The sequence below is a fragment of the Pyrus communis genome, chromosome 1 (genome assembly GCF_963583255.1).
Source record: "Pyrus communis chromosome 1, drPyrComm1.1, whole genome shotgun sequence".
In the NCBI taxonomy this organism is placed as follows: Eukaryota; Viridiplantae; Streptophyta; class Magnoliopsida; order Rosales; family Rosaceae; genus Pyrus; species Pyrus communis.
This window is the reverse complement of record NC_084803.1, coordinates 25,233,289-25,301,785: the sequence shown is the minus strand read 5'-3', so window position 1 is coordinate 25,301,785 and position 68,497 is coordinate 25,233,289. Positions and strand designations below refer to the sequence as shown.

General features: G+C 35.7%; 2 protein-coding genes and 1 pseudogene across 2 annotated transcripts; 1 reads left to right on the top strand and 2 right to left on the bottom strand.

The window, feature by feature from the left end:
* Nucleotides 1-7,818: 7,818 nt before the first annotated feature.
* On the bottom strand, nt 7,819-9,213 carry LOC137725172 (putative ETHYLENE INSENSITIVE 3-like 4 protein; annotated as a pseudogene).
* Nucleotides 9,214-18,344: 9,131 nt separating this feature from the next.
* LOC137711845 (protein ALTERED PHOSPHATE STARVATION RESPONSE 1-like) lies at nt 18,345-22,431 on the top strand. Its single transcript, XM_068451009.1, has 5 exons — nt 18,345-20,021; nt 20,142-20,219; nt 20,685-20,899; nt 21,297-21,520; nt 21,665-22,431. Exons 1-5 carry the CDS (start codon nt 19,007-19,009, stop codon nt 22,317-22,319), a joined length of 2,187 nt encoding a protein of 728 aa, XP_068307110.1. The 5' UTR covers nt 18,345-19,006; the 3' UTR covers nt 22,320-22,431.
* Nucleotides 22,432-23,196: 765 nt separating this feature from the next.
* On the bottom strand, nt 23,197-28,815 carry LOC137717170 (acyl-coenzyme A oxidase 2, peroxisomal-like). The gene is made up of 7 exons (XM_068456475.1): nt 28,314-28,815; nt 26,781-26,896; nt 24,719-25,599; nt 24,356-24,535; nt 24,100-24,266; nt 23,894-24,017; nt 23,197-23,699 (listed from the first exon to the last, which is right to left on the bottom strand). Exons 1-7 carry the CDS (start codon nt 28,760-28,762, stop codon nt 23,544-23,546), a joined length of 2,073 nt encoding a protein of 690 aa, XP_068312576.1. The 5' UTR covers nt 28,763-28,815; the 3' UTR covers nt 23,197-23,543.
* Nucleotides 28,816-68,497: the final 39,682 nt, after the last annotated feature.

The following is a 68,497-nucleotide window of genomic DNA, read 5'->3' as shown; positions in this document are numbered from 1 at the left end:
AGTCTCATCAGTCACGTTAGCTATCACAAGCTAAATGCAATGATGAAGAAGTCAATGCTTAAGAGAGGATATCTCAACTTGACATGAGAACAGACACGGTTTGTGCAGGATGGCAGTATGGCAAAGCACATCAACTACCATACAAGGAGTCGAAGTTCAAGGTAAAATAATCATTAGAGTAGTTCACTCCAATGTGTTTCGGCCCATCAAGCAACCATTGATAAGTGCAATGTGTTACATGGTGACGTTCATTGATGAATTCTCTAGGTATGTGTGGGTTTTCTTTATGAAAGAAACACATTTTCAAAGTTTAAAAAGTTTAGAGAGACAATCGAAGGAGAAGTGGGAAAGAAGATTTGTTGCGTACGCACAAGTAATGGAAGAGATTGTAACTCAAGAGGGCCATGAGAAATTTAGCTCATGTGATCAACATGCCTTCTCAACAAGGGTTAGAATCTATTTTGCATTTTGAGAAATTGTTAGGGAGGGAGGAGTATGAAACCTAAGTTAGCTACTTTTGAGTATTTGGTTGTGTGTGCTGCGTATTTATTCCAAGTCACCCATATAGCTACTTTCGAGTATTTGACTAATTTCCATCTCTAGAAACATTAATTTTACCACACATGTGCCGCAAGCCCTAGGGAAACCTTGTGTGGGCTTGCCCCACCTTTCCTTAGCCACTTGGCTTCAGTCCGGTTCACTCCCTATTTATTTAATTAATAAATATGGTCTTTTCTTTCGGACTAGACTTCCTTATTTTGTTTTAGTTCATTAACTAACAACGAATAGAAGGCATTATACAACCTAATCATTCTATTGTGTGTGACCTTGAAGGTTCCAATTAAAGTTGGCAGTGGATAATTTGATTAATCTAATTTTACATAATTAGAAACCATTATAATTCAACCTTGTAGGATTATTCACAAACTAAATAGTAACATCTAGCAGTGACTTTCGATTATCCGGATTAGTTAGAATATGCCTAAATTATGCAACAGACATTTAGAACCTTAGTTATGGTTATAATGCAATTCTGTTCCTTTGTTTACTATATTTCGATCATATAATTTAGAGCATGGAAAATTTGTCAAATTTTGTACATGAATATGATCACCCTGATGTATTTTTGTATGTTGCTTTGGCCAAAGACTTCCAAAGATGAATCGTAAAGAGGCTTCCGGAATATCAACCTTCATGATTACCAATACGTGACAGATTCTTTGTTGTGCATTCATGGATTTCCATATTGATGCACATCATCTTGAACTTCACACTATAACACATAGCTATTGTTTGAGAGCTTCAAGGTGCGACCGATGATCACATTCGTCAACATGAGATAACTAGTGATGCCTTAGGTCTAAAAACTAGTTGCATCCATAACACAAAAGTGTGGTACGATTGACAAGTAAGTAATCTTGCATTCATACACTTCTATAGTTGGTCAATACTCAGTGAACTTGATGTCCTAGACGAGCACCTTTATGCCTATTCTATGTCCTGTTTAGTCTAAGACATATTACTAAATACGGCATAAATCGGCATTTGCGGGTGTTTGATAGTCCTTTCGATCATCCTATGGCTAGGAACATAATTTAGGACTTAAAATCCATAGGATATATATCCCATGATTGAATATCCTTGCAATCATGTCCCTACTACTTAAGTTAATCTTTGGACTCACGCCAATCATTAACATGTTGGGTTGTGGACTACTTCAGTACATTTGCGGAAGCGATGTTGATGAGTATTTCAAAATACAAATTCATTGCATCCGTTTCTTTTCCTCCCATTCACTATGACATATTATTGTTTTTTTATTTGATATTGTTGCATGTCCGTTTCATCACTTATAGCCTCATCTGTTACTAGACAACTCATTTCTTTCATATTATAATTAAGAGTTAAATGAGGGAGTTATACATTGTGATATGCCATATTGATTAACCCATTAGTTGGGCAACTGCATAGTCTAACAGCTTTACACCCTTTTGTTTTCTTATAAACTAGCCTCCCTTTTGTTTTCTTATAAACTAGCCTTCATGCAAGCACTCACGTGTGTGCAGAAGACATTTTTTGAATCATGGCGTGCTACTGGCGACTTATATGTTTTAAATGTATTTATATGCGTAAATTGACAAAAGGAAAGTCAAATATTTGAAGTAAATGAATAATTTTAGATCATGCTAGAAGAAATCTCTCATAAACCAATTAAAGTAGCTAAATTCACATAATAAAATCGATCTCTATAGAATTTACATTAAGAATAGAGAAAATAATATTTAATAAACAATTGATTGAATCATATTATTGTTAGCCTATTGTGAGGCTAAGCCAACCCCTTCCACCTTAGTGTAGATAATATCGTTTATTTAAAAAAAAATCATTTAACAATTAATTTAATCACATTATTATCCATGTGCGAAAGACCTTTTTTATAACCGGCATTACACGCATCTTAAAATGTTTTAAACGTGTTTAAAAATAGAGAAAATAATATTTAATAAATAACTAATTGAATCACATTATTGCTAGCTTATTGTGAGGCTAAGCCCACTCCCTCCCCCTTAGTGTAGATAATATCATTTGTTAAAAAAAAAAAAACAATCATTTGATAACTTATTTAATCACATTGTTATCCGCGTGCGAAAATATTTTTTTATAACCTGCATTACACGCTTTTTAAGATGTTTTGAACATCCTTAAAAATAAAGAAATTGAGTCACATTATTGCTAGGTTATTGTGAGGTATTAATTAAAAAAAAACACTAAAAGGTAAATTATTAAAGAAATACTGTTAAAATGACGAAAATGCCACTACTTTATTTGATGTATTATTTTGGAATACCTTTGAAGTTTTTTGTTTTGGGGGCATTTTTGTCCACATATTTTGTTGAAGCATGGTGACACCAAATCACTATTCACCCTTTCCATTCTCTTTATATATAATAGATATTCTCATTCCTTGTTTTTCTCTAGACCTCTTAAGTTCCCCTTTTATCTATTATTGATTCTTCATTCTTCAAAGTAATATCCTTCAAGTTTTATATATCAAAGGAAAGAATCGAGTTGTTCACTCGGTCCAAGTATTGCGAATGTACGCTTACAAGTCATAAGTTGTTGTATCCTGAAGGTAGAGCACTATAACCTGCTACACCGAGACATTGTCTTAGAGGGCGAAATCTACTCTTAAGGATAGTGAGTACACGCCTCAACCTACAAAGTTGTTCTAATCAAGGATCGACGAAGAGTATTGTGAAATCCCGTTCCTGAATTTCACTATTATAATCTACGTATTTGTATTATTGATATTTTATATTATTTCTCGAGAATTTATTTTAATTTGTTTGAATTTACATTTTAATTAAACTAGTTAAGAAGTTTGAAGTTTGGAAATTAATTATTTAAATTCCGTTGACCTTTCAAGGTCACAATTTATATTTTCGAATAGATTTCGAAACCACGAACGTATAGGCGAAAGCCGTTTGCAAGTCTGGATTATAACGGTATAGCTACGGATGTTTGAAGTTGTATTACTAAACTATAGATTTTAGAAATTATTTAAACTCTCAATTTGAGGGAAAAAGCCCAATGAGGTAAGTGCTTTTGTGGCCAATCAGAAGTAAAGGTTGGAGGGAGGACCAATCAGAAACAGGAAAGGAAGGAGCAACCAATCAAAAAATGGGGGGAAAGGAAAGGAAAAAAAAAAAAAAAAAAGGAAAAAAGGCCAGCTTCCCATGCACCAGCCCGACTCCATTTTCGGCGGTTTCTGCCATTCTTTTTGTCGATTTATCACCATCATCGCCTACAACCTCTTCCTCAAACTTCCCTCTTCTATCGCCTCCCAAATTTGAGGATTTTTAAGGTCCAATTCGTCTAGAACCTCACCGGTGCACCAGAGGTGCTCGACGGTGATTCCTCCGATCCGGCTTTCACCGCCCACCACCACCCTTAATCAACTCCCCTTGGACCCAAGAACAAGACCCAACTGGTTATAGGGGTGTTGGAGCACCAAGGAAGTTGAATCGAAGAACACCCACCTTAGGGTTTCCGGAGAGTTCGAATCAATTTGGAGCCTTTCCCGGCCAAATTGGACTTCGCTACAGGTATAAAGTTTTCTTTACTCTTTAAGATCTTCATTTCTGTAAATTTTGAGAATTTTTAGAAATAATTGAATTTTTCCGGCGAATCAGGGGAATCGACCGCCCTGATTCACCGGAAAAATTCAATTAGATGTCTTGAATTCAGTTTTGATATTGTTATGACGTAGATTGATCATTTGAACCTAAATTCACTACGATACGTTACTAGGTCATTATATGAATCGACGATCCAATCGTTGGATCGTCATCAAACTTTATTAGGCTATTATGCATAATATTTAAGGACTTTAGGAACTGACGGATCAGGAATACGACGTACGGATCTTCCCAAATTAGATTTCTAAGTTAGTAAAATTAATTGTTAACTGCAACCTAATTCTAGCAATCGGCGGAGATCCGACTGTCATATCACGATGAGATTTTAGTATGTTGTTCTTTGAGCATAATATGGATCTTTGAAAGTTACGGATTTGAAATCCGATGTGTGAATCTTATGGATCGAATTACGTAGGGTTGTGGGCACCACCGTTGATCGAGAGTTGACTTTTGGTTAACATGTCTCGAATTATTTATAAAACTAAAATTAGTATTAATAGAGGCTCGGTGAGGCTTTGCGGACCTATCTAGCTAAGTGACCTTAATATATGTGATATGGTGATTACCTGATTCTTTATATTAATATCCTTTGTGGATATGACTTGGTTTTATAAATGTGATTTCTGTTAAAATGTGATTCTTTTATAATTGGCCATCAATCTATTTTTATTAAATGTGATTTGATTCATGGATTGGAAATATTTGTGAAAAAAAGTGAATTGAAGTGCGTATTGAAATGTTTATGAATTGTGTTATAAATATACATTCGAAATGTAGAGAAATGAGAGGGCTAGCAGGGGACCGTTACAATAGTTTCACGGGGTTAGGTGACACTGAGTTTGCACCATGTAGCAGTGGTACATGGATGGTCCTGCTTGGTTAATCCGCAATGGGGGACCATATTATTTATTGATTGCCTTGGTTAATTTGCGATGGGCGATCCTTATGGCCATGTATCCTTAGGAGTGATCATGCTTGGTTAATCCGCGATGGGTGATCATTGCCTAACAGTTCTATAGGTGTGACTCTGCTTGGTTAATCCGCAATGAGAGGTCACTACCTACTTGGTTATCTTGACCCTGCTTGGTTAATCCGCGATGGGCGATCCTTATGGCCATACATACTTTGGGGTGATCATGTTTGGTTAATCCGCGATGGGTGATTACTGCCTAACAAATTCGTGGGGATGACTCTACTTGGTTAATTCGCAATAGGGGTCACTACCTACATGGTTACTCATGGGTGCCTCTGCTTGATTAATCCACTATGGGGGCCATTTTCTGTTTGGTTATTTATGTAGGCTTCGATCGAACTGTGTCCCTCTAGCCCTAGTTTTTAATGCACATATGAACGATGGCTTTTGGGAATCTTTGTGGTTTGAATAGGAAAAGCCATTGGATGTCTGAGTGACTCCTTCGGAGTTTTCAGCGACTTGGTTATGATTTCATAAAGCATGATTCTATACTCGATGTTTATATATTGTGATCGATCGTCTGTTTTTATTGAATATCACATATTTGTATTATTGTTACTCACCCGAGCTTCGCAGTTTAATCGAGTTTTGATTTGCCAGTGCACCATTCCCTTGATGTAGGCATTGATTTTACATATGACAGGTATGGGTAGATTACAAGAAACTGTTTGGTATTTTGGTTCCGTTGAGTGGTCCGGAATCCTTGCTTTCGCTCATTCCCATAAGATTAGTCTAGAACCCTAGATTCGAGTGAATGGGAATTACCCACAATAGACCTTGTGAATTTATATACCATGTTATTACTGATAACCCAAGTAGGGAATTATATAGAGTTCTCTACTTGAATTGGTGAAATGGTATGTTATCTCATTGTTTGATTAATATAGTTAAAAGTTAAAATCGCGCATCTTTGATTCATGGATTGATTAATTGACGGGATTGTGGAATGACGTTGGATATAGTTGTTATTAATATGATTAGATTAGTTAATGAATGTGACTAGAGGAAAATATTGTGCTTGGTTGATCCTTTGATATGTTACATGCTTGGATTGCGATATTAAGTTGAAAACATAGTGAATTATATGATGGGTGGAATGGAAACCTTGAATGTCATGTGGGTTTGTTATGTAGGCCTGAACCTAGTAATTTCATGCTTGTTAAATTCTAACAATTGATTGAGAAATGCTATGCTTTTTTATTTGATGTACTGTGATAAAAGTCGGTGTAGTGAATGGCGAACTACGAATGGCTTGATCCCTATTTAGGGTAAGTAGGCAATCTAACGAGGAAGTTAGATGCAGCCATAAAATGTAAGAATAATGCTATGAAATTTGAATCTTGATCTACGCTTTGTACATATCCCGGAGGCGGGGTATGTTAGATATACAGGTATTTGGCGGCATCACGTGTCGATCCTGGACGTATGTCAGGATTGGGGCATGACAAGTATTCTCTACCTATAAAAGATAAGTATTTTATCTTAAAGTATGCCCTAGGGTTGCACCGTCACCTTGACAATTTCCTAAAGTATGCCCTACTTGGAACCTCCAACATAGAACGTATATCTAACATGCAACCCGTTCGTGTCGTCCAGATCGAATGTGAACATGCATGACTCATTAAATTTTGTGAAAACCTTCTAAAAAACCATATAACGTCCATCCTAAGAAGTTACACATATTAACCACAAAAAGCCTTAGTCAATTTCAGGGACAGTCCTCCGCCAAAATTGCATAAATTACTTTTCTAAATACCTTAATGGTGGCCAATCATCAAGACAAGTAGATAGTTTAAAGCACAGTAATTAATAATTCAAAACTTGCATGCATAATATCATAAGCAAATTGAAAAGAAGCTACATATTCTTACTAAGGCTCGTGGCCTCGCCCTAGCAAACGAAACTAGCTACGAATAGTCATAAAATAAAATATTATTAAAAACATGAATAGAAAATACCTTGATAATAAACTTGAATAATCCAAAGTAGTGTGTGCGTTCTCCTCCTTTTTCTCCCCTCTCTTTCTTAACCCTAATGGCTAAATATCTTATTTATACTACTAAAAACTAAAACCCTAAAAGGTCTTAGAATAAAACTAGGAAACATAATAAAATAATACAACAGAAAATAAAAGGTTTCCTATTTGAACTAAAATTCGGACTTCTCAGAAAATCATACTTTTGACCTACCAAATTAACTCCGATTTGGTCCCAAAAGGTCTCTTTTGAAAACTGAAGACGTCCCCTACAAATCCTCAGAAGGAATCTTCCTCAAAATATGCTATCTTGACCTCTAAAATACTCAAAATGTCCAGAAACGTCAATTTGAGAAAGCTGCACGCTGGGCCTTAATTTCATCACCACGGTCAAACGGCTTGGTAGAAAATTTTGGATTTTTGATACAATCATCTTGAAAGGTATACAAACATCCTCCAATTGAAATTACTCCAAAATTCATCCGTTTGATCACTTTTTGCTCCAGAAGAAATCAAATGTCCTACATTAAGAATATAAATCAAGATATCAAAATTCTACCAAAATAACAAATAAATTAATACTAAGAATAGGGTAAAATATATAGTAAAATATTGACTCATCACTAGCTACTTCCTGATCGTGATAAATAGTTCCAATAGCACTGCTTTCACTAATTACTCATATCCCAAATCCAAATACAAGTTGAATCGTGGTCGTTATGTAACATCTCTTCAGAAGAAAGATTCGAATCCATGTTTCCCCTTCCGATCTCAAATGCTCCATCCATAGCTAGATCATCATCATCATAAATACCACTTCCCCAATAGGTTGCTGATCCATAGCCTCCCACTTTAGTACCAGACACCTCCCCACCAACTTGCTCATTGATTACAAGTGCACCATTGTTGTGATCAATCCGATTGACCTTGTCTAGCTCCATATCGATCCAATCCACTACACTGACAACACCACTATCATTTGAGGGACAATCATCTAATAAAGCACATGATGTTCCCTTAGCCAACAAATCAGAAACATTATTTTGCTCATAAACACACAGTGTTTGATCTTGATCTTGATCATGGTCTGCCCCTGATTTCTTATCCAAAAACCCTAATCCCAAATCAGTACTCATCAACTTCCTCTTTTCATTGCTAGCAGTAGCAGGCCACTTCATATTCTTAACCTTTTTATTTGAGTGATCAGAGATTTTGAGGCATTTCTCAGTAATTTGTATAAATGATTCTTCTTGGTTAACCACTTTGGACAAAATAGCAGTCATCTTATCTTGCAAACACTTGCTTTGCCTCACAAGCTTTCTCACTTTATCTGAATTAGGGGCCATGTGTTTGATCACAGCAGCCAAGGCACTCACTTTCCATGCCTTTTTAAGATCGTGGGGCTTCCGATAAGGAGGAGCGCCATGCTCTACAGAAATCCCTTGGTCCCTCCACCACATCTCCTCCCCCGTGGGCCACCAAGGAGGAGCCAAACCCTTCTCCAGAGGGAACCTCCACTGTGGCGGCATGCAGAGCTACATCAGAGCAGAAAGAAGAGACGCCAAAGTAGTGTCTTGCAGTTCATGAAGCAAATGAGCATAAGAGCCATGATCCAACTCACCTTGTTCAAAAATCAGAGCTGGCAGATGCTCGGATATTGCAATGGGGGCGTTTTGGTCAAATCTCACTTTGTCTTTCTACCACTTTCTTAAGCTATCAGAGGAGCCCGTCATTGGCTTTCCCTTCTCAGGCACAATCCCATACACAAAGCCCTTTGCTTTGCATACCTCCATGATTTTCACCATGTATTTCAGTATCGAATCTTGGGATCTTGCCATTTTCTTTCGACGAAACACTTCTTGCTTTGCCAACGACCCTGCAGGTTCTTCTTCATCTTCACGGTCTTCTTCGTCCTCAATGATATTTTTGAGCTTTTGTAAGCGAATACGATGCTTCCACATTCGCTTCTTGAGCTCTTCGTAGCTGATGTGATCTTCAGCTGCTTCCTCATCTTCTACAACTATCCCAACCCTTACAGTATCAACTTCTCCATGGAACTCTACCATAGTTGAAATATTCGCGTCTCTATTGATATGAAGACTCTGTAACTAAGTTAAGTCCATATAAAAACAACCAAGTCCAATGGCGGTGAGAAACGAACTTGCCAAATTTAGAAACAACAATGTGAAAGCTTGAGAACAAGATTGGCTTTAACGAGGTTGAGGGAAAATTTTGGAGGAGTCTGAAAATTTCAAGGAATTACGTGAGTTTCTGAAGTAACAAGCTAATGGAGGGGTGGTGCCGTACGCGGTGGATCTGTGTGTAGGTACAGTCAATTTGTGTGTGTGTGTGTGTGTGTGTGTGTGTGTATATATATATATTTTTTTTTTTCAAATATAAGTTTACATGCATGTGGGACGCATGGTGTATCCATGGTTACCAAATTTGATTGACGAGCTAAGATACTTATCCATTCCAAGATATATATATATATATATATATATATATATATATATATATATATATATAAGTTGTCACTCCAACTTGAATGAATTAAATAATCTTCTACATTTTTCATTCGAGTTGTAGAGTTGTTTTTAGGCCAATTTCAGATTCTGTGGATGTGGAACAGTACGTAGGGCAAGTTTTGATGAAATAATTAAATTTAAGGCCTACGATGACATTGTGATTTGTGACGACGAAAGCAAGCTGCATCATCATGTTCAATCTTCAATTTCAAAGATTGAGACCATACATGCGTAAGAAATCGCTATGTACGCTAAGAAACGAAAATTATGATGTGTTTGCTGTTTGCTTTGGAGACAGGAATATATATATACACACTTCGTCAACCGTCCTTGATATTGTTCATATCCTGTAACTTCTTCACATTTTACACACTAATCGAATTTCAAACATGATATTCACCGGTAGGAAAAACAGCTTATGAGACGATACTTTGCGCGACGACAAAAATTTTGTCGCTTGAAGTGTGTTTGTGCAACGAAATTAGGAATTTGTCATGCGAATGTTGAAAACTTTACGCAATGAAGGATTTTGTCACGCAAGGTATCTTTGCTCAACGAACCAAACCCTTCGTCGCGCAAAGTCCTTCAAGTAAACGCAGGTGAGAAGTTTTTTGGCGCCAAATCATCACGCAACAAAGAATTTCCCATGTAAAGATTTTCATCATGCAAAGGGAATCTGAAATGGTCGGTGCACATTGAAGTCATCATATTTACTGTGTACTTACGAAGGGTTCATCGCACAAGGTTTTGGGACCAAGGTGCGCGACCAAATGTTTGTTGTATGTATAAATAGCACAAGTGGCGAAGCCAAGAATTGACAGAGGAAGAGGTGAAAATTAAATGAGTAAAAGCAGTGGCAAAGCCATAAATTGTCTGACAATAAAAAAAACAAATCGTCAGAGACAGTAGTGCAAATATGAACCCTAAAAAACTTGAGTTGTTTCTTTAAACAAATTCAATATTCAACAGAGACAGTAGTAATCCTGTGAAAACAAACCTGTCTTTTGCTCATCTTGTGGACATCATCCTCCTGCCACTCTCGGTACACATCGAGAAGAATTCCAATAGCAATTCCGGATGCACAATACTTATATTGTCAAAACTAATAAATACAAGCAACAATCTTGCAATAAAATATAAACTATGATAATTGAAAATTAAATAGTAACAATGATAAAGAAACGAGACTCTTCTCTTTTAGTCATGGATCATCACCTCGTTGGGCATGTTGTGTATTTGAATCTCGTCCACACGTTGAACTTCGCTATTCTCCATGAGTGAAGGGTTTGTGAAACCCTCTCGAAGATGGAGTTGGATTTGGACCCAGATAAGTGGTCTGGCGCAGCACAAACCGATCCCTCTTTGCCCAATACTTGATTAATCCTTTTAGTAACCCTTCACACAATTCCACACACACGTTCAGCTAAATCGACTACACTACAAAATTCCATTAAAAAAAATTACAAAAAAATAAAATTATAAACTAGGGTTGTACTGGAAGAAAAAAACAAAGCCCAACAAGAAAAACACAAAAACACAAAAACAACTCAAAATTTATGTTCGAATTGGTGGACCTGCGTTACTTACATTTTGGGAAGAAGAAGATGATTCGGGTCGTTGGCGCTCGATTTTGATTGGTGTTGCCGTTTGAGTGGGGGTTTTTTTTTCAGTGTTGTGGACCCGGGACTGTTCCGTTCGAATAACCACATATGTAGGACTTCTGTTGGGCCTATTGGGTTGGGTTAGTTTGTTTTCTGTGGAATGTAAAATCATTTCAATTCGTTAACTTTTACATCACTTCCAATGGGACCAGTGGGGCAGAACAGCCGCTCCTGGACTTATTTCTGATGAGGGGAGGGTCGGCCGCCCCTCCTTGCTCCACTGTAACTTTGCCCTTTTACCAACACTACAGTGTAGACTCTAGTGGTACTTTTTTTCTTTTTCTTTAACATGTGAGGGGAGGTCTTAATTTGGATTTACTTGTGTGACAAGTTCAATAGCCCAGTACTATCACTAGTTCATTGTGTGGCTATTTGGGGCTTGAAATGTTAGATTTAGGCCGAGAAGAAATAAATCAAAATGGAGGGACGCACTCTTGGCCCAATGGTGATCCTTTAGGTTAAGTGACTTTATCAGCACATGAATGGACAATTTGATCAAGTCCTAATGGAATTGGGATTACTAAGGGATCAAACTTAGCAATGGCTTGGTTGAGTCTTGAATGAAGTGAAATTGTTAAGGTCATGATACGTTTTTTTATAAGATTCAAATCATTCCAAGAATCCAAACTTATGGTTGGTCAAATGGGGAGCGAATTAAGTGCATAAATGAACTAGGTTCATAATCCTAGTTCAGGCCAAAGAGATCGAGACTAGAAAGAGATTTAGTCCAATACTAGTCAATTGATGAAATAACATCAAGGATATCCAAGTAGTTGCCGAGAAGGCATAGCCATAACATGACTCTACTTCAGCAAGTTTGGCCATCACAAAATTCACCCTTATAAATAGAAGTAGTTCTGCAATGTACAGAGGACCTTCAACTTAACACATAGCTCAACGCTTTATGCGAAACCTTTGCTCTACATGAAACCTTATCATACCCTGAAAAAATACCAACGACCATAGCCCCATATCAACATACATTCAGTTTGGATAAATAGCATTGTGTTGGTAACTAGTGACATCAGTTTGGATTAACATCATTGGAGGTGTAGAACTAGTTGATTGAGAAGTATCTTTAGTTTGGATTAACAGCACTACTTCAAGTTTGGCTAGTCACTCGCGAAGGGTATTTGATTTTTTTCACCAAACAAGGTCACTTTATCAACTATCTAGCAAAGTGAGGTGTTCTATGATTGGTTACTGACATGTGCACTTCAAAGTTTGACATTCATATACCGAACAACATTCACAGTGAATACATTCATTTTCTTTGAGTATTTTTCTCCCTACAACCTGATAACAATTCAATGCACATATATTTTCACAAATATAGTAGAAGTTGCCAAACCTGGTGCAGAAGATCCTGAACATAGTAGTGAATTGCATAATCTTGTCTTCATTTTCTAAAATACTAGGCTGAAAGTGTTCCTTCCTCGGTCACATTCGCTTGGTGGAGAAGTCAGCATCACATTTCGTCACCACACCACCACACTTATCTTGTTTGCCCAACCGAGCTCGGTAACAAGTTAGAACATCCACATAAATCAAACAACGTAGTTAGCTCAGTAGTTACTCGACGTGCGCTATACGTAGGCTTTATAATTTCTAGGATCATCATTTTGACACGCCAGTGGGATCAAGTGCTAAAAAATGACGAAGTCCATGACCATTGAAACCCGCTTTATCAAGAAGAAAACAACAACGAGGAAAACATCGATAAATCAGACATATACAAACCTGGAAATGTGCCATATAGCGTAGAACTAGCACATGATCTTCCTGCTTCCGTCACGGCAGATTTGCGGCATACCAAAAGGTGAAAATAAATCTTAGCGACCAGAAATTAACTGCGACGGCTGTCGCAATGACTACTAAGCATACCAATTTTAGACTTCCAGAAAGAATGGTCAAGGAAGACAACGACGAGGACAATGAGGCCTCGAATGTACTTCCTAAAACCTTTATTCGGCCCAGGCTTGCCAAACACACCAGACATCTTGAACTTACATTGGAGCGTGAGCTTGGTCTACTTAGTCTCAAACAAGATACAGCAAATCAATACCACGAGGGGTTAAAGCAGACTCATAAGGAAACAAATCGCTTATTGGTAGTATTATTCACTGAGATTCGACAGACCAGATTGGATGCCACTGGAAAGAAACATGCACCGAGTGAGGGTCTTGGAAAGAAACATGCACTGGAAAGAAAAATACCCTGGCGCTGGCAAGAAAAATATTCACTAAGAACATGCACTGGCAATAAAACTACCCTTAATTTTTTACAAATCCTTTTAACTCATTGTTTATTAAATTAAGGAGTTTTTGTCATTTTAGTCCTTATTTAACAAAATTTTCACGGAATGATCAAAATAATTGATGATGAACAAATTCAAGAACCACTTCTATTAATTTCAAATCTCAAGAACCAATGTTATTAGTTATGCCATTTGAATGACCATTTTAACTAAAAAGCCATCAATATATCATTTACTCGTGCATAATATTCTTTTCAGTGTTATCACATTCCAGAAATCATTGTCAATCTTGGGCCAATTATGGCACATCTATTATCTCTCTGTAAGAAAAATCGCATATGAAAGCAATAGAAAGCGAAGACAGATAGCAATAAAAGCTTTTAATAATACAGGCGCCAAGTATAGAGTAACGTCAAAAGGTTACCATGAAAAGATTGTAAAGGAAAATTAAAAGCACTTGCAAAATGTACCAATTGTTATTTTCTATTTTCTTAAACATGGAAAGAATGCTTTGGCATCTACATTGTAGTGTTTGCTAAACAAACAAGAACATTTTTGCTAAACTTTGCTTCTTTTTCTTTTTTCTTTTTGCCTTTATCTTTGTTCAAAGACTAAAGCGCCATGAGTGAGGACCGCATGAAGGGCCTCTTTGTACTATTCACCTCAAAATGGACTCATCTGTAAATAGATGGATATTTTAGCCAACAAAAAGAAGAGTAATTTACACCAGCAACTTTAGCAAATAGATAAACGGTTCTTAATACGTTTATCGAATCCATCCATTTGATTTTATATAATTTAATCACTAAACAATCTTATACTTTGTTGATTTTTTTATTATTTTTTATATAGAGATAATCTTTACAAAGTGTTTATAATATGAATAATTTCAATCATAAGCATAAAGTTCCGTAAATTGATCACGATTAAAGCAGAACTCCTCCAAAACCATAAAAGAGTCAAGTTAATTCCAGTTTACATGGCATAGGTCACTGTTAATTCAGGTTAATACAATATTATGTGGAAAAAAACTTACATATGTTGTTATATTATTAACACGAAACATCATGATGACGGTGTACTACGTACCATATAAATCTTTCTCCAAAATTGTCAAACAACCCTACCTTATCTTTAAGGGTTAAATAAAAATAACCCCATTATCACCCTTGATCTGTTTTTGGCTTCTGGAATGAACACTGCCGATACACATTTTCATGCAAATTATGTCCACTTTGCATCTTTGGGCATGCTAAAGTACCACTACAGCTATCATGCCCTTTTAAAAAGACAATTCACTATAAACAGATTACTATTCAATATTCATAAAGAATAATAAATAGATTTACTACACATAAAAATAAATAAATAGATTAGTATTCAATATCATACCCTTTTGAAATATTAATATTTAATTACTTTATAGATTTTGTATATGCTGGAATATTTCATAAATTCATCCATGAATATCCATGGCATGCCTAGTCAGAACACAAAAAAGAGATAAAGAAGAAAAAGAATATTCCACTGAGTGACCTTGCATGTTCTCCTGCGAGCTCTTCACATTCCTCCCTCCTCCAACTCCATAGAGTTTTAAAGCAGTTCCAGCTTGGTGGAGGCCTCCTAGGGTTATCCACCCAGTGAACAGTAATTGCTCCTAATAAACAGTAATCGTCTTTTACATCTTTATCTCTACACTGAATAGCCCTAGCAATTAGCAATAAAAGAATACAAAATAATTTTATTTGTAATTTTGGATAAAATTTTTAATCGTTTTCGTTACGTCACGTGTCATTATTTGAAAAAACAATAGCAATAAAATATTAGTATTTTTTTATTTATAAAATAATACAAAATAATTTTATTTGTAATTTCGGATAAGATTTTTAATCGTTCTTGTTGCGCCACGTATCATTATCCAAAAAGACAATTATTGGTGATGGATTTCCGATAAGATTTTTAATCGTTCTCGTTGCGCCACGTGTCATTATCCGAAAAGTAGGTAATGTAAATTTGGGTATAGTACAAACAAATAAAAAATATATTGTTACCTGATCCGATAAATTTTCCCCACTGCGAATATTACCACTAGCTGGTGCCAAGGCGTCTCTCCACGTACTAAACGATTTGCTGAGTAGTCTCCAACGACTGGAAAAAGATTCTTTGGTTCTTTTCCTATCAATTTTCTCAAGATAATTGGTATGAATAAGACCCCACATTTCTCTCAACTGCATCTCGCATTACTCGAAATCAGATCATAAGTAACTTCAACCTAGCTAGTACACAACGTAACATCTTCAATAAGTGTCTAATTCGTACCTGCATCATTAGTCATTTTCTTGGAAAAATATTGGATTGAAACTTTGAGAGAAAGATAGGTATGTATAGAAAAGTAAATATATTAAGTATGAAATTGGATTGAAACTTTGAGAAAATATGAAATTGTGGTGTAAGGTAGAAAATATGAAATTGTTGGAAAAAAATTGGATTGAAAATTTGACAAGATATGAAATTGGGATGTAAGGTAAAAAATAATGAGAAGGTATTTACAGAAAAGTAAAATCAAAATTTTTTTTATTTTTCAAAATTTTTTTCCTGATTTTTAATAATTTTTTTACATTTTTAATTTTTTTTTTATTCACCTAATTAATCTATACCGTTGGATTTAAACAAATTTGAATTCCAACACTCCAGATTGTGCCACGTGGCACAATGGTAACATTTTTGATTTTTTAACTGTTTTTTTTTAATTTTTAAAGTCGAATAACGTGGATCGTTGATCTCATATCCAACGGCTGATATTAAATAAGGTTTTTTAATTTTTATTACCATTGGAAATCTAACGGGCGAGGGGAAGCCATGTGGCTCCCCAACGGTAACAAAAAAATTAGTGCATCATGGGTCCCTTTTTTGACTTTCTATCCCCTGACACGCACCCACGCACGCTTGAACGCCACGCGCCTGACAGAAAAAAAATTAAAACAAGCGTCTGACGTCAGCTAACGTCAGATTCACCTCAGGTGCTCGGCCCTACTCGGGCTCCCTCGCCTGCCAACGCTGAACTTCCTCCCTTAGGCAATCAGGCCCTGTGCTAAAGCCTGTCCATCAAGCAATTGCTCCCACTGGAGCTGCTCTTATACACACAAACTCCAATTTTGAGAAATATAAATAAATAAAAGGCTTATTCCATTTACGCCTTTTAAGTTTGAGCTAATTTTTAAAATGGTTAATGTGGTTTTAATTTTCTCATATTATACTATGAGATTTTTAGGTCGTATGAATTTAGATATGGCTTACAAATTAGTCCATACAAGGGCCTTAAGCTCAACATATCATCCATTTAATGAATTATCAAGCAATTAATTAAACTGTAGATATCAATTGATATAATTCTAATACTTTGCCATTCAATACTATTATTCATTTTCACTTACAAGTAAGAGGTCTTAGGCTCGAATCTCGTGAATGACTAATTTGATACCAAATTAGGTTGCCCATTGTATAGCTTCACCGAACTCTCTCCTCACTCTAGTGTAAAATATATTGTGTACTAAAAAAAAAACAAAATTCCAATACCTTAAAATGTAATATGATATTTGTTCAAAATTTAAAGATTGTAAAATGTGGTTAACTCATAAATAAAAGTATCCATAATTTCCTCACATATGTTTTTTCTTTTTTGAATGTAGAAAGAAAAAGAATGTTATTTTCCCGATTTTAAGGAGCAATTATGTCATCTGAACCACCATTTCCATGGAAAGGGATCCATCTCTTTCCACTAAATCCATTTAGTTTGGGATCCGGACCGTTAAATTTTGATTCAACGTTACAATTATTATGACTTTTAAAATGCTCTCTATTTGTAGCCGTTTGATCAAATTTCAACAGTCCGGATCCCGAACTAAGTAGATTTGGTGGAAAGGGATCTAGAAAAGATCTCATACTGGACTCAACTCTATTCTTTTCTAACAAGCACCAATTATATATGTTTAAAGCAATATTTGTCCGCGATGCAATGCATATTCAACCTCCCCGCCCGATATGTACAATTTACATGAAACAAATTTATTTTATTTGTGAAATTAGTCTAATAATGCATTAGCATTTGAAAAACTTTCACTTTATAATCTCTTATTAGATTGAGAAAAACACATGATAGTAAATATATATAATGTAAGTCATTCTCCTTCCGTACTCACAATACAAAAACTCTTAGTTTTTATTCTTCAATTAATTCTAATTCTACACCCAAAAGGGAAAAAAAGGATCCTTTTTCCTCACTATCCTAAACCTTAGTGTATGCTCACCATACACTTAATAATTTGTTACGTGTCATTTCATTTAATTTTGGTTAATTTTTTATTTTATTTTTTAAATTGCAAAAGTAATATTTAATGTGAAAGTTAACTAAAGTTAGATAAAAGAACACGTGATAGATGATTAGGTGCATGAGAAAAAGAGATTTTTCAGTATGACCAAAATACAGAGTGGTAGATCACGTGTTACCATACAAATGGTGCTATATGTGTGTTAAAAAATTAATAATTTAAAAATAAAAATTTTCATCACTTATATAAAAACACGTGATATATTACCTGTGTTTCAGTCATACTGAAAACTTTCTCTAAGAGAACTTAGTTACAGTAATGAGAAAAATGCTAAAAAAAAAAGAAAAAAAAAAACAGAAAAAGGTGGAAGGGTTTTTCCCATAGGTTACAAGAAATCAGACACACTCTACGAGGGCCTTTGCTCACTTGCTCACCTCTTCTACTCTGTGGCCGACTACACTGTACTGCACCAGTCACCAGATTCCCCTCTCTCTCTCTCCTCTTCTCTTCTCTCTCTCTGTTTTTCCTTTTCACATTTTCTTCACCTTTGTCCATTCGTTCAGAGGACCCTCCACCAGTAAAAGCCCTCTGAGACACGCAGTTTCTATTTTTCCTTTATTTTTTTTTTCTTAATTTCTGTGTGTATATGTGTGGAGGAGTGAGCCTTTGGCATTCATTGCATTGAAGCAGTTGGGGTTTGAAGTTTTCCGTTAATGGCTTCTCTTTGATGACCCCCAACCACTCCAACACGTTGCCGCTGCTGCAGCTGCTCTCTTCCTTCCTTTCCTTTCCTTTCCTTGTAAGAAAACAACTACTCCTCTCCTTCTCTGACACCTCTCTGCGCTTTTTACTCTCAGCGATTTTCCCCAACTGGGTTTTTCATTTACTGCAAAACCCACATTTTCTTTTGGGTTTTGGGGTTTAAAGGGAGGGTTTTTCTCCGTTTATTCACAGATTTTATTGAAAAGTTGAGCTCTTTGTGCTTCCGGTGTAATGGGTTCTCTTTCCTTTTAAAAGGTCTTGTTTGGTTGCTGAGAAAATGAGCGTTCTTTCGTGAACTGGGTCCCCATATTTTCCGTCAAAAAATGGGTGCTACCAACTCTAAAATCGAGAAGGACGAAGCTCTGCGGCTGTGCAGAGAGCGTAAGAGATTCATCAAGCAAGCAATCGATTCGAGGTATGCTTTAGCAGCTTCTCATGTATCTTACACCAACTCTCTTAGAAACATTGGCATTGCCCTCCGCCATTACGCCGAGGCTGAGGTGTTGATAGAGTCGTCCCTCTCCACCTCAGACAAGACCCCTTCGCACTCCTCCTACCCCTCTCCCTCGCCTTCGCCTTTGGCCGATGCTTCGGACTCGCCTATGCGCAATGAGAGGCTGGTTTTGCCTCCTGCGGTGAGGTTGAGCTATATGAGGTCAGGAGGTGGTGCAGCTGCGACTGTAAGGTTCAATCCGGTTAGCAGTAGTTATGTGGATGAGGATATTTCATTGCCGCCGCCTCCTCCTCCTCTGCCGGATGAAGATTCGTCTTGGGATTATTTTGATCCTGTTGATGAGAGTGAGAGCTTTAGGTTTGTGGGAAATAGTGGAGTGGATGTGAATTTTGATGATATCAAAGGGTGGAGACAGGGGAGGAGTGAAGAAGCTAGTCATGGTGTGGAGGAGAGGGGTAGATGGGCAAAGGTTGGAATAGATGGAGGTAATGAACATTATGAAGTTTCTGGTAATTCAGTGAATCGAAACGATAGTAGTGTAGATGGTAACGCGAATTCGCTAAACTCGGGAGTTGATGGGTCTCTGCAAACAGGCAATGGTGAAGGGAGACAGTCAGTTGAGGGACGTAATGCCAATGGCGGAGCTAGAAGTTTGACGGGCAAAGTTGGAGTTGAACAGTCTGGACCTTCTGGTTCAAAGAGGGAGAAGGACTTTTGTGCAGAAAGAGAGGACCCTTCAGAGTTTATTACTCACAGAGCTAAAGATTTTCTTTCGAGCATAAAGGATATCGAGAACCGCTTTTTTAGAGCTGCAGAATCAGGAGGAGAGGTCTCCAGGATGCTTGAGTCAAACAAAATAAGGGTTGGGTATTCGGAGGCGAAAGGTAAACTTTTTTATGTTGGTTGAAGAATGTTTCATGTCTATTGATAATTTTAGTTGTCTGATTTTTTTTCTTCTTGTTTTTGCTTGATAAACTCTATGACTATTGAGTATTGTATTGTAGGCACATCATCTGCTTCGGCTTTTTTCGTGGCTTTCCAGCTCGTTTTCTGCCCGCGAAAGACTGTACTTGTTTCTCATGGTAAGTTGTTGCAATTGGTAAATCGCAACCTAATTACCAGTCCAGTAAGTAATTTAGGTTTTGGACATGGATACATCTTTAACAATTGCAAGAATTTCCTTATTCCTATACCGACTTATGTAACTTTGTAGGCTGAGGTCTTTTCCCTTGACTTGTCACTTTTTGGTTTTGCTGAATCCTAGTAATCCTTTGATCAGTCGAACGTCTTTTATGTTAAGGCTAGAAGTTGTATCTCTGGCACAATGATCAGATAAACACAGTTCATCCATTTAATTTTATATGTATTCTGCGTGAAAGCATTCAAATTTGTTCTGTGGCATTTATTGTGGAATCAGCTGGCTCACTTTAGTTACACGCATCATTTGCATCACAAATGAAGCCGCACTCAACTGAGTACCACTCTTTCCCAGAATGATTAGAATCTCCCTTTCTGACCATAAGATCTGTGATCGTAATGTTTTGTAGATGCTGCTCAACATGGAACAAAAATTATTACTTGGAAGCGCTCAACATCTTCGAGGTCATCCTCATCAAGGAATCCTCTTGCCACAGCATCAAAAGATGATGCCGACGACAGTGGCAGTGATTTTATTGAAGAGTTTTGCATGATTGCCGGAAGTCATTCCTCCACTCTGGAGAGACTATATGCCTGGGAAAGAAAACTCTATGACGAAGTAAAGGTACTTTTGTTGAAGCCCTGCAGTATTTTTATTGTATAGATACATATTTTATTGTATCTATTGATTTCTATAATCTATTGTCGCATTCTTTTAGACGAACTTCCTTGTGATCTGCTTACCCTGATTCAAGCATCAGATAATCTTCTTATGTGCCTTTAAATGCTCATGAATTTGATCTATAACCTCGTAGTTATAAAACCATGAATATAAACTGCAAGCTTCTAGTCATGGGGATATGGAGTAGGGAAACATCAATTTGTAATTGTATTTTGTGAACCGTATTTCTTTGTAACATTAAATACAGGAGAAAAGATAGTGATAAAGTTTGTGTATTATGCTTTTTGTTTTATAGCGTTTTTGTTTAATCATCTCGTCATTTTTATTTTGGTTCTTGTAGGCAAGTGAATCTATCAGGAAGGTGTATGACCGGAAGTGTGATCAACTTAGGAATCAATTTGCAAAGGATTGTAGCAGTCAAGTTATTGATAAAACCCGGGCGATAGTGAAGGATCTACATTCACGAATAAGAGTGGCAATACATGCTGTTGATTCAATATCAAAGCGGATTGAGAAAATGAGAGATGAAGAATTGTATCCACAACTCTTGGAACTTACTCAGGGGTAAGTAGGATCACGTTGTTCTCGTAACTGAGACATTGAAAAAAAACTCCATTAACCACAAGATTATCTTCCGACTCTTGAAATTCATATTATTTGTTTCAAAGCATCACTAACCTTGGATTGACGAACGGTGTTTTTGTGTAGATTGACAGGAATGTGGAAGGCCATGCTTGAATGCCATCATGCGCAATATATAACCATCTCACTGGCGTATCATTCAAAGAGCTCAACACCTTCCCAAGGAGATTCCCGTAGGCAGATAATGGCTCAACTTTTGGATGAGATTGAATGCTTCGGCCTAAGCTTTGCAAATTGGATCAACAGCCATACGTCATATGTGGAAGCTCTCAATGGTTGGCTGCAAAACTGCATCATGCAACCACGGGAGCGTACCAAAAGCAGAAGGCCATTTTCCCCTCGTCGAGCTGTAGCCCCACCTATATTTGTTCTCTTTCGAGATTGGGCAGCTGGGATCAGAGCACTGCCTTCTAACGAACTTACTGATGCAATCAGAACTTTCTTATCAGATCTGCGTCATTTGATGGAAAAACAAGCAGTCACACAGAAAAACCAGGGGACAGCTGAATCAGCTGATGCAAACAACGGAGAAGCAGAGAACAAAGCAGAAAACAGTGAAGAATCATCTCCAAACTTGAGTTGCATGCATGCAAGCTTGGCAAGGGTTCTCGATAGACTCACTAAATTTTCGGAGGCATCGCTGAAGATGTATGAAGATATCAGATACAAAAGTGAAGCAGCTCGAATTGCATATCTCAACGGCAGGCCTGTTAGATACTGAGTTTATGTAATTATAAACATATAATCATCTCTTGAATTTGTGACCGGATACGGGTTTGTAAAGTTGAATTGTTGCAAATAGCTTTGGGGAGGAAAAAGTACCAAGTTTTTGGGTAGTGCGGTCAATTTTATAACTGAATTAGCACGAGTTTTCAGCCAATGTTTAGTATGTTTTTCTCGGCGATTGGCTTTATTAGTATACCATCTAGTCTCTGATGATACTTCCATTTTTTTGGAGTCCCATTCTCTTGATCACTAGGTGACTTAAAGAATCTCGATTCATGGTCGCCCAACCTTGAACATTAAAGTACATTCACTCATACTTTACCCTTGGTCTCAAATTCAAGAGAACATGAATTTCTCGGTCACTAGGTGATCAAGAGAACATTTTATCGTTTTTGACCTCTTTATGGGGTATCAAGAACCACAGCCAAATCCAAAAGAACCCGAAAAAGGAAAAACTGTTGAGTGACTAAGGATGAGTGACCATGCATCTCTTGCTAAAGTTACGGGAAATTGGGCTTACTAGCCATTTTACAAATACACCAACCAAAATTAGTCATGCTCTCAAAACGCAATCCCTATTAGCCCTCTTTGATGAACATACTCTCTAGTTTAAAATCTCTTACTAAAAAATAGTGTCCATAATGTATTAATATTGTGTCAATAATGTGTCAAATAATCTATCAGTATTGTGTTGACAATGTATTAATACTATGTCGTGTCGATAATATACTAGCTTGAGAATATTTTCGCCAAAAAAGACTAGCAGAGAATGGATTTTGAGAGCAGAACTGGTTTTAATTTTTGATTGGTGGGTTTGCAAAAGGGCTACTTCGCAAGTTAATGAATTCACGATTTACAGGGCATATTTCAGCACACAAACACGGCATAATATTTGTATCAAGAACGAATTGCCTTTTGAATAAGACATGCTGTTTAATAATTTTACAAAACTACTATAACATCATATACCCGCATTGTGAGAGCTATCATCCACCTTTTTCCCTACCAACTCCCACCCTTCGATTTTTGTACAACAACAAAAAAACCTTATCCCACTAAGAAGGGTCAACTATATGAATCAACGCCATTGCGCTCGGTTTTGTGCCTAAATATGATTTTTTTAAAGAAGCAAATAATATTTTCGAAACTTACAGTAAGAAAAACATGAACTCCCTTTCCTGCTTTCTTTTTTCTTAAAAGGGAACAAAATCGGTGGGAATTAAAATCCGACATAGTGTGTGTAGTGTGAGTAGGCATCTGACTGCATTGCAATCGGGGCTCTTGTAACATAATCTGGAATGTCAAATGTGTCTACAAGTTCCCTTGCTATATTTCTCACCTGAAAACTCAGGTACTCCATCAGTTTGTGAATTGCCTGCGCAAACAGAAACGAGAATTCAGTCGAATTTGAATTTTTACGGCATTTCCTCAAAGCCATGCAGGATGGATTCAATGTTACTACTATCGTATTCAGGCTTAAATACGTTTTCCATAATCCTGCGTCAAAGTGATAGCATAAACCGTAGAATTACAGGAAATATTTCTTCTTTTCATGCTTCATAGGAATACCTTAGCTTTGTTTGGTGCGACATAATCAACATTACGATAGGTTCCTATGTCTTTCCAAATGCGCTCCAAGGCATAAAGATCACAGACGAGTTTCAGAGCAGCTCGAGAACTTGGATCCGGACACCTGGCAAATAAATACCCCATTTTAGAAACTCAAAATCATAATGGAAAGAAACGAATGAAAGTAACAGAGATCTAAGAATTACTTCTGGACAGCTTCAACAAACTTGGCAAGGATGACAGACTCAATGTGGGACTCTGCAAGAGTCAAAAGGTGATTTAAGCATCGATTCCATGCACCAAAACCGCCAAGAGTTTTGGAATGCTTGCGCAGTCTTACAGCGACACTTTGAAGTAACCGAGAAGTTCGGTACTGCCAGAGGAAAATTATGTGACAAGAGTTTCAGTTTTGTTATATACACTAAGACAGGATTTTGATCATAAAACCAAGTAAAAACTCACTCTGAAAGCATCCAACTGGAACTTAGGATCTCGCAAATGGTCTTCACTTTCCCATCGAGCAGTCACTGGATTTGGCTGAGACAGATACGAGTTCATGGACTCTCTGAGGTAGCTCCATGTGACTGTGAGTGTCCCGCCTTGAAATTTCTCCTTATACTGCTTCAACAGATCACCAGCAACCTGCGTCACCAGTGAAAACTAGTGTGTAATTGCTTATGGCAAATGTATTTCATCTCTTGTTCTAACACTTCATGCTCAAATGGTTTGGGCACCCATAATGTTCTATCCTATGAAAAATTCCAGATCATAAAATAAAATAGAAAATTCCAAGCGAGGGCGTAGAGAATGTGATTTGTTCAGAACCTGTTGTAGGAGCACTGTATTGTCCCCTTCAAACGTCTGAAAAATGTCATGGTCATTCCTCAAGCTACCAAAGCGGTTGACAGAAGCATACCCATGGCCTCCACAAGCTTCCCTGCAGATACTCAATGACTTTGCTGTATATGCCGTCACATAAGCCTTGAGCCCTGCTGAAAGGGAATGGATGTCACCAACCAATTGTTCATCATGAGACCTTTTCATCTCTGAATATTTCTCCACCAAATGCGACGTGGCAAAATGGAATGCATAAGTTGAAGCCAGCATTGGCATTAACTTGTGTTGTTGGGACTGATAATCAAGAATACTGACTTCAGGTTGCTTGGAAGGACCAAACTGCTGTCGCAGTAGAGAGTATCGGATTGCAATTGTGGCAGCGACCTTGAGGACACTAACTGAAGAATATGCAAGACCAACCCTCCCCCCTACAAGTTCCCCTAGAGTGGCAGCAAATCTTTTATTTATAGATGGTAAGCTACTTGTGTATTTCCCATCCCGGGAGACATCTCCGAATCGATTAAGAAGATTATCACGAGGGATTCTCACTGACCGGAATCTTAATGCTCCATTGTCTACCCCATTCAGACCCACCTTGTGGCCACAATCCTTTATCTCAATCCCAGGAAGAGTTTGGTGGGTCTTCAAATCCCTTATTGGCACAATGAAGGCATGGACACCCATATCAGTAATACCTTTTGTGTCATGAGTCGGCAACATCAGCTTAGCAAAAACAGTAGCAAACTTTCCATGAACGGCAGCATTGCCAATCCACCATTTGATTGCCCCATCATTGGGTGTGTCGATTATAAATTCATCTGTGATTGGATCAAAAGTTGCCACTGTTTGTAGACCTTGAACATTTGAGCCTTAGGCACAGAAAACGGAATAATTAAAACAGTTAAGATATGAATTCTAGATTTAGTAATACACAACAGTACCTGAGAAATAAAAAGCATAAAATGAAAAACAACAAAGAAAATCTGAATCAAAAGATGATAGAGAATCACAATGAACCAGTCTCTTCTTAAAAAAAGTTAAAGGGTGGTGGTATCCACCAATGTTATAAAATGCGATGGCAAAGCCAAGGCGTTTGATGGATAGCCCCACCTAGTCAAATGCCTTGAGGCGTAAGGCACCTCCTCACGGGACCTAAAATTATTAATATATACATATATTAATATTTTATATATATATATATATATATATATATATATATATATATATAATCTAATCAACAATAGAGTCAAAATCAAACATTATAGAGGAAAAAACAACAATCAATAAAAAAATTTCTTCACTGCAGGTGAGAAACCTTAACCTTAAATGAAAAAAGCCCCAGCTAATGCCTCGACCACAACTAGGCAAGTTTAAGCTTACTCCTGCTGGGCAGAGGCATTTTCTTCACTGCACCGCCTAGGCACGCCTCAAGGCTCGTTTTTACAACTCTGCACACCCCTTTTTACCTTTCACACACACCTCTCAATTTTCGGCCATCGGATTGAATGAATTGAAGAGGATCAAAGGGAAAAAATTTACAGGGGGTGCGTGGGAGGTAAAAAAAGGTTGTGTGGGTAGCACCAGTGCACCACCCAAATTAAAATGGATAACTATCACCAATAAATCAAAGATTCAAAAGTGGATGGGCGTTCGTTGTTATAAATATTTCAGCACCCTGTCTATATCGACTCTGACACTCCAAACAAAGTAACTAACAAGTTACCAAGATAAATCTTGGAAAACTATCTTCATAATCATGCCTAATAAAAGTTTTCTCATTGGATGGTTTATTGAACATGATTCGACCTTCTCATGATAATACTATTAATTAACAATTACAATCTGTGGTTTCACGAAAATAAAATTTGTAAAAAGTACTTGCTTTTAAATGTCTATATATATGTGTGTGAGGCACACCAACCATTCCACAAAATCACACAATGAATGTATGGATAAACTTATAATGTCCCAGCATTAAGCATCGCTGTAATATCAGCTTAGGCAAAAGCAAGGAAACAAGTAAAAGAATGGGAGTAGCAGAACAGCTCACCATGATGCAGTTCGGTCATAGCAAAACAACCTGGATACTCCAGATTGTCGATACCATCAAAATACATATCCTTGTGCTTTTTAGTTCCTAAGTTAAGTACAGAACCTCCCCAAAGGCTGCACAATTAATAAAAAAATCAGTGCATGACAAGATACATGATGTAAAGCTAGTGCAATTAGGCATCATGCTACGTTTCAGGCACACAAGCACTGGAGAAAAGAGGCCCCATAACAAGTCTTTGTCAATTTAAGAGCCATGTAATTACATCATTTGAATCCAAAGCACCAAATATCAGCAATAAAGCATGTGATATTTGAACAATGACGAACTCTGCAGGCCTTCCACTTTAATGGAACTTTCTGCCTTTCAAAATCCATTGCAGTTCTCGTATTCAAAGCCAAAATTATAATAGAATTTCTACCCTTCAATTTTTCTGTAACCTTCCCCATCTCAGAACGTTAAAATTGCACAACAGAACATGGATTGTATAACAAGTTTCTCATCACATGAAAATTATATTAATTGCCCCTTGTTCATGATCTTTCTGTATGGTTTCAAATTGTTCATAAAATTTTATTTTTCTGTTATATTCCCAATCTTGACGCAGTCCACCTTAAGCCCATTCCATTAACTTATATTTTAAACGCCCTCCCTCAGAAAGGGCATCCAACATGTGAACTATATGTAATAAATAGGGAAAGACAGAGCAATAGGAAAATTTGAGCACCAGACTTCCTCTCCCTAGCATGAAAATTTTTGTTGAGTAATCACAGCCCCAAATTATAAGAATTTTTAGTGTGGTCCAATACTCTCGTTTTAGTCCAACAGTTTTGTTCATAGACATGGCATAGCACTTCAAAATAACATGCTAACTCATCCAACTCCAATTTATTGGTCGAAATCCTTGTCAACCTCTTCCTCCTTTTGTTGGAATCAACAATTTAAAGGGATTTCACATTTGATGACAAGCCATTAACTAAACACAACACCTAACAAAGGGCAACGAATGGGGTTACCGATCATACAAATTCGGTGCCCTTTATACTAAAATTTTCATGATGTAACTGCATTCGTCAGTGGTGCGTATACAATTGTAAGAGTACACCGAAACATGAACATCTACACAGCAACAATTCTGTATCTATTTACGTCATCTATTTACATCTCTAATGCTCATATCTTTCTACCGCAGTGTGAATGCGTCTGTATGCACATATTTGAGGCCCGTCTTACGGAGCAGTAACAAATTAATTAGTGCAGTACCAATCAAATCATAAGCAATTACAATTTACAACACATATACACCATATATAATGATATAACCTACAAAGAATCAAAGCCATTCGATTCAAGGGTTAAATGATTTCGTGAAATCAAACAATCAAACAACACAAAACCACCGTCAAAACCACCCTCAATTCCCCAAAATTCCCACCCAAACCTAATACACAAAGCGATCAGCAGCCAAAAAATGCCACAAAAATCAATGAAAAAAAAGATGAGAGTAGTACTGTAGTAGTGGTAATCAATCACCTGTACTGCACCCCCATCTTAATCCCGAGAGACATGTCGACGCTGCCAACGGCCTCCAAAATAGCGAAGTACTTAGCCGGTTCATCAACGATGTACCTGAAAGGCCTGACCCCGGCCTCTCTCACCAACCCAACGAGCTGCTTCATACAAAGCTCCCGGTGGTCGTCCTTCAAAATCTCCACCGGCGTCTGAAGCTCCGGCCTCTTGTTGAAGTAATCCAACACTCTGTCCTGGATTTCCCGGTGTTTTCCTCTCATGTAGTTTGAGAGGCTGCTCGTGTCCACCGTCAGCTTCGCCGCCTTGGCGCACTCCACCAGCCCAAGCTGCTGAGCGGTGTCGTTTTGGAGATGTCGGTGATTAGGTGTCAGGTGTAAAGACAGCCGTTGGATGCGGCGGCTGACGGCCTGGGATTCATCCCCCGCCGTTGGATCTGGTTGTGGACTCTGCATCTTTTTTTTTCTTTTTTTCTTTATTGATATCGGAGTCGGAGAAATTAGGAGGAGGTTGGCTAGTTCGTTTACTAATACGGCAATAGGTGATGACGTGGAGAAAGGTTACTTGTACGGGAAGTTGGCAGTTGGCATTGGCCCGCATTTCAAAAAAAAAAAAAAAAAAATATATATATATATATATATATATATATATCACAAGCCATTAGAAAGGTTACTTGTACGGGAAGGAAGTGATTCTCATTTTTTACAACTTCTTAACCATTAGATTTAATTTTAATGAAATTTTGTGGTTGAGATTAAATCACAAGCCACAAAATCTCAACCACATGATTTCATAAAAACCAAATCTAACGGTTAAGAAGATATTCCTATTTTTTTTGAAAAATGGAGATCCCTTCCTTTAAAGGCTTCCTCTATATATATAGTTTTAATGAAAATGGCCTAGCACTATTCATTCTTAATTAAAAAGACATTTTGTGTATGTAAAGTCCATAATGGGTAAAACACTTTTCTTTATTTATTCTTATGTCATTATTTCATTATTGTAGCGGGTTTCACAATAATATTGACATTTCTATCTAGAATTACATGATGCTATTCAATTTATGCTGATTTGTTGCTAGCTCTTCATGCTTCCATCATGTTGTCAGTGTTATACAGCTCTTCTTCTATCAAATTATTCCAGTACTGTTCATCTTCTACTAGCTCTGCATCTCTTTCTCTATCTTTTTTTCACCTTGTACTACATGTCTGCTGTTTCTCCTTTGAAAATTTTAGGCTTCCAGTAGGGCTAATGATTGATTTTTGTCTTACTGTAAATATGCATTTCTTCTTTTTCAGATAGTAGTAACATATCATACGTAAAATCTTCAAACTCATCTAAGGCTAACATTTGGATCCCTTGAAATTTTAGAATATTTTTGTAATAAGGAGTCCACTTATGTGGGGAGATAGAGGATATTCTAAAGGATTCTTCATTAATCTTGGTTATATGTCTAACTTTCTCCTTATGCATATGTGCATACTAATCTGAAGGACTATTGATAAAACTTATAGAATTTCTTTTCACTGTTCTAGATAATCTTCTGCTATTTTTATAACCTTTTTAAGAAATAATTCTAGTTGGGAAATATGATTGATGAATATTTTATCAAAATAGCTAAACTCTAATAGTAAGGTTGGGGTAATTTTTACCACACTATGCTTTATCTAATGCTCATAACTAAAATGACATGGTCTAAAATCTCTCATGTTAATTCTGGTTATAGCTATGCTAACATCTGGTTTACAAATACAGCTCTCTGTACTATCACAAAGACATAGTGGATACATCTTTGTAATAATATTCATCCCTGGTTTTGAATCAAAACTGGATTGATATAAAACACGTTGTAATTGTAATTATAACTCTTTCATAGACTGTGATGCTCTACTCAGGATCTCATTTTACATATCTGGTGGCATTATTCTTAATTTTACTTTTGAAATTTCTTCTAATAGGATATCATCTATTATTAAGTCTAAAGATATGTTCCTAAGAAAACTTTCATATTTTTCTTGTTTTTCTTTGTCACTTAGATGCTAATGCTGTTCATTATTTTGATGGTGTTCCATTTCAATGTCTTATTCTAAGAGTTCAATTTTAATCTCTTCTATGAGCTCATTAGCCTCTTGTTCTATGGATTCAATAACTTCTTTTTCTTTATTCTTATGCTGATCAATTTCCAAATCCATTTTCAATTCTCTTTTCAAAGTGTCACTTACCTTTTGCTGCATTCTAAGGGATTGGAGTTCTTGGTTTATTTTGGTAAACTTAATAAGTAATTACTCATGGTCTCTAGAAATGACTTGAAGGTTGTTCTTAAGAGAATGAATATGATGCTAGATTTGATGGAAATTAAAATTAAAGCTATCAAACTCTTATTCTAAGGCTCTAATTAGTTTTTTATAACCTAACCTCATGCTTGGCCTTTTTGATTTGGATATTTCAAAAATTATCTAAGAGAACATGTTGCCTATCAGAGAGTTTTGGGTACCCTTGACCTATACCTCAAAGTTGGATTTCTGATTCTTACAACAATATTGCCATTAAAGTTGAAAATGGGTACTGGTGGTGATGTTGGTCTGCTTATACTATTTTGGAATCCATTGAATGATGAAGGTCCATGATGCATCATTATGCTATTTAAATGTGTTTTTCTGCCTTGTGGTTTTGTGCTATTTGAGGATGATGGTATATGATATTTCATTTATGTTCAACGAATTAATCTTGATAAGATATCAATTAATGTATTGTCACTACCCTTTATATGTTCAAAAATTGGTTTAAAACCATTTCTTGTAATTGAATCAACAAAATTAACTCAACTTTGTGCTGTCTATTTTTTAGCATGTATCTTATTATAATGAGAAACTATATTTTGACAATCTGTTGTAATCGTAAATACTTCATTATGTAAAAATAAAGGGAATGCTTCAAGTGAGTTAATTATTCCTAAAATTTCTAAATCTGTTGATGGTAATCTTGACTGTACATCACTAAATTTTCCTGATGAATATCTACAAACTTGTTCGTCAGACTTTGATGACTCCTTATACTTTTTCTGGTCTAGTATATCTGCCTATCCTAATGATGAAGCATCCTTTTCAACTATTTTGTAACTATCATCTAATGGTAATGTTAATGGATTAAGTTGAGTAATTTATTCTTTTATATTTTGAACTAATTTAATATCTTCACTATTAATTTTTTTTTTTTTTCCTGTTTTGCTAGTTTTACTTGTAATACTGCTATTTTTCTTCCTAAATCAAGGACAAAATTTCTTGCATAATTTAACAATCTTAAAAATGCTTGTAACTGTTTTTTATCTTCTAACTTATCTGGAAATTCTAAGACCTTTTTAGCTATATGATCTTGTAATTGTATTGTACTTGACTTGATATACATTCCTAAAAATTCTATATCTTGCTTTTCTAATGTTATTTTATTTTTGCTAATCACAATTCCATTATTGATAAATTCTTGTAAAACTATCTCTAAGTGCTTTCCATATTCATTTCTATTTTTACTATGTACTAAAATATCATCTACATAAACACTACAAAATTGATCATATTTCTTGAAAATTTGGTCCATCTTTCTTCGAAAGATCGATGGAGTATTTTAAAGTCCAAATGGCATAACAAGCCACTCAAATGTTCTTCTGGACAAGTAAAATCTGTCCACTCAATGGATTCTTCAGCTAATCATATTTGCCAAAATCCTGATTTACAATCAAATTTATTAAAATATTTATTCTCTTGAATTTTATTTATAAGCTCATCCTTATTTGGTAACTTATAACTATCTTCATATGTATTATCATTTAATCTCTTGTAATTATAAACTATTCTAACCTTATCTCTCTTTAGTTCTGAATGTTTTCTCACAATAAATGCTGCTGATCTATGTCTAGACTTAGCGGGTCTGATTACTTTTAAATTTAACAACTCTTTTATTTGCTGCTCAAACTCTTGTTTATCTATTAAACGACAAGGCATATCAGTTGTCTTTATGGTTAAATTTGGATTAATTATATCTAATTTTGTTATTATTTTATTTTTACTCCAATGTAACTGTGGGTCTTTTCCTATAATTCTAGTTTGTTATGCTAATTGTAATAATTCTTCTAAACTCTTTGGTCTATTACAGTTCCTTAGTCTATCTAACTGTAATGTTTCTATATGAGTTTTTTCTTCTTCTAAAATAGGATATTCATATTCAAATATTTTTTTTATCAAACTCTTCTATATTATTATGTTCATCATTTTCTTTTGAATTTTCTAAATAATAACTATCTTGACTACTAGGCTCTTCTATACTCATGCTTTTATATGCTTCTACAGTATTACTTTGATAAATTATTGTGATGCCTCTTTTGAAAAATATATGTTAGGATTCATAAATAAATAAAACCTTGTAAACTGATGTGATATATAATAGCACTCAAATTAAACCCTCTTTTTGACAATTGTAGTATAGATATAAGTAGGGATCGTTCTAGGCCGGGGATTAAGAGGGATTGCTAATCTAATGAAAACCGACTCAAAGATACAAAAATATGCTTAAAAACACTTAAACAAACTCAAAGACTCTTAACTAAACCTATATGACTCAAAATAAACTCAAAAGACTCAAAACAACACAAAACAATCAAAAAGACTCAAACTAGACTCTAGGACTCAATTTGGACGAAAATAGAATTTGTTTTGACTCAAAAGACTCAAAAACACATTTTAGGACAGATTTGACACAACTAAATAAAGGGGATTGGGTTTTTGACGAATTTAAGATAAAAACAAGTAACTAAAAGACTTAAACAAGGTTTGGACGAATTTGGGGATATGGATGGGTGATTAGCTAGCTAGAGGGTCCTTCTCCACACATGACACACTTGCATAAAAATTGATTTCCAGTTGCTTTTCGATAAACCATGAACTTCAACACCCCAGGTTAACCGTGACATCACTAATTAACCTTCAGATTTTCCTTAAGTTATTGGATTGGATGACATCATACGACAAACCAAAGCATTCTTCAAAAGTCCCCTACATGACATCATAATAGAGATACAATCAAAAATCATTACGTTCTATGAAAATCATAAGTATTGACAAAGCACTTGTAACTACGACATCATGATACTCATGCTAGGAATTTACTTAACATGATTGTGAAAACAACCTTAACTACTTGTGAATATAAGTTTGTAACGATTATGTGAAACTCCCTTATATTCTAGCCCCAAATTCATGCATGCAAACTAAGTGTGCACCCTTAATCAACAAACAAGAATAAGTTATCCATCAAACGGTTAAGTAAATTGCATTTACAATTTATGAAATCACAACTGGAATTAATCAATTCATATTGCAAATATAATCATGGTTTCAAAGTCTCCCCTAGCTAAAACAAGTTTAGCTCCTCATGTTTACAACAAAACAAGGCGAGTATAAATTAAACATTGAAAACAAAGATTGAGTACACCTAGAAACGCTCCAACAATCCAAGCTTGAAAGGCCAAAACGTCCAAGGCTTCTCCTCTCTTCTTTCTCCTTCTTTGTTGCGGCACAAGGGTGTTTGGGTATGAATTATGGTGATGGATGGATAGGTTGGATGGTGGTAGGGGATGGATGATGGCTGAATGAATGGGGATAATGAGGAATAATTCGTATGGATGTGTATGGCTGTCTAGAATCTCCAATATGTGCGGCAGATTGTGTTTTTATAGAGGAAGAAAGGTTAAGGCAATAAGTAATTAATTTGGGAAGGTTTTTAGCTCCAAATCCTCAAGGAAAAAGGGTAACAAATTAGAATTCTAAGAGGAAAAGGGAAGGAAATCTGCGGCATTGACTAGAAGAAAAGGGGAAAGAAGATATGTGGCAGATTTTGGAAGAAAAGGGTAAGAAAGGTGCGGCTCCATATTGGACTGGGATTAGAGCTTTTAGGACATATATTTAAGTGTCCCAAATTGATTATGAACCCCTTTTGATAGCTGGAAATTAAGTAGGAAAGATTAGGATTAGGAAAGGTTAAACAAAAATAGGAAACCTTGGCTTAACTTTCATACTTCAAGTAGGAAACCTTCTTTGACTAGGAATCCTTCTTTGATTAGGAATCCTTCTTTGATTAGGAATCCTAACACCTTTAGGTCTTCAATTTCGTCCATTCCTTTTGCTCCAAGCATATGCTATCCATTCAAAGCCCAATATTGCTCCAAAATGCTCCAAAATGCACCTTTTTGCTTCCTTAGCCATATGAACCTAAAAACACACGAAAATAGCTTAAACTACTAAAATAACTGTTAACTAACAACATAAATGTACGAAAACAAGCTAACTAAGTCGCCTAAATATGCTCGTATCATAAACTTTTCAAAAAATTTAAACCTAAAATGAATGGGTATGATCCTAGTGGTGAAACAAATGTTAATGGGAAATTAAATTGTTGTTTTTCTACTTTAAAAGATTATTAATAGAATGTGTTAAATAAACTGGTCTTTCATCAAACTGTGTTATTCTCACTGGTTTTGCTAATTTTTGTCTATATTTTTCTGATACTAACTCTTCTCTTATGACTATTGGTTGTATCTTATGTTCTTTTGCTAATTCTATTTCACAATTTATGGTAATCAAAAAGCTATTTTTTGGCTTTCTATACTATGAACAATATTTCCTAATATTTTAGTACTTTTTTTTTTACTCTCCTAATTCTGTTGAATTAACTTCTAATAACCTATTATTATAACATTTTTCACATAATAACGAATATGTATTATAATATTTATTTCCAACTAATTTACTACACTTATGATATTTTTCTGACCAACCTAAATTTATATATTTATAGTCTTCTTCATGTTATTCTTCTATGAATGCACACATATACTCTTCTAAATCATTATTTGAACTACTTGAATCTTCCTGGTCTGACTCTATCATATTTATACTTTCAATACTATAAATACTCTCATTATCACTTAAATCATCTAAACTATATATTGACTGTATATCTTCATCTTCTTCTAACTTAAACAACTCCATTAAATGTACTTTTTCTCTCGGTTGTTTTCCTAATTTTGGATATTTAGGTCTAATATGTCCAACTTCTCCACATGAATAACATTTACAACTACTCTTATCTTTTGGTGCTTTATATTTTCTAATCCAAGGTCTACTACTTCTTTTCCTAAATTGTTTTGGAATATATTTTCTCTTCCTATATGTTTTTTAAGGTCTTATGGTGAAATTCTTATGCTGTTTGTTTTATATGACTATATTTCTTTTTGTATATTTTCTTATGCTTATTTTTCTTATGACAACCATACTGTTGTGGTAAATCTATATTTTTACAACTCATATAAAATTGCTTCCTAATTTGGTTTTTAGCTTCTATTTTACTACACTTTTGTCTAAGTATATCATATATATACTGAATTCTAGGTCATATTGCAATATCATTTTTCTTTGGATGCTTTTGCCGTTCATTCCAACTCTTTTCACCTATTGGTCCTTTTATTTTTGTTATATAAATATCTAATAAATTAATATCACTAATTCTACCTATTCTTCCTAAATATTTAAAGAAATCTGTAGTATACTCAGCTATATATTGTAAATCACAAATTTTTAATTGTTCTAAATTTCTAATTGCTCTTGTTTGTTCTTGTTCGCTTCTGCCATCTAACCTATTATGATTTAAAAATTATTGTTTAATCAAAATAACAAAATCATCACACTACTACAATATTAGCTTTAGGTGTCGGATGATGGTGGCAGTTTAATAAGCCGTTATGTTGGATAAAAGATATTTGACACATCATTCAGGTAGTGTCGGATGCAACCACCATAAAATTATTATAACTGCCAGTATTTTTGAATTCTTTTTTTTATTTTTATTTTAAATTTGACTATTTTATTATTTTAGTTGCTAGCGGTTATTATTTTAGTGTTCTGACGGTTATAACCAACATAAATGGGGAAGATAAAAAATAAATAAAATTGGTGAATTAGTCTAGTCAATACAAAGATTGCAACTTGCGATTTGCATGTTGTAGATTGTGCTTCCCGATTTCCATCAATAATTAGTTAAAATAGAAAATTAGAGCAACAGTTCTAGAACATTGATCCAATTGGATTTTTAGTTTCTGAACTAAAATTTCTCGAGTATTGGTCTCTGAGTAGTGATAATGTGGACTAATAGTCATGTTGGCTAACTCCGTAACAAATTTCATCCATTTTTTGTCTCTTTAAATCTTTTATTTTGGATGGAAGTTCTATCAAATTTAACCAAAAAGACAGTTGATCCATATTATAACAAGTTTAGGGAACAATACTCACAAAATTTTAGTTTAGAGACCAAAATTCTAATTGAGCTATAATTCAGAGACTATTGCTCCAGTAACCTCTAGCCAAAATGACAATTGATCCACATTATTTTAAAATGTTATATTGATTAAAAATGAATAAATAAACACATGGTTTAAATATTTTTTTTTTTTTTTGTTCACTCATGGCCCTGTCGGATATAACCGACACGAACAAAGCAAAATATTTTTTTTCGTTCACTCATGGTCCCATTACCTAATCTCAGAATGTTTTTTTGTTTTATCGATTTTTACACATGCTATCTCGGAGAATATATAAACATATTTGACGGTTGGATTGTTGAAACTAGTTTCGTAGAATGCATATCCTATCAAATTGATAGATTTAACAAACACTTAAGAGTTAATGTTATACTTCCATTAAGTATAAAATAAGATTTATCCACTAGTGTAAATATTTTAAATTGAAGATCGAATTTATTCATTGCATTCTTATAAGGTCGAGGAGTGTGGCTGTAAAAAATCATTAAAATTGGAGCTAAAATAACTGTTAAATTGTGATTTTTCGTTTATAATCGTCGAAAACTTTTGTTCCGTTACCTAATCTCTGAATGTTTGTTTTTTGCGAGTTTTTACGTATGCGATCTTGGAGTGTGTACAAACAAGTTTGACGGTTGGATTGTTGAAAATTATTTCGTAAAATGCATATCGCTTCAAAACGGTGGATTAAACAAACACTTAGAGTTAATGTTATACTTCCCCCATCAAGTACAAAATAAGCTAGTGTAAATAATTTAAATTGAAGACCAAATTCATTCAATGCATTCTTATAGGGTTGAGGGGTGTAGCTGTAAAAAAATCATCAAAATCGGAGCTAAAATAACCATTAAATTATGATTTTTCGTTTATAACCGTCGAAAACTTTTGTTCTGTTACCTAATCCTTGAATGTTTTTTTTGTTTGTGATTTTTTACATATGCAATCTCGGAGTGTGAACAAACAAGTTTGACGGTTAGATCATTGAAAAAAGTTTCGTACAATGTGTATCGCGTCAAAATGGTAGATTAAATAAACACTTAAGAGTTAATGTTATGCTTCCATTAAGTATAAAATAAGATTTTGTGGTATCCACTAGTGTAAATATTTTAAATTGAAGATCAAATTTATTCATTACATTCTTACAGGGTCGAGGAGTGTAGTTGTAAAAAAAATTAAAATCGGAGCTAAAATAACCGTTAAATTGTGATTTTTCGTTTATAACCGTCGAAAACTTTTGTTCCATTACGTAATCTCTGAATGTTTGTTTTTTACGATTTTTTACGTATGCAATCTCGGAGTGTAAAGGCATCTACAATCACAAGTAGTAACCACTAGATAGCAATTACTTTGTGCTACAAGTTTACGAAAAGGAAATTCTACCCCTCGTAAGCTAAATTACCTTTCAAAGTGTTGCCGACATCTTTAACAGAACACAACATAAGAGTTCCAACAACTGCATCAACAGAAGCATCCTTTAATGGAATAACCTCATCAACAGAAACCGAAGGAGGACGACGAGGTGGTTTATATTTTTTTTTATTATTAATATATTTTCTGTCGGCTTTATCCGATAGAGAATGCTCTTATTTATTCATTATTAATAAATTCTTTGTTGGTTATATCTGACATAAGTTCTATCGGTTTTAGAGTATTTTTTGTCGGTTTTATCCGACAGAAAATACTCTTATTTATTCATTATTAATATGTTCCCTGTCAATTATATCCGACACAATTTATGTTAGTTTTATAGTATTTTTTGTCGAAAAATTAATTCCCTGACGCTGGCAATTCTATCGCTTATTATATCTGCCATTCTATCGGATTTTGCTTAATATCCGAAAGTAATATACGTTTCTTGTTAGTTATCATAGCGACACTAATAAATAGTTTCGTTGTAGTGTCAATATTAAAATGCGTTTTAGCTACCTGATGTTGTTCTAAATTTTGAACTTTCTATGACTGAAAATAATAAAAAACTAAACCATCTAAAGTATGCTCAAATTAATCTAACATATTTTGTGAATAACTAAAATCTAACATTAATGCTACATGTACGCAGCCTTTTTCCCATCTCTCAATAGTTCTTTCCCAATCGTGTGGATCTACATTATCTAAATTTAATATATTTTCTACTATATTAATTTGTTCTAACCCTCTAAAATATGAAACCCTATTTTTTCTAGATGGTTTTATCATACTTTCTTCTATGTAATCTACTCTTGCTTTTTCATTATATTGTTCATTTGTTGGTCTCAAAAATTGTTGATCAGTTCTATCCGTGTATCTTGGATTTTCTACTCCTGATGTACTACTTTTTTCTGCTGGATTACATTCTACTTTCAATTCTAATAAATTATTATATTCTTTTGATCCTAAAATATGTTCTACTCATATTTCTAAAATTAATTTTTTCATCTCTTCATCTAAAATTCTATGTAGTCCTAAATCATATGTCTTATATATTTCTAAGTATTGTTCTTCATCTAAATGATCAATATCTTTTATAAACTTATCTACAATATGATCAAAATTTTGCTCAACTAAATTAATATCTGAATTATCAAAAGCCATATGAATACTCTTATTTTCGATCTCACTCTCATTCTCTTCTATATTTTCTAATTGCTTGTAATTACTAAACCTAATTGTTGCTTTTCCTATACTAGTTTCATATATTTATACTCTATATGGTTGTCTATTTTTTGCTACTTATAAATTAGGTAATATCCACCGAGTTCCTTCTAAAAATCTATTATCTACGAGTTTTGCTTCTATCATATTTACATGCTTACTACCAAATGTTTGAACTAAATTTTGAAATTCTAAATTAAACTTATAATTATATTTATCAGACACTTTTCCAATATATATTAAGCTAATACAGAATTTTTTATACTCTCATTTCATATTATAATTTTTTGTACTTATGATGACTTTTGCTCAGCTATTTCTAATGATCTGAGTTCTACTTGCTTAGATTTACTATTTATGAGGTCAACAAGCTCTTTTATCTCTCTTTTGCTAGCAAACCTTTTAATATTTTTATTATTATCTTCTAATTGAGATGTAATATAATCTAAATTTTGTCTAATTGTTTTAATGGAATTTTTCTGAAAATTTTCTAAGAACTAGTTAAACAAATGATTATACTTATTATTTTCTAATTTTATATTTTCTGCTTGACTAATAATAAGATCTACAAGACTATTGGCTTGTGGATTTTCTTCACTATGAAAAATATGATTATGCTTTCTCAATGGAAAATAACAAACTAAACTATTTTGGTTTAAGGTCATTTTTTTTTTTTGTGGTTCACTAATTTCTAAATTAAGATGATCTATCATAAACTATAATCTACATTTCTCTAAAGTTACTATTAACTGATTTCTTAGAAACTCTCTTTCTTCTCTCAGGGTGTCTAAAACTTTATCTGTTGCTTTTTTTGCTTCTAAAACTCTATGTTGCACTTCTGTGTTATTATATTTAGTAATAAATGAAGGATGTTCAAGATAATCAAGATAAAACTTCTGCTTCTTCAAAGTCTTGCTAATTCTTTTGGATATGTATGCTAATCTTCTCTTTATGCTAGTTATAGTTGGGTTTCTAGGACAATAAGTACCTGGTGGTTGTGGTTAACAAGGTCTACAAGGACAATAATAACTGTTATTCATACAAAATAAACAAGTGTGATATCAGTTGTATCAATGACTTTCGTCCTCAAGGTACTTTACTATTATAATTATACTATTAAAATGCTAAACTTGGCTCTGATACCAAATTCGGATAGCAAGCCTGGTTCAACAGTCTAATGGCCATTATAACAACTAGACATAAAACCTTGCACATGGAACTCGATATGTTTTAGCATGACGACCACTCACAATACAGGTATAAGGTCTTAACGGCTGAACTTAGAGGTACAAAGAACTCAGATGTACCCTGGTTAATGTCCAGTGATTTGTATGACAAGCATTCAACTATAACAGAGTGCTCGAACAAAGTATGATCGTCAGTTTAATAGGTTAATAATATAACTACACTAGTGTTTCCTTGTTTTGGACTAGAAGTCTAATTAAACAAACACACTAAAGAAAGAAAAGAAAACTTACTTAAGACTTGGAGATTGCTTGAATATGTACACTTGAACTTTTATTGATATATAGAATGTTTACAAAGAAGTGTTTACAAAGGATGCTAGTAGGGTTTTGGATGTTTGGGTGTATGAGGATTAAAGTATGATGTGTGTATTTGGTGAGTATTGTGTTAAGGTGTTTTTACAATGAATGGAACTCTTCTTATATAGACTGAATGAGGATACTCAGATATAAAAAATTAAAATTTTTACAAATGTATGATATGGATATCTCCTTCGTACTTGTCATCTTCTACTGTTGCTGAAATTGTCAGCACTGTTTCTGAAACATGGTATGTCTTCTTTTGCTTTGCATGTGAACTTGTTTGTCTTCTTTTACTTTGTCTCGATAAATGCATGTGAGCTTGTTGCATGGCTGTCTCCTGGAGCCCTTTTTTTCTTTTTTCTTTTTATTTTTTATTTTTTATTTACTTTTGCATGTGATATCCCTGAAATACTTTGTTTCCCTTGTCATCTTTCCCATGCCCAATTTGGGTATTATCAAATTGTTATGTCCTGATGATTAAAATGAAACTTTTTTGGTTGTTTTGGTTAGTTTTTCAATATATATATATATATATATATATATATATGTATGTATGTATATATATATATATATATGTATGTATGTATGTGTGTGTATATATATAAATTTACGTACTTGTTGTAAAGCTAAACTAATTCGCTAGTTGAACTGATAATAATGTCTAACCCTACCATCATAACGCCATATGTGTCATAAATCGTTCCAATAATGTCTAACCCTACCATCATAACGCCATATATGTCATAAATCGTTCCAATAACTTTGCATCCGAGATATTTGTTTTTAGAGGGAAAAAAAAATCTCGCTACATTAATCGCTTAGAGCGTGGTGCCTAATTCGTGAATTGTGGGTTATGTCCAAAAATCCGAGGCCTATATCCTATGCTTCAAATTCCTCCTAGAGATACTTTAAAATTCGGCTTTTTAGCTAAAGTGGTTATTGAGATTGTCCACCATCAATCATTTTGATTTTTGAAAGAAAAATTATGTTAAATAAGGATCAAAATAACAAAATTACCCTCAATTTAATAAACAATAGGCCGAAATGATATGACCAAAATTGAGGGTATTTTTGTCATTTTATTCTTATTTGATGGAGATTTTTCATGGAATGACCAAAATGATTGATTGTGGACAAACTCATGGACCAATTCTATCTATTTCAAATCTCAAGGACCAAAGTGAGGAGTTATGCAAATCTCAGGGACCGTCGCCTTAAAATTCTAAACCTGAAATCATCAACCCCAAACATTAACAAACCTAAACCCTCAAAGTCAACCCTAAGCTCTAAAAAAACTTTATAAAACTCTAAAGGAACTTTACAAAACTCTAAAAGAAATAAGTTTGCGGATAATATTTACTCACAATTAGTCACAATTCATTGGGACGATATTTTTGCTAAAATACTTAGTTGGGCATGATATTTTTCTTTAAATATGGTATTGTTTTTTTCAAACATATGCCCAACTTAATATTTAATATGACTCTACCTTTTGTTGTTTTCTAAAAATTGTTCAATATGAAAAATACCTATCTAAAATACTAGAATACTCTCACTTACTAGTATCCATCATTCCTTGCTTACTTTGTAGAGAAAATAACTCGTTCATTGTCTTCTCTAGCAAAGCCATCGTCCTTTTTTTTATGAGGAAATCCATCGCATTTTATTGTTTTTTATTCTTATGCTATGTTTGTTTGTCATTCTGTATTACAACAAAAAGGAAGATGAAACAATAGTAAATAACGGAACTTTCACCATGTTTTTCCAATAACATTAAGACAGCTACACGTTGTTTTAACTTAAGATAGTACAATTAAAAAAGAAAATAGTGCACAACCTCCAATTCAAATTTCTATATTGCACAAAATTTGCCAAAAAATGAGACATTTTCCCAATTTTTCTTCATGTTGCACAACGCCAATATATCATGGGTGGTCTCCGCATCTCCAATTTTTCTTTTTGCAAAAGATCTACAACAAAAATAATATACTTCCATTTTTTCCACATGTGCACACCTCTAATTTTTCATTTTGCTAAAAATCTACAAAAGAACGTCTTGATTAGTTTCCAAACTCCTTCATCTTGTGAAAAAGCATTAAAATTTGTTGTTGATTCTTACAAACAGCAAGTTAAACGGGCAAATATAGTAATATGATTAGTATTTAGAACATCGAATACACATATGTACTTGTTTGTATGTATTTGTAGTTGTATATTTATTTATTATATTCGCATTCAGTAATTGAGTGAAAAGAACATTTTGTTGTCAACTTGTCAAAATGTTCAACTTGTCATCTTGTCTAAACTTTTACAAGTTGGAAATGAAAACTTAGTTCCATTTGCTATATTTTGTAAGAGGCATAAGGAAAATGAGAGTTAAAATTGATATGTTTGAAAATGAAGATACTGAGATAAATGAAATTGAAAAACTAAGAATTATTTCAAAGGCAATAAATTGGTGCATTGAATCCTTTGTATAGCTTGAAAATGTTGTTCTGTTTCAAAACCAACACTGACATATCCCAACATTTATGTTTAAAAAAGTAAATTAGAATTCTCAAGCTCAACACTGACATATCTCAACATGTTCTTTACCACTTAAATCAGCGTTGCCTTTTAAATTTTGAACACTTGTGCAATCTATTTTTTCACCAAGGTTTTTCTTTATTTCTTTTAAGTCTTTGAGCATCTCAATTGAACGTTAACGTACTTATTTAGTTAACTTCTCATGTTAAGCGAAAAAAGGAAGCAATTTTACAAAAATTACAACACAAATGGTTATAGCATTTTCCCATAGACTCTTTAGAATTGTCATGAGCATTCATTCCATGGTAATCTTTCATATTTCTAGTCTTTTCCTCTCTCGTCCATCGATTTAGTATGTAATGAGATGAATTTTTTTCATATTCTTCTTATCAAGCTTCCTACAAAAGTGAGTTTCACACAACTACAATCAACTATCTAAGTTTAAGCCTCAAATTTAAACAAGTTTTATTGACGTTTACTAGCTAGCACATAATATTTTCTACTCCATAGTCATCTCAGACATATCAACTTTGTGAATCAAAATGTTGAAGACGATGTGGTAGGCAGAGAATGCTACAACTAAGATAGCATGTATACTCTTTTGGGAAAAGTTAAAATAACTTTCGGGTATAAACCTCAACTGCTTGCTACATCATCCTTACATTTGCTAATAATAGGATTGTCTCCATCATCTTGAAATCAACAAATAATTATGGATATCTTTGATCAGCCAATACTCTCTCATAATGTTCAAAGAATAATAGGAAATTACGTTTTGGCTTCATATATTTTTTTAAGACATTGTTCACTCTTCATGCCAGTAGTGAAAGTATGTCGCCCATACACCAAAGCCCATTTTTCTCGTAATTTAAATATGCAACACAACCAATCGTTCTCTTGAAAGCTATACTTCTCAAGCATATTATTCCATGCTAGATGCTATTCATTTTCATCCTTATAATCACATATACGTGCTGAAATCATGACCAAGTTCTACTGATCTTTGAAAAACATGCCTCATTCTTGGCATTGTTTTGATAAATGTGTCAAACACATAAACGATGACAAGATTCAGGAAAGACTTGAAATATTGCCATTGCCATTCCACCTAATTAATTTGTAAAATTGTTATTTCAGACATTGCTGAAATAAAAATATTAAACAGCCACATAAAAGAAATTGGTTTCATCATACAACAAAACTGAACCAAATACTACACTTTGCTTATTTGCTACATAAAAATATGAGGAGTTATTCGAGTGCATTTTTGGATATATTGCAATATAGCACTAGCATCTCCCTTTTTCATTTTATTCTTTTGCTTACTATGCATATAATTCCTATAATCTGGATCCAAAAATCCAAGATTGTCACACTCTTCGACTTGTATGCTCATTAGCTCCACAGTTGCTTTAAGAGGTAATCCTATCTTTTTCTGCATGATCAACATGTGCTTTTTGAACCTTATACATATTTCTATTGGTCTTAAGCATATGCTTCATTGGTGTTGCAACCAAAGCATGATTATGACCTTCCTCAATTAATACAACCTTCAACTTTTCATTCTTTTAAAGTAGACAAGTCATATGTGCTCGAAAACCAACTCTTGGAATTGGTTGCGAATAAGATACAACTTCACGTCATTTGTCTTTTTGGTCGGTAACATTCTTTTGGACAACAATAAGTTACTCAAGACACCAAATGCATGTTGTTTTTTGTGTGGTGATGTTTTCGTACATCACCATATGTGAGATTTTGCGCCTTGTAGCTTAATTTTAGCAGAGCGAAAGACTGTAAATTGGCTTATTTGTGGGAAAAGTGTGGAGAAATGGGAGAATGTTATGCATGCTCTTCAAGAATGTGATGGAGCGAATTTTGTGTATGTGTGGGCTCAATCAAGTTTAGGGCATGAAAGGGAAAAAATAGTTGATTTCAAGATTCAAAGAGCTTTAATTTTGTCAACAAATTGTGGTAGAAATGTTTACTATGCTGCACTAGTCTATCTAGAATGATAGAAATAGTTTCTTATTTCAACAAAAAGAATTTTGATGTTCATTGCATTTTAAGGAGGAAGGGGTATTAAATTGCGATTTTGAGGGATTTTAACATAGGTATTCAATTGAGATTTTGAGTGATTTTCTAAAACATTAGGGTTATTCAATCAGGATTCTGAAAGAGTTCATAAAGTCCACGTGTATTAAATCAGGATTTCATCTTAAAAGGATTTTAAAAAGAAGAGTTTCAAGGAATTGAAGAAATTTTGTAATGTACTTTTTTTTTTTTAACAAACGATAGTATCTACACTTAGGCTTGCCATAATAATGTGATTCAATTTCGTCTTTAGCGATAATCGAACCTTAGACCTCTTACTTATAAGTGAAGAGGAATACAACTAGACCATAGTACCAAGTGGTTGTATACTTCTAAAAATTCATGAATTTTACCTTTCCCACTGAAACTTTGAGGGATTCCACTGAAAATATACTTGAAATCTCTGAAATTCAATTAAAAGGGAGGGGAATGGTGTATTCAAATGAGATTTTGGACGAATTTAAGGGATTTCAAAACTATAGTTTGATAAAGTTATAATTAATTTTGATAGATTCTATGAAGTTTGTTCTACGATGAAGGTGGAATATGCCGAATTGTGAGGTGGTTCATTGCCGGCCTCTTCTAGATGAATGTTACAAAATTAATGATGATAGGGCAATGCGAAGGGAGGGTGCGCATAGAGGGTGGGGGTTAGTTATTCGATATGAACAAGGGGATTCTTGTAGGTAAATTGAATTTAGGCTTGAGCTCAAGTACTAAGGGCCTGTTTGGTGGACTAGAAATGATAGGATTTCGCATTTTGGACCGGTTAAGTTGAGATTGGATTAGATAGAATGGGCTTTTTGTCTACTGTTTGGTGTAGTCTAACTCCATTGGATTGGGATTGGATTGAAACGTGAAATAGCGCTTAAACAAGTTGTGACCACAACGATGATTGGATTGAAAAGTGAAACAACACTTAAACAAGTCGTGACCACAACGATGATCGATGACTGTATACGACACCTGGCCACTCACCAACCCACGACACCACCCATCCACCGACGATCAATCTTGATGAAGTTCAAGACCCATAACCTCTTCATGCATTCAGATCGACGCTAAACAATCATAACCCGCCAACCTACCATCATCCACAACATCGCTCACAATCCCGCGACTTCCATTTGCAAATGAGATTATGAGAAAAGAAGTGTGCGATTTCCACCTGCAATCAGATATGAGAATTTGAGAAAAAAAAAGATCATCGAACGCGACAACGACCTCACAACGATACTTGTGATGACTCTATGACGATGTTTGGGATGACACCGCAACCCTGCTTTGACGACCGCTCAATGATGGAAAAAGACAATGAGACTAAGAGCAGAGGAAAGATGATGACTGAATGGAGAAGGCATCTTGCATCGTCCGCGACAGATTGGACTTGTAACCCATGTGTAAGGGGGGTTACATAACCCACCTTATTTTAGATTCATAACCCATATTATCCAGTCCTGACCATCTCACATGTTAACACAACAAAAAACAGATTGGACTCATATCCATTTTAATTGAATATAACCTGTCATATCTAACCTATCAAATGGGCATAAGGAGGCAAGCCTAACAAAAAAAGACTTAATGGGTTCAAGACTAAATCGAATACAACGATTGGATCGAACCGAAAGCAATTATTTTATAGAGTTTCATTTTCAATTTTAAGGAAATTGTTGTAAGAATCCTAATTGGACTCAACTAGTAGTGATTAAGGTGTGTCAACATGTTTGAAATTATAAATCAGTTAGGGTTTTGTATATATGTAAAACCATGTCCTATAGTTGAGGAGTTACATCCATCATGCTTTCATTTTGAAGCACGTATTAGAACTACTTCCTCCACTATTGGAACTGAAATCAACGACTCTATAACCAACCTCCACGATAGATGGAAGTTGGGTAACCTTGCTTTATTTAAAAAAGGATTCCCTACTCACAGAGAAACTATTCTTCGTTTGGGACTATCACCATAAGAATATATAGGTCTTCAAGTGAGTAGAAGAGTCTCTTTGCATCGTGTTCGTGGCCTTTTCAGGTAAGGTTTCACTAATCTTGTTGTGTTGTGTTCCAAGGTTTACTGTTAGCTTTTAGGGTTAATTCCAATATTTGGTATCAGAGCCATCTAAAAGGCCCTAGATCCAATGCATTATTTCCAATCACTCTGATAATGATTAGATTCATATTTGCTGGGAAAACCTGATATATATAATTCTTTATTTTTCCAAACTTAATGAAACTGGAGTGTATATTGATATATATGTATGCTATTTCAAGCCTGTGTTTCTTGCCATTTGAAGTTGTTAATTGGTAGCATTAAAAACTTGTTGTCCTTCAGACTTGTTATATGCATTTGATTGATTTAAATGGCTAATTCTTGTCTTACAAGAATATATTGGTTAAGTCTAACATGAAGGTAGCTTGAAATATTGGAGTCTAGTGATTGAAAATAGATCATTCAATCCTGATCAATAAAGGTAAATTGAGTTAATTAGTGTGAGTGGAAGTTTTCTCTTGTGCAGTCATCCATAGCTTCTACAGGTAGTATTTACGTACTTTTAATCTTGTGGTGTTGTCGGCAAGTTTCATATACAAGTAAACTTGTTATTAAACTCTCATTCCAAAACAACATATATGTATAGGTAATTAATGGCTTGCTAATGAATTGGACAATTGCAGAGCTATATATATAGTGTTATGTCGCTAACAATTTTGATTCATCTTGTTAAGACTCCAAACAAATAATCTTCACGAAAAAGTGGGATTATCAGCAATTTTATTTGACAAAAACTTAATTGTGGTTTATGGTTGTCATTATTAATGGTTCATGTGTATAAAGTTTTTAAGACACAAGTTGAAAGGCATCATGATAAAGATAACTCATCTCCAAGGTTATTGAAACCAAAGGATTTTTGCAGGAGCAATAACCATGATAAAGTATTCTTGAACAAATGTTTATATATTTTTTTACCAAATTGAGAATTATGAGGAAGTTTTGTTCAAGGTAATTTTTACATAAAATTGTGACTAACAATTTATAACATGAGACTAATCTTTCCAAAGAAAGAAATAATGATTGATTCAAATTCTGACTCAGTGTATAGTATTTCATGATTCCATAAGGCAACTTTAGTCTCTTGTCCAAAGATGTGATTCATATTGGAATGTGAATTTTGTGAAATAGCTATACAAATAAGGATGCATAATGCATATATATTTGACAATTTATGTTTCTTGCCCAATGATGTAACATAAATCTATGTTTAATATTTGAAGTTGTTTCACATCATGGTTTGCGGAGTATAAGCTATTCTTTGGTTTCATCAATGACTTCTCCAGGTAGGTAATCATTCATCTTTTTACACTTCCAATATGTTGTTTGTTGATGCACTTTTTGCAAATTGGTAATGTCTTCTTAACTACACTATAATACATGTTGATATATATTGACACATAGACATTGGTTGATATTAGGACTAGTGATTTCAAGGTTATTTGATCCAACTTGCATCTTAATTATAACAAAGGGATCGATGATCTTCTTGTCCAAAGGTGTAGATCATTATTTTTGGTTCAATCAGGATGGCATTGTATGAATTTATTTCATAAAAGTTTGTTAAGTTTTGCCCAAAGGTGTTGAAAGTTTTTCATGAGGTGTTCTTTGTTTTTATTGACGAATGCTTCTGATATGAGCCTCATTATAGGTATGTAAGGGACCAATTTTAATGAAAGCATGAGATAGAAATTGTTTTTTGCCATGTCATAGATTTTTATTTTATTTTTGTTTTGTTTTTTAGCGTGGGAAAATCATGTTGTTATATATTTTGCTCTTCATGAGAGATGTCGATGCACATAAATTGCTTGGAAAATTATGCCTTGAATAAATCTTAATCAATGGCACATATATGGACCGCGAAAATGCTTTATTTTTTGATATGTTGTATGTATATGTGTATTTTCTTACAATGCAGATTTTCGTGATCATTGGTTATGTATTTTATTTGTTATAAATTTATAAGTAATCTGTGCTCATAAAGAAATCTATGCTGGCAGTTTCTTGTTAGTCCACTTTGCTTATCTCTTGGTTATTAATAGGACAAACATGACTTCTTAACTTGTTATATGAATAATAAGTGTCTCTGGTTTATTTTACATAACTTGATGATTAGTCATATATATATATATATATATATATATATATAAATTAATTATAGTAAATCCTAGAGTAATTGGAACTCACTCGTGGAATGTTGTTTTGGATTTATATTATATTGTGTTTAAAATTTTAAGCAACTAGTATGCTGAATTTTGGTGAAGCAATAAATTAATGAGTGTTTTGCCCAAGTGGGAGAATAAGTAATCAAATTTTGAGCTTCACACTCATTAACTCATTCTAAAGTTATTGAGTTCTAAAAGATTATGAGAGTTGTTCTTTATGTTGCCCAAATCAAATTGAAAGTGAACTAAAGTTTTTGAAAACTTATGTATTAAGTTTCCTTCTATGATGAATGCATGTGTTAATATTCAGCACCCATATGTGAAGAACAAATCAGCAATGCCAACCGTACAATTAGCATGCTCTACCATCCAAGTCTTGGAACAGTAACTAATGTACGCATGCATATGGCATATACCATCATGACATGAATCAAATGGAAAGTTGTCACATCCCGGCCTGGGGCGATTTGGTATCAGAGCCTAACCCTGGTCGCGTGTGTGCCGACGAGGACGTCGGGCCCCTAAGGGGGATGGATTGTAACATCCCACATCGCCCAGGGGAGTGATCCTTAAATGTATATTCACATCTTTACCTAGCACGAGGCCTTTTGGGAGCTCACTGGCTTCGAGTTCAGTAGGAACTCCGAAGTTAAGTGAGAAGGGGGCTAGAGCAATCCCATGATGGGTGACCCACTGGGAAGTTGCTCGTGAGTTCCCAAAAACAAAACTGTGAGGGCGTGGTCGGGGCCCAAAGCGGACAATATCGTGCTATGGTGGTGGAGCGGGCCCGGGAAGTGGTGCCACCCGGGCCGGGATGTGACAAAAGTCATCATTTCCAACGCAATCAGTTTCAGGTTGTAGAACAACAGTTTCATTAGTTTCATGCTGTAGAGCAAGGGTTTCATAATTTTGCACCAGAATTTGCTAAAATGTAGTGTAAGGAACCTCACCCCGATTCAAGCTAGCATGACTCAAGTTGAATTATAATCTTAAAGATGACAACATGGTTAAATTGCGTGACTATATATTATGTATATAGGATGTTTATGTGCATTGTCTATCGTCTTTGTCTATTGCATATGGTTGCATTGGATGGTTACATGTTGGTCTTTATAAGTAGTGTGAGGCTAATGCGAACTAATGTTTGATATCGATACGATTATGGTCCAATTGTTTCATACCGTTTGATTGTCTTTGGTATGGTTTTGTGTATCCATCATACATGCGTAAATGAATATCAAGGAAAAATTGGAATATCTTGTGCAAAAGATTGTGATACTTCTGTGACTTTTTCATGGATAATGTGATTTCTTGCATGTTAAAGAAACATAGAAGAAAAATAAAATTTATGTGGTAATACGCTTTTGTGTTAACTAATTGTCATAGTAAGGTTGCTCCCAAAGCATGCATATTTCAGACCTTTATCAAAAGTGTTTTTCTATAATTAAGTTATAATTATTTAAAGGGAGACTTTGGATGCAGTCTCTATCTATCAATATTGACAAACCCCAATCGGAGTCAAGACATGCTGGCCGTCACATGAGAGTGACGTAGCCTAGTGCCAACAAAAGTCATAATGATACGAAAAATATGAATAAATAAAAACCAAAACTAAACTTATTTAACTAGAGATACTATGTAAGCGTGTGAAAGTGTCAAGTATATAATACACACATATCAGAGCATAGGTAAAACGGAAGTGCAGTCAAACTAACTAAGTACTAATTATACAAACAGGGAGAAAATCCCTACTTATTTAGTAGAAAGTTAGAACCGCCGAGTAGTCCTCATAAGCCACCAAAGATGAATAGTTACCAAGAACCTGGAGGGGCGCAAAACAAAAGGGTGAGTGGGCCAAAAAAAAAAAAAAAACAAAATGTTTGGAAACACGTTTATCTTTTCTGAACATAGTAACCCCTCTCCATAAAACCTGTATAGTTTCCAGAAAATACTACTACGTAGGCACGAAAAACCAATTCACAAGGCTAGCGAAAACTGAAGTATTCCATGTCATAATATTTTAGCACTAAAAGATGTAAGCCAGGTGTGAAACCAATACAAAGTAGTATACTAGTCGGAGTCACCTAACGTGACCTGTACGACTAGATCTATAGCTCATCAACATATGTCTGCACATGAGTTGGAGTCACCTAATGTGACCTGTATGACAGGCTTGGCGTAAATAAGTACGCTCAAGTACTACAATCACGTGAAAGCTGTGCGATAGATCGCGTGTCACCTACGAGTCGGAACCACCTATTGCGATCTGTACGACACGCTAGTACCAAAATTTGGATCCAAGGTGGGCGTACAGTGAACAATCACGTGAAAGTTGTACCCTGGCCTCGGGCGGGAGCACTAACACTGAGGTGCAACATAAAAAGCTCTAAATGCACAAATGCATAGCAATATGCAATGCAAGAAGACCAATCACATGCTAACTCACCTAAAGCTTACTTGAGCCTCCATAACATCAAATAGTATAATTCACAATTCATACTAATGCAACAATATAGTAATAAGTGGTATAGACATGGCATACAAGGCATAAATTCATTTAAAAACATTTTCTGGAAATCGTAAGGCGTATATATATATATATATATATATATATATATATATATATATATATATATATATATATATATATAGCAAATGCCCACTCACTGATAAGTAGCAGGATCGTAGCACCCTTGCTTCACTTGTCCACGCTCGTCCTCGGGATACATCTCTCCTATATGCGATACAAATATTTTAACATTAATTCAATAGGACATAAACAAAACCTAGCCTTATACGTTGCTCAAATGGGGTGTTTGAATATACCAACGTGATCTACTCGACAACACAAACACCCCTATATTTTTAGAAAACAATTTGGACCTCGGACGTGCCGCCACGCGCCGACCAAGGTACGACCAATGCTTGACGGAATCCAAGAATATTTCATCCAAACTAATGGAATATTCCACGAATTTAACTGACGGAGTTAACAGCGTTACCTGAAGCCTTCAGAATATTCCGTCAACTTTGATGGAATATTCAATTTCTTCTACAGTCACACTTGTCGTCTGCCGTTGTCCACTATCACCTACACTGCCGTCTGGTTCTCCGGTTTCTGAAAAAATATCGCCGAATTTCTGGAAAATTTTCAGATCTTCATAACTTTGTCATTTCTTAACCAAAATCCATGAAATTTATATGGATTTAAAGCCCTTGAGGAGTAGAACAAATTTGTACCTCTTAAAAGTCCAAAATCAAACTAAAATCGGCTTGAAAATCCCTTGAAAGTTCCAGCTAAAACTGAAACTTCTTGAACTCACTTGTTTCGACGTCAACTTCACTCCAAACTTAGTCTAAGGTCTCAATGGAGTTGGGTAGATGTTTTCTTAAGCCTTAAAGTCTTGTAACTTGGCCACGATCACGACGACCCAAGAACCACCGAGTTGGCATTCACGAGTCCACGAGTTAAAACTCGTCAAAACCCCAAACAATTGGTACAACTAGGTTCGTGAAGTCACAAGAAAGGTGATGGTGGGTTCTAAAAACTCGATTCGTGATAATTTGATGATAGTTGCGTGTATGAGTGTCACGGTGTAAAAAGGAGAAAGAGGGAGAAAGATCGAGAAAGAAATAGAAGAGGGTGAGAGTACATATGTGTGTGTATGTGTGTCTGATTGGGCAGCATCAGAGAATATCATTTTTTGATTAGGCTGCCTTGAGAAAGAGGGAAGGAGAATTTTGTCCCCGAAATTTCTACATGTCAACAACATATCAATAACCATAAAATAGACGTGGATATAGGTCTTGCATACGCTCTTCAATTTCCTAGGTGGCTTCATCGACTGAATGGTTCCTCCACAAAACTTTCACCATACAAATAGTCTTGTTCTGGAGAACCTTATCTTTCCAATCCAAGATTGTTAGTGGCTCCTCATCATAGGTGAAATTCAGTTTAATTTCTAGTGGTTGAGGAGGAATTACATGCGATGGATCAGGGACATGTTTACGCAACATAGACACGTGAAACACGTTATGCTCCTTTAATAATTCTGGAGGTAGCTCAAGCCGATAGGCAACTTCACCAACTCGATCGGTGATCTGATACGGTCCAATATACCTAGGACTTAACTTACCTTTCTTACCGAATCGTACCACGCCTTTCAATGGAGATAACTTTAGAAATACCCAATCTCCAACTTTATATACTCTGTCAGTGGCATATTTATCGGCGATACTCTTCTGTCTATCCTGGACCGCTTTCAGGTTAGCTTTAATCACACCTAAATAATCTGTGTGGTCTCATCTATGATCTTAGGGCCCACTAGCACTCTTTCGCCAACTTCAGACCAACATAGTGGGGTACAACATGATTTACCATAAAGCGCCTCAAAAGGTGACATGCCAATGCTAGAATGATAACTATTATTATAAGCAAACTCGATCAAAGCTAAACGTTTGTGCAAGTGTCGCCAAACTGCAAAACTGAGGATCTCAACATATCTTCTAGCATATGAATGGTTCTCTCAGATTGTCCATCCTTCTGAAGGTGATAAGCCATGTTGTAAAGCAATCTCGAACCAAGAACTTCCTGGAAAGCTACCCAAAACTTAAAAGTGAACCTAGGATCCCGATCATAAATGATACTCACCGGAACACCATGATATTTGACAATTTCTGAAATGAACCGTTTGGCCAACTGACTCAACGAGTAATTTTCTCGAACGGGTATGAAGTGTGCCGACTTGGTAAGTCGATCAACTATCATCCAAATACCATCATAACCATTCCACGTATGAGGTAACTTGTACTTGAAATCCATGGTAATATCTTCCCATTTCCACTGAGGTACGGGGAAGTGGCTGTAATAACCCAAAAAGTTTCTTCATTTCTGCCTTGACTTGCTGACAAACCGCACAATGACTTACATATTATACAATTTCTCTTTTCATACTAGGTTAATAATAGAAAGGTTGAATGGTGTGATACATCTTTATACTCCTAGGATGCATCGCATAAGCCGAAACATGTGCCTTATCAAGTATCTCTTTCTTTAATTCTGCTATGTTAGGTACATACATCCGATCACCCTGCATAAGCATACCATTTGGTCTCTGAATCCTGAGTTGTTTCTTTTTCCCTCTAGACACTGCTTGTATTAACTCCTGAGATTCTGGATCATTCGCCTGAGCTTTAAGTACACGATCCAACAAAATTGGCCTAACTTGAAAATTAACAAGTATAGCTCATTGATAATCTTCACATAATGTGACTCTAGTAGATTGCAATTCAGTCAAGAGTGGAACACTGCGTGCATAAAGTGTGTTAAGTTGACCCTGGGATTTCCTGCTTGAAGCATCAGTTACAGAGTTTGCACGACCAGGAGGATACTCAATCGTGCAATCATAATCACTGAGCAACTCAACCCATCTCCACTGCCTGAGATTAAGATCTTTCTAAGTAAAAATGTATTTGAGGCTTTTATGGTCGGTGCAGATCCGACATGTTTCCCCGTACAAATAATGCCTCCAGATTTTCAATGCAAAGATAATAACGGCTAACTCAAGATCATGAGTGGGATAATTCATTTCATAGGGCTTTAATTGTCGTGAGGCATACGCAATCACTCTACCATGTTGCATTAGTACGCAGCCTAAACCATTCAAAGAAGCATCACTATAAATCTCAAAGTTCCCACTATTATCAGTAAGCGCCAGAACAGGTGCATGAGAGAGACAATACTTCAGTTGCTGAAAAATTTTCTCACAATCATCACTCCACTCAAATTTAACTCCTTTCCAGGTTAACCTCGTCAATGGCAAAGCTATAGCTAAGAAATCTTTCACAAAACGTCGATAACAGTCAGCTAGACCCAGAAAACTATGTGCTTCCATGACAATACAAGGCTGCTTCCAATTCTCCACGGCAACTACCTTCTGTGTGTCTTCCAGAATACCCTGGGCTGATATCACGTGTCCTAAGAACAACACTTGATCCAACCAAAATTGACATTTACTAAATTTAGCATACAGCTGATGTTCCCTCAACTTCTTCAAAACTAGGGTAAGATGTCTAGTATGCTCTGCCTTAGACTTAGAATATACCAAAATATCATCAATGAAGACAATAACAAACCTGTCGAGATACAGGCAAAATACCTGATTCATCAGGTCTATAAAGGTTGTTGGAGCATGATAGGAGCATATTCATGCGACTTAATTAGCTTGTTCTTGTGCATTTATGTTGTGTTTATTTAGTTATTTTAGTGTTTAAGGCCACTTTTGTGTATTTTCAGATTACAAGGCCAAAGTGTGCAAGAAGAGGCAAATTGGAGTCTTTTGGAGCGAAAGAGGAATGAATGAGTTGAAGACTTGAAGAAACGACGAATTCCTACTCCAATGATGAATTCTTACCAAAACGAGGAATCCTACTCAAACAAGGTTTCCTATTTTAGGAAAGTTAATCCTAAGTTTCCCGTTTTGGTAACCTTTCCTAATCTTAAACGTCCGTATTTTTCTAGCCACTTTGAAGTCTTTGTAGGCGCTTTAGGACACAAAACGAAGGCCCTAGCCCAAATCCTAACCCTAAACCCTAGCCGCACCTATTAAGCCATTCCCTTTAATTTCTAGTTTTATTTCCTAAATTCTAGCAGCTTTTAGGTGAATTTTAGTTAATAAAAATAAAAGAGGGTTTGAATTTCAAAACCCTAGGGTTTCCACCATTTAGCCGCACCTTAGGGACCTTTTATTATTTTTCTTATTATTTTTCAGCCACTCTCTTCCATTTCCTCCATAAGCCGTAGCTATTCACCCTAATTCCATCCCATTTATTCCCTTTCTAGCCGTGGCCCCCATTTTATCAAAGAACCTAATTCATGCAGCCACCTTGCCCTTTTATTTAACCCTAGCCGTCACTTTTCATTCTCCCATTGAGATTCTCACCCTAATTCTCTCCCAAAACCCCCAATTCATTCGGCCACACATTCACATAATTCCCCTTAAGCCATTTTCATCCTAATTATTCTTCTAAGCCGTGGCCCCCCATATATTATTTGACCCTAATTTCCCACTTTGGTCGTGCATCCCATCACCCAAAAACCAAGCAGCCACTAGCACCTAAAAACCTAATTAATTCCCATTAGTGCCGCAGCCACCATCACCCAAAAACCACCCACTCCAGCCACTTCCACAACCATTGCCGCATCCACCACATAGCCCATTATTCTAATTAGCCATTAACCCTAATACACCTCCATTCCTCCTATAAAAACCCTTGCATTCTCATTCATTTGGAGATTATTCATTCACTCCCCATTCAATTCACATCTCATTTTTTCATACACAACACACCACAAACACCTCCATTCTTGCCGTGCATATCCCTTCATTTTCTGCATATTTTCTTTTCATTCCAACAACTCCAACCACTCCTCATCCCCCCCAAAACTCACCTTAGACCTTGTGCTACAACAACGAGGAAGAGAAGAGTGCCTAAACGTTTATACAATTCAAGTTTGAGTTGTTGGAATGTTTAGGTATTTCTTTGATTTCAATGTTTAAATTCAATTTTCTTTGTTTTGTAATGGAAGAGAAGAGTGCCTAAACGTTCATACAATTCAAGTTTGAGTTGTTGGAATGTTTAGGTGTTTCTTTGATTTCAAAGTTATGAGGAACTAAACCCCCCTTTAGCTAGGGGGTGATTCAAAATACATGTTTATGCTTGCAATATGAATTGATTACTTTTGGTTGGAATTTCATAAGTTGTGGATTCAATTTGTTTAACCGTTTGAATGAATATGACGCTAGAATATAAGTGAGTTTCACCTAATAGTTACGAACTTATATTCACAAGTAGTGGAGGTTGCTTATAAACAATCACGTTAAACGAATTCTTGGCATAAGTTTCATGCGTATTCCATAGTAACGAATGCCTCGTCAACACTTATAATTTTCATTGAACTTAATGATCTTTGTTGAACGTCTCTATCATGCGTATTCCATAGTTAGGGACTTTGATTAAGAATAACTTGGTTGTAATGCGTATTCCATTCAATCCAACGAATCTAGGGAAATCTGAAAGTTAATTTAAGCGGACCTAATTAACTTGGAGCATTGAGTTTCATAATTTATCGAAAGACCAACCGAAATTCAATCTTGTATGCAAGTGTAACATGTGTGGAGAAAAACCCCTTAGCTATTCCATCATCCATATTTTCATCACATTCATCTTTACTATCTGTTTTAAATTATAATCTGTCCGTTTAGTTTAATCTCGTCCAACCACAATCCCCCCCCCCTATTTTGTTAAGTCTTAATCATTTGATTTGTCTTATTTTATGTTTTTAAGTATTTGGAGTCTTTTGAACTTGTTTTGAGTCTTTTAGTTTGTCTTAGTGTTTTAAAAGTTAGTTTTATTTATTTGAGTCAAGTGTTTAGCATCCCTAGTTAATCCCCGGTTAGAACAATCCCTACTTACATCATTACTACAATTGTCACAAATAGGGTTTAGTTTGTGTGCGTATAAATATCGCATCAGAGCATTAGTTAACCTGAATGGCATCACCAGAAACTCGTAATGACCATAACAAGTACGAAATGTTGTCTTCGGGACATCTTCCCTCCTGATCTTCAGCTGATAATACCCAGATCTCAGATCAATCTTTGAGAACACACAGACACCCTGAAACTGGTAAAAAATGTCATCAACACGAGGCAATAAATAACAGTTTTTAATTGTTACCCGATTCAACTATCGATAGTCAATACACAGCCTTAGAGTTCCATCTTTTTTTTCATACAAACAAAACTGGGGCTCCCCAAGAAGAAGCACTCGGCTGGATGAAACTCTTATCAACAAGTTCTTGTAATTGGGTTTTCAATTCTCTTAACTCAGCAGGAGTCATTCGATAAGGGGTTAAAGAAATAGGATTTGTACCTGGAATTAAATCTATAACGAATTCCACCTCACGATCTGGTGGTAGTCCAGGTAAATCATCAGGAAAAACATCAAGAAAATGCTTGACTACCCAAACATCATCCACCTGAGTAGAAGTATCCTCATTCAGCACCACATAAGCTAGATAGCCCTGACATTCTTTCCTCAACAATGGCTTCGCTCTCACGGCCGAGATAACGCCCTGTCTCAATCCACAACGCTCACTAACAAAAGTGACCATAAGCAAGCCCGGCTGATAAAGAGTGATAACCTTCTCATAACAATCCAACTTGGCACGATTGTAATGTAACCAATCCATGCCCAGAATAACATCGAAATCGACAATATCCAAAGGAACAAGATTAGCTGGCATGATGACATTCTCCACAAGAACAGCATATCCGTGATATGCCCAGCTAACATAACAAGTCTCGCCTTTCAGCATCGAAAACTCTAATTCATAACTGAGGGGAGTAAGGTGTGGTTGAGTCTTTTGAGCAAATATATGAGAAATAACAAAATACATCCTTAATCAATTAATACTATAGCAAAATGACCAAGAATGTTTAACATACCCATAATCAGATCAAGGTTGCTCTGAACATCTTGCAGAGTGATGTGATGAACACAGCCCTGCACCTGCTGCCGACCTCCACAACCTCTATTTCCTTGATTTCCTCGTCCTTGACTGAGTTGATTAAGCTGCCTCGACGATCCAACACTGCTAGAAGCAACATCAAGGTTCTGGGACAGTCATCCAGTATACCACTGTGGTCCACTGCCCTGATACAGTTCATAGGGCGCATAACCTCCTTGATATGGTAGATAACTACCCTGATAATATGGATTAGCTGGATGCTGGTATGCTTCCCCAGAATATGGAGCTACATCTCCCTGATAGTGGTAAGCATTACCATAACATGTCGGAGTATAGCCACTAGGCCCTTGAATCTGCTGAAGGGGTACATCTGGTGGTAATGCTAGGGGCTGAGATTTCTGCGGACACTAGTTAGCCCTATGCCCCGTTTGACCACAAGTGAAACATTTACCACTACCACTTTGTCTACACTCCCCAAAATGACGATTATTACACCTACGACAAAGTGGAGCACCAACATTGTTAGGATTTCTCTACCTCTAGAATTGGGAACCACCTATGAACCTGTCGCCCCTCTACGGCGTAGCAGAATTCGAACCACCACTGGATAAACCAGAACTGTTACCACTTCGCTTAAAATTCTGTGTTTTACGAGAACCGTAGGATGACTGCCTTTTATCTTTATTAGTATTATTTTTCTGAGCATTACCTTTTTCTTCCTCCTCATCACTATCATCTGGAGCATTCTCGAAGTCCTCAACCCGAAGTAATACCTCAAAAAACTCTTGATATGTGGAATAAGGAGTCGAAGTTGCCATAGAACGCAACTTCTTAGGAGTACCCTTCTAAAAACGTCAAAGCATCTCAACAGGATTTTCAACGATCTCTGGACAATACCGGGAAAAATCAGTAAACTTTTTGTGATACTTAGTGGCTGACATTTTCTCCTGCTTTAATTCTAAGAATTCATCCCTCTTATGATCCAAATACTCCGGAGGTATAAATCTTTTATGGGTGCGTATTTTCATATATTTTTATCATATACTTCCCTTGGATTTTGTATATATGAATGGGTTAAATGAACTAATTTATATTGTTTTAATTTATAGGCATTAAATACTAGAGTTATGCAAAAATGAAGTGAAAAATGAGCTTTTTGGGTGTCTAGAGTAATTCCAGTGGAGCAAGAGGCTAATTAACTGCACCAAGGCATATGCGTTACAACAACAAGAGAAGACTGCAACAGTTTTGAAAATCAAATGGACATGGGAGTTCTATTCAATGGATTTAAGAAGAGACATAATTATTTGTTTTTATTATTTCCGTTTATTTTCTTTTTATTTAATAAGAACTTAAAGTGCATTAGTTTGGATTTTAGTGGGGTTAAATTAGTTTATTTTTCCTTCTTGTTTTGCCGTGGGTGTTATAAGGAGATTTCTTCTCTTTGTGATGCATTACTAAAAAAAACATCAACAAATTTTCCCATAGGGGGTTGCGGCAAGGAAGGGCGAAGAGTAAGAGCTACATTGGAGTTTTCTTTACTAGGGCTAATCATGAATACTTAATTGCCTTGTGGCATTGTTATTATCAAGTTTTTCATCTTTATTGAGTATCTTTTGCTAATCGTAATGCGCTTAATTTTTATTTAGACGCTTGATCACCATCTAGGTTTAAATTAGGTTGATTTGATGCAAGTTAGAGTAGATGCCATACTTAAATTGGGTGTAGCTTCTTGCAATTGATACCATAAACAGCTATTTGTAGATGCCATGCAATTAGGGTTTATGTGATTTTCGAATGATTTCCATAGAGCTTAATGGGTTCTTACTTGTTTAAATCCGTCTAGATGCCATAGAGGGTTAACATGTAAGGATACTTTTGATGTAACCAGATGCCATGGTTGTCGAATAATTTAGGGAAAATCAATCATCAATATTAGGGAACTACTTGAGCATAACATATTAAGGGAATTAAGTAGGATTGGTTACGGTGAATTCGGATGTCTTAGGTCTTCTTTTCTTATGCTTTCAATTTATAATTTACATGCATTTTATTTTCAAGCTTTATTTTATTTTAGTTTAATTTCAAAATTTCATTCTTTTCCATTAAAGCTTCTCCACTATGATTTGTTTCAATTTAGTAAGCAAGACTTTAGAATCAATTCGATCTATGTGGGACGATATCTATACTCATATGCTACGTTGTCATTTGATTTATATACTTGCGAGCACAAAAATTCGAGACTTAATTAGCCTAATTTCTGTTATCTAGTTTTCGCAACAAGCTTTTCTGAAACTTCTGTTTAAACACATCCCAGTTCATAGCATCTTGAACTGACAATAGATAGGATTCCTGTTTCCACCATGATGCAACCTCCAAACACAAGAACCAAGTGGTTGTCTCGACCCATCTATCCTCAGGAAGATTTCCATGTCGCTGCATCACTCGAAAGGTTTTCTCGACATGATCGAGCCAACGCTTAGCTCCCTCAGACCCCTCATTGCCAAAGAAATCATTTAGCTTCAAGTTATATACAGTCTCCAAGGGGGTCCTATGGGGAGGATGAAGTGAGGACTGAATAGCACTAGCAATAACTTTACCAAGTTGTCTAATATCTGGAAAATTAGACTCAGAGGAAATACGTGGCTCTCTACAAGGTGGCATGGTTCTGACATAAGAGATCAAAATGATTAGGACTTAAGCAAAAATACAGGACTGCCCAACCTAGGCTCTAATACCAAACTGACACACCCTGACCGGAGTCGAGACGTGTTGGCCGTCATGTGAGAGTGACGTAGCCTAGTGCGCAACAGATGTCATAATGATGAGAAAAATATGAATAAATAAAAACCAAAACTAAACTTATTTAACTAGAGATACTATGTAAGTGTGTGAAAGTACTCAAGTATATAATACACACATATCAGAGCATAGGTAAAACGGAAGTGCAATCAAACTAACTAAGTACTAATTATACAAACAGGGAGAAGATCCCTACTTATTTAGTAGAACGTCAAAACCGCCGAGTAGTCCTCATGAGCTACCAAAGATGAACAGCTACCTAGAACCTGGAAGGGCCCAAAATAAAAGGGTGAATAGGCAAAAAAAATGAAATGTTTAAAAATGCATTTATCTTTTCTGAACATAGTAACCCCTCTCCGTAAAACCCGTATAGTTTCCAAAAAATACTACTACGTAGGCACGAAAAACCAATGCATAAGGCCAGCGAAAACTGAAGTATGCCATGTCATAATATTTCAGCATTAAAAGATGTAAGCCAGGTGTGAAACCAATATAAAGTAGTATACCAGTCGAAGTCACCTAACGTGACCTGTACGACTGGATCTATAGCTCATCAACATATGTCTGCACACGAGTCGAAGTCACCTAATATGACCTATACAACAAGCTGGGTGTAAATAAGTACACTCAAGTTCTACAATCACGTGAAAGCTTTGCGATAGATCACGAGTCACCTATGAGTTGGAACCACCTATTGTGGTCTGTACGACAGGCTAGCACCAAAACTTGGATCCAAGGTGAGCATGCGGTGTGGGGGGTGAACAATCAAGTGAAAGTTGTGCCCTGGCCTCAGGATGGAGCACTAACATCGGGGTGCAGCATAAAAAGCTCTAAATGCACAAATGCATAACAATATGCAATGCAACAAGACCAATCACATGATAACTCACCTGAAGCTTACCTAAGCCTCTGCAGCATCAAATAGTATAATTCATAATACTAATGCAACAATATAGTAATAAGCGATATAGACATGGCATACAAGGCATAAATTCATTTAAAAACGTTTTTTGGAAACCGTAAGGCATATATATATATATATAAAGCAAATGCCCACTCACTGATAAGTAGCAGGATCATAGCCTCCTTGCTTCGCTTGTCCAGGCTCGTCCTCGAGGTACGTCTCACCTATATACGATGCAACTATTTTAACGTTAATTCAATATCACATAAACAAAACCTAGGATTAATTCCTCATATGTTGCTCAAATGGGGTGTTTGAATATACCAACGTGATCTACTCAACAACACAAACACCCGCATATTTTTAGAAAAAATTTTGGACCTCAGACGCGCCACCACGCGCCGACCAAGGCACAGCCAGACGCGCCCCCACGCGCAGCCAGTGCCTGATGGAATCCAGGAATATTCCATCCAAACTGACGGAATATTTCGCGAATTTAACTAACGAAGTTAAGGGCGTTACCTGATGCCGTCAGAATATTCCGTCAACTTTGATAGAATATTCGCTTTCTTCTCTGGCTACCCTTGTCGTCCACCGTCACCGACACCGCCGTCTGGTTCACCGGTTTCTGGAAAATTTTCAAATCTTCATAACTTTGTCATTTCTTAACCAAAATCCATGAAATTTGTACGGATTTAAAGCCCTTGAGGAGTAGAAAAAATTCATACATCTTAGAAGTCTAAAATCAAACTAAAATCAGCCTGAAAATACCTCGAAAGTTCCGACCAAAACTGAAACTTCTCGAACTCAATTTTTTCGACATCAACTTCACTCTAAACTTACTCTAGGGTCTTTGTGGAGTTGCGTAGATGTTTTCTCGAGCCTTAAAGTCTTGTAACTCGGCCACGATCACGACGACCCAAGAACCACCGAGTCGCTGTTCACGAGTCATCGAGTTAAAACTCGTCAAAACCACAAACAAGTGGTACGGCTAGGTTTGTGAAGTCGCAAGAAAGTTGATGGTGGGTTCTTAAAACTCAATTCGTGCGAATTTGATAATAGTTGGGTGCATGAGTGTAACAGTGCAAAAGGGAGAATGAGGGAGAAGGATCGAGAGAGAGAGAGAGAGAGAGAGAGAAGAGGGTGAGAGTACACATGTGTGTGTCTCTGATTGGGTTGCCGTGAGAAAGAGGGAGGGAGAGATAGGATTCTCAATTGGTCCAAGAGAGAAACCCAAAAATTTAATTGGGTTCAAGAACATTGGAACTTTTGTGATTGGTGAATATGTGATAGGTGTACTCAACCCTAAAATATTTCTACCCATTTACGTATTCAAATAATCGTAACATTTTCGTTACGAATCCAATTCGGCCATAACTCGCGTCAACGCACTCGTGACGTCGAATACGATTTAATTACGGCGGCAAAGAAATAATTTAAAACTACATATCTACATCCACGTCACTAAGCCAACGAGGGAAATATCATCACTTTACACACTAGGGGAGAAAAAAAAAAATATATATATATATAATAATTTTGGACGGGTCGCAAATATTCTTTGACTAAAATCTTGTTGGTTTTCAATTTTTGATCTAAGTCCCTGAAATTAATGTGATAATTTATTTCTATTTATGTTACTATATTTTTTTAATTAAAAATTAAAATTTATGGTTGTTTATGTTAATGAGATTTTAAATAAAAACCGATAATTTGTGGGATTAAAAATATTAAAATATAAGTTATACTATTTTGTGTGTGTGTGTGTGTGTGTGTAAACATGGGTACATTCATCAAAATTAACAAAAAAAAAAAAATTATTGTACCAAAACATGGGTACATTCTTCAAAACCACGAAAAAAATAAATAAATAAATAAAAAAGGATATTAGGTTTAATAACATTAGTAAATTTCTTTGATAAAAACTTGACATGAATACATTTTCAAATCAAAGAAAAATAATGTACCCATATAAGTTTAAAAATGAATTAGAAAAAATTTGAATAGATTTTATATATATAAAAACGGTACATTTTACATATAACAAATTGGTATATTTAAGAATGGGTACATTTTAAGATTAAAAATTTGAAAAAATTACATGAATAGGTACATATAAGATTAAAAAATTGAAAATGTTTTCTAAAAAGCTAATGGGTACAAAGTTATTTTAATTTTTTATTTATTTTGGAAATGTTTTGGATTAAAAATTAGTTAGGAGTTTAATAAAGGTGTGAGTATTAAAATCCTAAATCAATTATTCATTTTTATTTTAAAAAATTATGTAACTGACATGTAAATTCATTATTACATTAATGCTAGGAACTTGGATCAAAATCTGAAAACTAATAAGGTTTCAGTCAATAAACATTAGTAACTAAGGACCGGAAGCTAATTTTTCCCTATTTAAAATCACAATTGCATTTTGATTTTTTATTTACAGTACCAAGTAGAGGAAGATCGGGTGGCCTGTGTACCATGTGGAAGGAGGAAGCTAACCTTTCACTTCGAACATATTCAAGCAACCATTTGGATTTTGAGGTGGGTGGTTTGGGTGACCCACGGCATTGGAGAGTCACTTTTTTCTATGGTTATCCCGCGGAGAGTGATCGTCATAAATCCTGGAGTTTACTGGAGAGGTTACATGCCAATTCGTCTTTGCCATGGTGCTGTGTCGGGGATTTTAATGAGGTTTTACGAGCAGATGAACAGGAAGGGGGTGATATTAGAAGTGAGAGACAAATGGCAGGATTCAGAAACGCGTTAATGAATTGCCAGCTGCAAGACATGGGGTTTGTGGGAAATAAGTTTACTTGGAAAACCACACGTGGAGGGGGCATTAGAGTGCGACTAGACCGCGCATTAATCAAGCGTGGCTTGATATGTTTCCACAATACCGTGTTATTCATTTGAACCCTACGTCTTCTGATCACATCCCGGTTTTAATTGAATGGGCAGTCCAGAGAAGAACAAAGTCTCAGAGAAGTTTCAGATATGAAGATGGATGTGCGATGCATGAGGGGTGCATCGACGCAGTCAAGGCAGGGTGGGAGAGATTTTTTGCTGGATCCCCCATGTTCCAGGTGACAGAAAAAATAAAAGCTACAAGATGTCAGTTGCTCAGGTGGGTGAAAAGCGCGGTACGATCAATCCCGGGGGAAATTGTTGAGACGGAGGATAAATTAAACTCTTTATTTGGTCAACCATTCACTGAAACTGCCATTGCACAGAAGCAGGAGCTCTATAATCGGCTTCATTTTTTACTCTCTCAGGAGGAGGCCTATTGGCGCCAAAGGTTGAGGGAAAACTGGTTGCGTTTGGGGGATCAGAATACTAGGTTTTTTCACCAGAAAGCTAATAGAAGATAGAGAAAGAATGCTTTATGTGGTTTATTTGATGAAACCGGTGTTTGGCATGAGGATAAGACAGGTATGGAGAATATCATTGTGAAGTACTTCCAGAAATTGTTTGAATCCCATGGGCAAAATGAAGCGGCAATGATTCTTGAGCAGGTAGTGCCCAAAGTTACAGAAGATATGAACATGGATTTATTATTGCCGTTTACGAATGAAGAGATAAAGTTTGCACTCTTCCAAATGCACCCTACTAAGGCCCCGGGACCGGATGGAATGTCACCTGGTTTTTATCAGAAACATTGGGATATTGTGGGGCAGGATGTTTGCAATGGAGTTCGGTCTCTACTTACTTCGGGTGGTATGCTACGTAAAATCAATTTCACGCATGTCACCCTTATTCCGAAAACCAATGAACCCACGGTTATGTCCCAACTTCGATCTATTAGTCTTTGTAACGTCATCTACAAAATTTGTTCCAAAGTTCTTACTAATAGGTTGAAGAATATTCTACCGGAGATTATTTCTCCTACTCAAAGTGCCTTTGTTCCCGGACATTTAATTTCAGATAATAGTCTGGTGGCTTTTGAGATTGCCTACCATATGCATACTAAGCGGAGTGGCTGGAATGGGGTGATGGCTTTGAAGCTCAATATCAGCAAAGCTTACAATCGTATTGAATGGAGTTTTCCGAAAGCAATGATGAGGAAGTTGGGCTTTGCCGAGGGGTGGATTTCTCTCGTAATGATGTGTGTCACCACTGTTTCGTATTCTTTTAAACTTAATGGAGAGCCTGTAGGTTATGTTCACCCACAGAGAGGTATACGGCAAGGAGACCCATTATCGCCGTTTTTTTTTGTGCTTTGTGCTGAAGGTTTGTCAACATTGTTTGATGGTTGGGAGAGGCAAGGCAGAATAAAAGGGATTTCTGTTAGCAAGGGGGCGCCTAGCATCCATCATTTATTATTTGCTGATGACAGTTTCATTTTTGTCAGGAGTTCTCTACAAGAATGTTTAGAGGTTAAAAACTTGTCAAATATTTATGAGAATGCTTCTGGGCAAGCGGTAAATTATCAGAAAAGCTGTGTGGCGTTTAGTCACAATATCAATGCGTACGATGGTCAACTGCTTGCGAACTATTTGGGGATAGCACGAGTTGAGTACCATGATCGGTACCTAGGACTACCAGTCTATGTGGGTAAGGCTAAGAAAGCAACTTTTGCCTATTTGAAGGACCGATTGTGGAAGAAACTTAATGGGTGGCGAGGGAGTTTATTGAGTAGTGCGGGGAAGGAAATTTTGATTAAAACTGTAGAGCAGGCAGTGCCGTTGTACACTATGCAAACGTTCTTGATCCCTAAGACTCTCTGTGATGAGCTAAGTCAAATGGTAGCTCAATTTTGGTGGGGACGTGAGGGGGGGCAAACGTCGAATCCATTGGATACGATGAAATAAAATGTGTAAGCCTAAAAGTGAAGGGGGTTTAGGGTTTAAGGATCTTTATGCCTTTAACCTTGCATTACTTGCCAAGCAAGGTTGGTGGTTAATACAACAACCGGACTCGTTGGCTACTCGGGTTTTAAAGGCTGGGTATTTTTCGAAGATTGATTTTTTGCATGCCTCTGTGAAGTCCAATGCTTCGTTTGGTTGGAAGAGTTTGGCGAAGGCTCGTGTGGTAATTCGGCGAGGAGCTAGATGGAGGGTTGGTGTTGGTACGAATATTAAAATTTGGGGGGATAGTTGGCTACCTAGAGAGAATTTCTTTTAAGGTTTTGAGCCCTATTCCTATGGGAGTGGACCACGGGACTATGGTGAATAGTTTAATGGTGGATGAGGGGTGTATTCGTTGGAATGAGGATTTAATTAATTCTCTCTTCTGTGCCGAGGAGGCAAGGTTGATTTTTAGCATCCCTTTAAGTTATTTCAAACCTCCTGATCACTTGATTTGGGTGGCGGAAAAGGATGGCCTGTTTTCAACTAAAAGTGCGTATTTGGTAGCAAGGTCGGGAGGAAATATATGTGGGGATGAAACGGCGAGTTCTGAAATGAATGGTGAGCTGAAACATATGTGGAAGACTTTGTGGGGAGCTAATGTACCAGAGAAGGTGAAAATCTGTGTATGACGGTGTTGTTTGAATGCTCTACCAACTAGAGAGAATCTCAGGAAAAGAAAGGTGACTGCAAATGCTTCATTTCCGTTTTGTGATGGTGAAAGGAGAGTGTTGAAC

Excerpts from the sequence above, each read along its gene's own strand:
- LOC137711845 (XM_068451009.1), top strand. The coding sequence starts at position 19,007 with ATGGGTGCTACCAACTCTAAAATCGAGAAGGACGAAGCTCTGCGGCTG. Across the intron at positions 20,022-20,141 it reads TGGGTATTCGGAGGCGAAAG|GCACATCATCTGCTTCGGCT; the intron begins GTAAACTTTTTT and ends ATTGTATTGTAG. Across the intron at positions 21,521-21,664 it reads CTCTTGGAACTTACTCAGGG|ATTGACAGGAATGTGGAAGG; the intron begins GTAAGTAGGATC and ends GTTTTTGTGTAG.
- LOC137717170 (XM_068456475.1), bottom strand. The coding sequence starts at position 28,762 with ATGCAGAGTCCACAACCAGATCCAACGGCGGGGGATGAATCCCAGGCC. Across the intron at positions 25,600-26,780 it reads TATGACCGAACTGCATCATG|GCTCAAATGTTCAAGGTCTA; the intron begins GTGAGCTGTTCT and ends TCTGTGCCTAAG. Across the intron at positions 24,536-24,718 it reads ATACAGTGCTCCTACAACAG|GTTGCTGGTGATCTGTTGAA; the intron begins GTTCTGAACAAA and ends CTGGTGACGCAG.